Source organism: Elgaria multicarinata, chromosome 16, assembly GCF_023053635.1.
Source record: "Elgaria multicarinata webbii isolate HBS135686 ecotype San Diego chromosome 16, rElgMul1.1.pri, whole genome shotgun sequence".
Taxonomy (NCBI): domain Eukaryota; kingdom Metazoa; phylum Chordata; class Lepidosauria; order Squamata; family Anguidae; genus Elgaria; species Elgaria multicarinata.
The window spans coordinates 31,248,516-31,303,418 of NC_086186.1; the positions used below are offsets into that span (position 1 = coordinate 31,248,516).

At 51.3% G+C, this 54,903-nt stretch overlaps 1 protein-coding gene across 3 annotated transcripts; it reads left to right on the forward strand.

Moving 5' to 3' along the window:
* Positions 1 to 5,041: 5,041 nt before the first annotated feature.
* On the forward strand, positions 5,042 to 50,782 carry PPIP5K1 (diphosphoinositol pentakisphosphate kinase 1). Of its 3 annotated transcripts, XR_010026211.1 has the most exons (32): positions 5,043 to 5,094; positions 6,141 to 6,648; positions 7,231 to 7,426; positions 7,513 to 7,603; positions 8,176 to 8,261; positions 8,503 to 8,657; positions 9,835 to 9,936; positions 10,057 to 10,218; positions 10,587 to 10,708; positions 10,924 to 11,025; positions 12,815 to 12,901; positions 13,148 to 13,223; positions 13,522 to 13,631; positions 13,919 to 14,004; positions 15,000 to 15,128; positions 17,166 to 17,287; positions 17,647 to 17,829; positions 18,510 to 18,651; positions 19,478 to 19,701; positions 19,827 to 19,954; positions 20,429 to 20,543; positions 21,246 to 21,353; positions 21,443 to 21,559; positions 21,833 to 21,985; positions 22,194 to 22,281; positions 26,093 to 26,215; positions 27,248 to 27,310; positions 39,303 to 39,440; positions 42,582 to 42,688; positions 42,869 to 42,977; positions 43,072 to 43,302; positions 49,033 to 49,117. XR_010026211.1 is itself a non-coding variant. In XM_063142597.1 (30 exons), the coding sequence occupies exons 2-30, from the start codon at positions 6,499 to 6,501 to the stop codon at positions 50,100 to 50,102; spliced, it is 3,963 nt and encodes a 1,320-aa protein (XP_062998667.1). In that variant the 5' UTR covers positions 5,042 to 5,094; positions 6,141 to 6,498; the 3' UTR covers positions 50,103 to 50,782. The 3 variants fall into 3 exon arrangements, 1 of the variants encoding a protein (XP_062998667.1); XR_010026210.1 differs by having other exon boundaries at positions 42,869 to 43,302; XM_063142597.1 differs by lacking the exons at positions 42,582 to 42,688; positions 42,869 to 42,977; positions 43,072 to 43,302 and adding an exon at positions 49,612 to 50,782 and having other exon boundaries at positions 5,042 to 5,094; positions 49,033 to 49,146.
* Positions 50,783 to 54,903: the final 4,121 nt, after the last annotated feature.

The window sequence follows — 54,903 nt, forward strand, 5'->3', positions numbered from 1 at the left end:
GGGAACAATTGAAATCTGTTACAAAATACAAAATTTGATTTGATACAAGTAACCAAATTGCCATATAATAATATGCTCATTATAAAAGTGCAAATAGTATATCGTAAAACACAGTTTGAAAACCTCCTAATATAAAATAATACAGACACAAATGGTCCGACCTCAATTATATATATAATTATTGGATATACAATTTCCTGCAATGGATGGAATTATTCAGGGATGGGGAAAAGACCAGCAAGCCACAATGTAATCTGCCACGGCAAAAAATGAATAAAATATGATTAAGGAACTTTACAGATGATATCTCATGCCTAGAAACTTTCTTGTCTTTATAAAAAAACACCTCACCCAAGTACTGGAAGTATTTTCCAGTTGAGCAAGGCAATCAATCAGTTTTGGGGAAAAGTTGTTTAAGGAGGCTGCTTTAATTCCAGATCAAGTGATATGTATCTTTCCAATGGTGGGATTACTCTCAATATATGACAATGAAAACAATTTAAAAAAACAAGGGTCCTCTGGCATTTTTTGGATAGCAGCTAGGATGAAATTGGTGAGAAGTTGGAAAAAGCACTCAGGGCAGAATTCAACGGGGCGCTGAGACTCCCCCTTCCATCTGTCTTATACATTGCCATTTCCATGGCACAACTGACCCCCACCTCTCGCACAGTCATGGTTTAGCACTTCCAGGGCAACCATTTCTTCAACTTACTGTAGCCTGATGACGTGGACAAGGTGGTTGCAGCAATGCAACTGACCGCCTGCCCTCTTGATCCCTGCCCCTTCTGGCCAATAAAAGCTAGCTGAGGGGGTGTGGTTTGGTGGGTCCAGGGAGTGATAAAAGCTTTCCTTTGGGAAGGGGTGGTCCCTGTTGTCCTTAAGGAGGCAGTAGCGTGACCACCCCTGAAGAAGCCCCCCTGCACCCAATGGTACTAGACAACTACCACTCAGTCGCGAACACCCCATTTTTAGGAAAGGGTTGTGGCAGAACAACTGCAGGCACTCTTGAAGTATACTGATTATCTAGAACCATTCCAGTCTGGGTTTCAACCTGGTTATGGGACTGAATCAGCCTTGGTCACCCTGATGGATGTTCTTTATCGAGAGACAGTGGGAGTGCAACCCTGTTAATTCTGCTTGATCTCTCATTGGGTTTTGATACTATCAACCATGGTATCCTCCTGGATCAATTCCACAGGATGGGCATTGGTGGCACTGTGTTAGAGTGGTTCCGGTCCTACCTGCAGGGTTGATTTCAGAAAATAACATTGGGTGACTATTCCTCAGCTCCTTGGCAATTGAGCTGTGGGGTTCTGCAGGGTACCATTTTGTCCTCTATGTTGTTTAACATCTACATGAAGCCATTGGGAGCAGTCATTAGGAGATTTGGAGCCAAATGCCATCAATATGCTGATGACAGGCAGCTCTATCTCCCTGTGATATCTGAATCAAGAGAGTCTGTGCAAGTCCTGGACCAGTGCCTAGACTCAGTAATGGGCTGGATGAAGGTAAATAAAGTGAAACTGAATCCTGACAAGACAGAAGTTCTGTGAGTGAGTGGTTCCTGAGACCCAGAGATAGGGTGCCTCTCCTGGGTGGGCTTGTGCTTCCTCTGAAAGATCAGGTTTGTAGTCTGGGGGTACTCCTACTTCCATCACTGTTGCTGGAGGCCCAAGTGGCCATGGCCACTTGGGCCTCCAGCAACAGAGTACCTTTTACCTTTTACCAGCTTCACCTGAGTATCTTTTACCTCAAGGTACTTCAGAGTACCTTTTACCAGCTTCACCTGATTCGCCAGCTACAGCCTCTTCTGGACAGGGATAACTTGAACACGGTTGCATAGACATTAGTAACCTCAATACTGGATTACTGCAATGTACACTATGTGGGGCTGCCCTTAAAGCTGCTCTGGAAGCTGGAACTAGTGCAGAATGCTGCAGCTCAGCTGTTGTCAGGAGCTGCCCCTTTTCAGCATGTAAGTCCTTTGCTGAGGGAACTGCACTGGCTGCCTATTCACTACCGGGCCAAGTTTAAAGTTCTAGTATTAGTGTTCAAAGCCCTAAACAACTTAGGACCAGGATACCTGGGAGAGCACCTTCTCCTTCACCAACTTACCTGGGACCAATTGGAGACCACCAGGAGAAGAGCCTTCAGTGTGGTGGCCCCCTTCTTATGCAACTCCCTGCCATCGGAGGTCAGGGAGGCACCAACATTGTATTGTTTTAGGTGCCTCCTGAAAACATTATTGTTCCAAGAAGCTTTCCCAGAATGACTGGCCTTGGTTCAATCTGTACCTGCTCTTTTAAAATGTAATCTTTAATGATGTTTTTATTATTTTTATTCTTTTATCCCATTTGCTCACTGCTCCGAATACCTCAAATAGGAAGCAGTATACAAATATTGTAAATAATAAACCCAACATGACCGGAAATGCTCATTTCAGGAAGGAGCTGTCATTCTAGAAACAAGCATTTTCATTTGTTTTGGGGCTCCTGCTAGGAAGCACTAAATCTACCTTGTATAAACAGTGGGTCTCGCTTGCGCAACAGATTTGGAATTAGTGGGGTGGACAGGAATTGGCCATGGCAAGAGCACCTACTTGAATTCTGCCTTCACAATCCAACTATTCAACGATGGAGATTTAGGTTCTGGTCAAAAGGCCTAATGGAAAAGTTGACCAAATAAGAAAGGCATACAAAAATGTACATGAAAGGATTAACATCAACACAACATGGTGGGATTTCATAAACTTTATGATACAGCACAAAGAATTAATCTTTGTGGTCTTTTATGGAAATATTTATTGGGTTAACAGAATACATGTTGATAAAGATAAGGGCTAAGACAAGGAAATCCAATTGTATGAAAACATGATCAGGATAAATACGTATGGAAGTGCTTAATGCTATCTCATGATATTAAATTATTTAACGTATTGTTTTATTTGAAAAACACACAAGTAAAAGCTTATTTTTATAAAACAATTAAAATATACACAGTAATTACTCATGGGAATTAACTGGCTGGCAAAAGGCAGTATATGAAGTCTAGAAAGGTAAAAATTACTTCATAAATTACAAACACTCCTAGATATATTAAGCAAATGCAGTAAATGGCAAAATTAATAATATGATCCATGCATCAAGGTGGTGGGAAGTTAACTCAAAAAGTCTGCTTGTGCACGGAAGACTATGCTGCAGATGTGCACGGAGCATCTGGATTGGACTGGGCTGGACTATGGTTCTGAGGATGTTGCAGAGATTGGGGGCTAAGCAAAATGGAGGCCCCGACATTTCTGGGAGACAGAGGGGGGAGGTGTGGGGAAATGCAACTGCAAGAGCAGGGAGGGGGGAAATGTTCACAGAGTGGTTGGTGCACCAAGGTTAGTCCTTGCACACAGTCACTGACCCTGTTCAGACAATATGCTAAACCACGGTGGTTAACCATTTTGAGCTAAACATTATGGCTTAGCATGTTGTGTGAACAATTCCTAACCATGGTGGATACATAATCACAGTTTAAACATGTTTACTAATTATTTGCTGCAAAAGGAAGGCAGAACTCTGGTTTCCTGCATCCTCTAATTTCCAGACCCTAGTGTACCATCTGCTTTTTCTCGGCTTCCCTTAAGGGACACAGGCGTGCCCCCACCAGGGTGCAACTGACACTTCATTCTGACCACTGTGGGCCAGTTCCTCTAGAAGATCTGGCTGACCACAGATCTTCAGGCTGAAAGGGAAAGGAGGGCCACTGGCTTCAGGCCTTTCCACTGGCTGACCAGGCTTCCTCGAAGGTTCCAACCCAAACTGGCTCAAAAATAGATCAAATTGCTAACACACAAGCATGACAGGCAAGTGGATACAGGGGAGGAAGCTACCATTTGCAGTGGATAGAAGAGGGTTTGAAAGATCCCTTTCCAGCGATCCTTAAGGCCGTCCTGGGGGCAGCACTGGAGGGGGTGGGGGTGGGTTGCAGGAAAATTCCTGACATTTCAATGAAAGAAGGGAACCAGGAAGCCAATGCCTGATTTCAGCAGAGTGGGACCAGCCCAGGAACATCGAAGGCTGAAAGCCCATGGTTTTTGCAGGGCTTTAGGTCAAAGATTACAAAGAGCTCCTACGAAGGCAATCAAACAAAAGAGGGTGTATCTTGATGAGAGTCAGTATTGGGTGAAATGTCAAAAGGCTGAAATGACCTGCGGCCAGAGCCATCAAGGGCAGCTATTTGGGATAAAATCTAGTGCTGAGTCCGAGGTCTTTGCGTTTAAGATTCCCTGTCAGTGCTTATGCCACACAAGGAAGAACAACCATAGTGCCTGGGATGTGCATGCGTAACTAACTTCCCTGATTGTTGTACTTGAGCTAATCATAGATCACTTTATCTGGTGCTGCTTGAATGAGTGGTGTTGTTGCTAAATCCGGACTTATGTGACTTAATGCTCTTTGCCTTCATGGCAAAATTGCTTGCTTAATGCTATGGTGTCCTATAATGTCTCCAAGCCTTGACTAGCTCTGTTCAGGGCTGCTTTTCTTAAGGTAATCATGCCACAGTCCACCAAATATGAGCAGCTCATGCCCAAGCAGTTTGCCAACATTGGGTATTTCATTTAAACGCTTGTAGCCCACCTTTCCATGCAAAAGTGTCTTTCCATGCCGAGTTCACATTAGCTGCAAGTGGCACTTTTTGCAATAGGCACCGCCAGTACCATAAAGCTGATGGAAGTCTGCGGTAGCCTGAGGATTGTGAAACACGTGTGTACGTGTGCGCGGGTGTGCACCTACGGTTGCATGCAACTTAGCCGGAATTGGACGGGGGGAAACCCGCTTTGGTGGCAGGCCCGGCGGGACCCGCTCGCAGCAAGCCGCCCCAGCCGGAGCGGGTCCGGGCCTGGCCGGAGGCGCCTGCTCGCCGTCCCGCCGTCGCCCACCAGGGGCCGCCCGAGCGCCGCAGGAGCGACGGACAAAGCAGCCTGACCTTGGCGTGTCCCGCCTCCGCCGCGCACCCACTGGCTGCCGGCCGGCAGTAAGCACGCAGCCATTGGCCCGCCGCTCCGCGCCGGCGCTGCTGGGTTAGGCTGTGCCCGGAGGCTGGCGGGTGAGCAGGCGGGGCGGGGGCGACGGTGGGGCGCGCGCCGGTGGGTGGGTGGGGCGGAGCGGGGTGGGGGGCGCGCGCGAGGGGGGCCGCTCTCCCCTGGCCCCGCCCTCGCGCCCGGGCGGGGGAGTTTCCGCAGGAGCCGCTTCACCCCGCGCCCAGCTGGCCCGGCCCGACCCGAACCCCGACCCGACCCCCGCGGCGAACTCGCCGGGCCGGGCCCCCGTGGCGCTCAGGCCCTGCAGGCGGGCCCTGCGCGGGGGCGGCTGGACAGGCCACAGGTGCGCAGCTCACGGCCCTCCAGATGTTTGGCCTACAACTCCCATCATCCCTCATGCTGGATAGGGTGCTGCGACCCCGTCTTCCGTGGCTCACATCCAAGTGCTTCTGCCGCGCGCGTTCCCCTCCCTCCCGAGCTGCAAGGATAAATAGGACGGCTTTTGAAGAAGCCGCCGAGAACGGGCAGCGCCGATTCAGCCTGCGGGGCCTCATTTGTGTTCCTTCCCCGAGCTGGGATCCCCGCCCCTCCCCCCCCCCCCCAGGGCCGCTCAGGTGAGTGTGGCCCCGAGCCCGGCGCCGGCCCCGCTTGCTCGGGAGGAGGCCCGGCTGCGTTCCCGCGCCCAGGGGGCACACGCGGGGCTCAAGGCCCCCAGCCCCGCTGCCAGCGCGAACCTCGGCCCCAGGAAAGGCCGCCGCCCACGGCAGCCCGGCCCCCTTCCACGTGCGGCGTTCGAAAACACCCCAGGAAACGAGGCTGAGAGCAGCCCGGCCAGGCCCGGAGGCCTGGAGCGAGAGCCGGCGAGTGACAGGGCGGCCCGCTCCTGCGCGCCCAGAGGCCAGCCTGTTGCGCTGCCCCCATGGCGGGCGGCGAGCACGAGCCCAGGCCCGAGGAGGAGGAGGAGGAGGCGGGCGGGTGGGCGCCGCTGCCGCTCCTGCTTCCCCGGCTTCCGGGCCCTGGCTGGCCCCCCGGGCACCGCGGCGTGCGGAGCGAACTCGGCCTCGGCCTCGGCGCTGGCGCTGCCGGCTGAAGCTCTTCCTTCTTGTTGCAGGCTGCCTGGCTCCGTGACAAGTTGGCTTCAGGGAAGCGGCCCGTGCCCCTCCAAGGCTGTTGGACCACTGGAAGCTGCTGCTTGATTTAGGCCCACCTCCTGCTGCTGCTTGATTTAGCCAGCAGCCCGAGCCATGCAGCGGTGTAAGGCGGCCTAGCCCTGGCTTGAGAGAGGAGGAGGAGGAGGAGGATGCCGCGGTCTCCCAGCCAGTTGGGGCAGAGCGCTCGCTGCCCTCCCCGTGCTTCTGCTTGCCGCTGCGGCTCCTCTCCCTGCTCCCCAGTTGCCCTTGCTGCCTGCCGGGCTTCCTTCTGATTCTGCCGTGCTTGCAGAGCGGGGATGGTTGGCCTCCCAGACTGGCATGTCGTCCTGGACGACCACTCTTAAGGGCGACACCACAGCTCCCAAGTTCTTTGTGGGCTCCCGAGATGACGAGGTGGACTTCCTGGGATCAGACATGAAGATGGATGAGATTGACTTCTTTGAGGATGAGGAGGAGGAGGAAGCGTCGGTAAGGAGCCTGGGCTTGGGGCTTGCCTTGGCAGCGGGCCCCTTGCCCTATGATTTTGCTTGTGCCTCTAGGATTGGGTGGGCTACAAATACAAGCACATTCATGAGATTGGAGGCTGGGGGCAAGGAACCGCATGGCTTCCCCCGGACAAGCCTGCGCCCAGGGGGTCCTGCAGTTCTTCTGGGTAGATGCTGAGTATTGCAAAAACAGCAGCTAGATTGAGCAGTACTGGAATGGAGCTGCTGAGAAAAGAAAGGGAGAGACATTTTCCTCTGTTTACTTACTCTGGAGCAGTGGGTTACCTCAAGCTTGCCATGGACTAAGCACATCCTTTCTGCCCCCTTAGCTGCTCCCAGGTGCAATGCAACGCGCAGAGCTGGGAGCGCTGCTGTGGAGCCCCTGGCTGCCTTTCCTCTCTTTGGCGGTGCCTGTGGAGGGCGGGGAGTTTGCTCTGGCCTGTCCCTTCCTCCAAGGCTTGCTGAAGATTTTCCTGGCCTGGGTGGGTGATGTGGGGGTAGGGGCTGTTTTAATGACAGGGCAGGAGCTGCCTGGCTCTAGGCCCATGCGCTGGCATTTCCTCAGCCTCCGGAGCGGCAGATTGTGGTTGGCATTTGTGCCATGACCAAAAAGTCCAAATCCAAGCCCATGACACAAATCTTGGAGCGGTTGTGCAAGTTTGAGTACATCACCGTGGTGATCATGGGGGAAGATGTCATCCTGAACGAGCCCGTGGAGAACTGGCCGCCCTGCGACTGCCTCATCTCTTTCCACTCCAAAGGTAAACGCGCCTCCGGAGAGCCGGCTCCCCTGGCTGTTGGCTCCTGCCGGCCATCGCTGAGCGTGGCCCCGCTTGCTGTCTTTCAGGATTTCCGCTGGACAAGGCGGTTGCTTACGCCCGGCTTCGCAGCCCTTTCCTGATTAATGACCTTGATATGCAATATTACATTCAGGACAGGTAGGACTGTGGCCGACGCACAGGTGGACTCTAAGGTGGGCCTGCAGGGGAGGGGGGCCATTCCCCGGGCTGGTTGTATGCTGCAAATAGTGCAGGTGCAGAATGCAGTTCTTTGAGAGGTTGTGTTTGTTTCCCAGCCCCGACGGCAGCAAAGCTGAAAGTTGGAAGCTTGTGACTAGTGCCTGTTGGCCTCTTAGAAGCCAGACTGGTACAGCAGGAAATCCAGCGTGGGGGTGGGAGGCAGGGCAAAGTCTAAATAGATGATCCGAAATAGGCAGAAGAGATCCACTGCACTAAGTTCGGCTTTTCTTGATGCAGAATTTAAATACGCTCTGATGTGCTTGTCCTGTATTGTAAGTTGCTTCTAAGCAAGGAGGGTCTCTTTACCTTCTTAGACAGCCTAGCCTGACTGGGCATGGGTGGTCTCTCAGCTGGGCTTTCCCTATGGAGAAGGGATGCCATGGTCCAGGGAGGGCTGCCTGGCTGTGCTGGGCACTCTGTGAGCCCAGGGAAGCCATAAGCAAGGCCTTCCTTGTGGTGGTAGCCCGGTCAGTGCTCTGTGTCCTCTGCAGGCGGGAGGTGTATCGGATCCTGCAGGAAGAGGGAATAGACCTACCCCGCTATGCTGTGCTCAACCGAGACCCTGACAAGCCGGACGGTGAGTGGCCTGGAAGGAGAGGGTGGGACCGCTGCTGGCGATGACTTTGAGCAGGATGCTCCAGCCTGCAGGTGGCAAAAGCCACCTCCCATCCCTGTAACCTCAGACCCGTCTCCAGCCAAGGACACTCCAGATGTGTCCCTGAGGGGAGCAGGGAAACGGCTTGCCCTTGTGGGAAACAAGAGGGCTGGTGGGACTGGGTCAGCTCCCCGCTGACGCACCGGCTGTGCATTTGCCGTAGAGTGCAACCTCGTGGAGGGGGAGGACCACGTGGAGGTGAACGGGGCCGTTTTCCCCAAGCCGTTTGTAGAGAAGCCCGTCAGTGCTGAGGATCACAACGTCTATATCTACTATCCCACGTCAGCTGGTGGGGGCAGCCAGCGCCTTTTCCGCAAGGTGAGGAGGGGCTGGGGGGGGAAGCTGGAAGTCCAGCGCAAGGGGGCCTCGTGTTGCTGCTGCTGGAGAGAGTTTGTCCGATAGGCGAAAGGTTTCGTTAAAATGGCCTCGGGTGAGCTGGGTAGGATTCCTGGATGACCATGATGGCCCTTGTGGGAGCCCAAAGCATTCACAGAGGGATGACCGTCAGGCCTGGCACCTCGTTATTTTCCGACACTGTCCTGTATCTATGTGGTTTGGGCCGTTCATCCAGCAGTTCAGTTCTATGTCATTTTTCCACATGATTGTGCCCAAAGCAGCTTACAACAAACACCAGCTACCAAAAAAATAATAATACAAGGATGCTTGAGGTAGCTTCTTTCCTGGTGTCCTATCACAATCACCGAGATCTATCCTCCTCTTTGAGAAGATGTCCCTAGTGATCATTTCTGCGCTCCTGGAAACGCAATCTGAACTCGTCCTGGGCCACTGCTAGAGCCCCTGGTTTTCATGCAGGCTCCGTCCCCAGCAGCATCTCCAGGAAAGTCTGGGAAAACCCCTGCCTGAAACCCTGGAGAGCTGCTGCTCTCAGTCAGTGTTGGCAAGACTGGGCTAGACGGACCAAGGCCCTGGCTCCGTAGAAGCCGGCTTCCGATGTTTGTATTCTAGAAGGTGCTATAAGGTTTTCTTATTTGGATGTTTTTTGTTTGAAGCGGAACGAGCGGGATAACTGTAATCAGGTTTTCCGCAAAACGACGTGATCAGTATATTTAAAATATTTTTCAAAAAATACATTCTAGTTTAACATGGTTGTTCCTCATCTTGAATTCGGGGGACGGGAAATGAATAGTGGTGTAAGGAGTGGCAGGATGGCCATGGCGAACAGGTGGAGGGGAGAAGCGGCAAAGGGAGGCCCCCGTGGGAGCTGCCGGACAGCTCCCCTCTGGCCTGGCAATCCAGCCGTTGAGGGTTTGAAGGAGGTGCTGCCCTCTGGTGTCGTTCTCGTCACAAGGCTGGGCGAGTCCATCCAGGCAGCCACAGTGGCCTTGAGCTCTTGCTCAGCAGGGCTCCTAGTCGGGCTCTGGCCTGGGCTGGGGTGCCAGCAGCCCTGCCCTGGACCACTTGGCACGCCTGCCTGTTCTTTGCCTGCTGGCATCTCCGCCTCGCAGTCCCTTGTGGAGTTCCCTTGTGCTTTCAGATTGGCAGCCGGAGCAGCGTCTACTCCCCAGAGAGCAATGTGCGGAAGACAGGATCCTACATCTATGAGGAGTTCATGCCCACAGACGGCACAGATGTTAAGGTAGGGAAGGTGTTACTGTGGGGTAGGGGAGAGGAGAGGAGCATGTCTTGCAATGCGGGGTGTGGGGGTGGGCTGGGCTGGGGTGGGTGAAGCCATAAGCTCTTGGTTTCTGTGGCTCAGGTGTACACCGTTGGCCCTGACTATGCTCATGCGGAGGCACGGAAGTCCCCTGCTCTGGATGGAAAGGTTGAACGAGATAGTGAAGGGAAAGAGATCCGCTACCCAGTTATGCTAACTGCCATAGAGAAGCTGGTGGCCAGAAAAGTCTGTGTGGCCTTCAAGGTTGGTGTCTTTCTTTGGGGGTCTCCCAGAGCTCTCCTGGAATACCTCTGCTGCCCCTCAGGTGTGGATGTCCTGGGACACAGCTTCCCACGAAGGCCTCCCAAATGCCCAGGGGAACAAGAGGGGCCGCCTGTTTTCTCCCTCAGTCAGCATGTGTGGCTGCCTCTGCTCTTAGAGCGGGAGCACTCAGCACCTTCTGCCTAGAGGGTCCTGAGGCTGAGCTGGAGGGCTCCTGGAGACGGTCCTGCAAGGCTTGCCCTAAGTGCTGTCCTCCTGCAGATGAAGGTGATGAAGCAGCTGCCCAGGGACTTGCTCTGTCCCTGACGCCCTTTTGACCACAACTCCCCGCTCTGTTTTGCTCCTTGCAGCAGACCGTGTGTGGCTTCGACCTCCTACGGGCCAATGGCCACTCCTTCGTCTGTGACGTCAACGGCTTCAGTTTTGTGAAGAACTCCATGAAGTATTATGACGACTGTGCCAAGATCCTTGGGTGTGTGGTGGTGTGTCAGTCACCAGCAGGAAAAAGCATTGGTCTTATGTCAAGCGTCCTCCTGGCAGGAGACAGGGGGTGGGCACTCCTGTCCCAGCAGGGCGTGACCAGCTCCAAACACATCTGCCTGAGACCGGTGGCTTCTTTGGTGGGGAAGGAAGGAGCGGTGGCCAAGGGCTCCCTCACAAGGTCCGGCTCCTCTCTTGCTTTGCCAGGAACATCATAATGCGTGAAATGGCGCCCCAGTTCCAGATCCCCTGGTCCATCCCCACAGAAGCTGAAGACATCCCCATTGTGCCCACCACTTCAGGGACGATGTGAGTGTTACTGGGCCGGGAGTCCCTGCTGGGGCTTCCCATGCCGTTCTGGAGTGGGCCTCCCCCGGGAGTGGCGCTCCAGCCTCTTGCTCCCAAGAGGAGAGGAGAGGAGAGGAGAGGAGGGGGGTCCTTCAAGGGGGCTCTTGGGGTGGGGCAAAGGCTGCACTTCTTGCTGAAGTTGGTCAGGGAGCTTGCAGGGGCCCCCAAGGGCTGCCTTCAGCCGGCAGTTCTCCTCTTCCTCCTCTTCCATCTCCGGCCCAGCACCCCTCCCCTTGTCCCCAGACTTGGTCCCAGTTAGGAGGCAGTGAAGGACGATGCATTGCCCCACAATGGTCTGATGGGGTCCAGCTCCCACAGCCCGAGCCATCCCAGCCAGCAGAAGGGCAGCACCCCAGGGAGGGGAGGAAGCTGCACGGTGCTCCCGGACCTTCCCGACATGGGGGCGCTGAGCCCTCCCCCCCCCCACCAGATGAAGTGGGGGAGTGTCCTTCCCTTGAGCCCCAGAGAGGGCCCTGCAGGCTGCAACTTGAGCCACGTGCTCCTTGGACCTAAAGAGCTTTGCTGCTTCACTGCTGTCGGTTCCTGGAGAACAGGGATGGGAAGCTTACTTTGGGTCTGGGGCCGCTTCTCATGCTGGGGAACTCGTCAGGGGGTGCACGTCCAAAAGGGGTGGGGCTGGACCAAGAAGAAGAAGCAGCATCACTCGCCAGTAGGAACCCAGACACCAGTGCTAACTGAATCAGTTGTGCGGGTGACGCCTTCCTCTCCCGCTCTCTGCCCCCTCCTCCTCCTCCTCCTCTCTCTGCCCCAAGGAGACTTGGGTGTGCCCCGAGAGGCAGCCCCCTCCGCTGCAGGCTCCTTCCCCTTTGCTTGGGACACGGTTTCTTCATGAGTGGTGGGGAAAGGGTGACTTCTATGGCCCAGGAGGGGACAGCATCCTCCTGCACCATAGAGTGTGCAGACCAGAGTGTCTTTCCCAGGTTTTTAGAGGCGCTGAAGAGGAAAGGCCGGCGGTGGCACTTCCTGCTGGGGGAAAGGGAGGAATGGCTGCGGGGAGGGGGTGTCAACGAGAGGAGGCAAAGCGTGCGGGCCGGTTGCACTGGAGGAATCGGGAAGGGCCAGGACAGGAGATGACGCGAAGCTTGATTCTGGCGAAGCTCTTGGTAGTGGTTTCAGCAGCAGCAGCTGGGGGAACTTCCGCATGGGGAGGCCAGGAAGCGGATCTGGACTGGAAAGCTGTGCAGCTTTGTGTTTGCTGACAGGCTTCGGGCTATTCTTGCCCATGCAGGAAATCTTGCCTGCGCTAAGAGAGGCCCTCGGCCGAGCTTTCGGAGCAGACCGCTTTCTCCTCTTGAAACAAACCTTATTCCAAGGTTGGCGCCGTCATAGGGCCGCCCTCTTTGCCTGCTAGTTGCAGGCCGGCCTGATTCATGTGGTTGCCTTCTACTCGGTTTACATTAGTTGTACATTTTAAGGAGCAGAAGCAGGACTTACGCGCCGCAAGGTTTGCAGAGCTCCTCTGATTTTGTGCTACGGAGATGGCATTTTACTTCCAGTGACTGAGAAAGCTCCTTCTGAGCAACTTCCTTGTTTTAAGAAGCCATCCTGCCGGGGCAGTTGACCACTGAGTGATGCCCTTTTGATGGCCTCCTAGCCTGGGAAAGGCAATTGCCTCTGCTGAGTACGGCTATTTTGAGAGGGAGGTGTGAGGCAGGTCAAGATGCTGCCCCCAGGGTGGAACGCAGGGTGTGTCTGTACTGTCCTTTGAACTTGAGCACATTTTCCACAGGATGGAGCTGCGCTGTGTGATTGCAGTTATACGGCATGGTGATCGTACCCCCAAGCAGAAGATGAAAATGGAGGTGAAGCACTCTAGGTAACCAGAGGTTGTGGGGCGGCATTCCTTTGCTGGGCTCTCCATTATTTTCTCAGTCTCAGATTCTTCAGCTCCACTGAGCAATCCAACGGCCCCCTTGTTCCAGGTCCTGCCAGCTCCAAATTAGAAATATCCTCCTGGTTCTCGTGACTTGTGTTGCTGGGGCCCCAGAACAGGTGGCTCACGGGCCTCTATCACTCCTTTCCACCAGGCACACACCCTGCAGCTCATTCTCTCTGTTGTCAGGTTCTTTGCATTATTTGAAAAATACGAGGGCTACAAGACTGGGAAGCTGAAACTGAAGAAGCCTGAGCAGCTTCAGGTGAGGAGAGCGGTGGCTAATGGTGGGCACTTCAGCGTTCCCTTCTTGGCCTGGCTTTGGCTTAGGGTTGGGGAGGAACTGGGGCTATTCGAGCCACACGTGGAGGGAGGGGTAGGCGAGCTGCCTGCCCCGTGACAGCGAAGAGGTCCAGCTGCTGGCCAAAGAGGCTTTCCCTGCCATCAGCGGGAAGAGGTAGGTAGGTGAGGCCAGGACACGTGTTGGCCAGGTTTTCTGTGGAACCCAGTACCTCGCCCTCTCCTGCAGCCTGGTCAGCCTGAGCCACCCTTTCGCCCTGCAGGAGGTGCTGGACATTGCCCGACTGTTGGTGCTGGAGCAGGAGAGTCACAGTGACTCTGAGGTGGAGGAGCGGAAATCCAAACTGGAGCAGCTCAAGACTGTCCTGGAGATGTAAGGAAAGGGCAGGGAGGCTGTGGCCACTTTCCCACGGGAGCCCCGTGAGGGCGTGGCTGGCATCAGAACTAGCTGGGCAGCCCTCTGCCCCCTCCTCGCTGTGCCCAAGGCGCTGATTTCCCCTGCAGGGCAGGCCTTTCAAGGCCCACCGTGGCACCTCCGTGGCCCAGGACTAAGGAGAGAAGCGGGGGGGGGGGGGGCTCGGCGAGCTGCTTCCCTTTACGGTGGGGCTGTGAAGGGAACCCTCCCGTGCAGAGAGTGAAGCGCTCCTTTCCTCCCGGCAGGTATGGACATTTCTCTGGCATCAACCGCAAAGTCCAGCTGACTTACCTACCCCACGGCCGGCCGAAAGCATCCAGTGAAGAGGAAGGCATGTATCTGGCTCCTGCAAAGGCCGTGTCTGGCCATGTGGGTCCTGGACAGGTAGCTGGGAGTCCTGTGCTGGCAACTACAGGGTGGGAGCCATGGGGGGCATCTTGCCGCCGTTATGACTGTTCATGATGTTTTTGTACAGCCCCACATCTAAAGCGCTCTGGGCTGTTTAGAAAGGTGAAGAATGCATTCTGCAAGGTGTGACCCTTTCCATAAAAGCATATAAATAGACGGCAGACCCAACACGCCAGCTCTGTGCGATTGACTCTGCCCCCGAGGGCCCCTTAGAGGAGCTGGCCGGCCGGCCGGCCACTCCCCTTCCCTGTGGCAGCTTAGCTGTAGGAGGGGGCTTCTGCTGATGGGGCAAAGGGGTTAAGAGCCTCCACTGGGAAGGCCCCAGTTTAAATCACACTGAAAAACCTGAGGCAGCAGCAGCTCACTCGCTCTTCTTGCCTTGCCTCCTTGGGGATGGAACTGACTTCCTCAGGATTACCAAAAGAATTCATGGGGGGGGGCACAGCCCAGTGTGACAGAGCACGTGGTTTGCATGTCAAAGGTCTTAGGTTTGATCCCCGGCTTCTCCAGGGAGGGCAAGGAAAAGGATCCCACCTGAATCCCTGGAGAGCTGCTGCTGCCAGTCAGTGTTGACAGTACTGAGCTAGATGGACCAAGGGTGTGACTCGGTGTAAGGCAGCTTCCTGTGTTCCATTCTGAGGAAAAGTGGTATAGAACTGCAGAATGCATTGCCAGAAGCCCCATCTCAAGAGCGGTGTGGTGTGTGTGTGTGTGTGTGTGTGGCTCCCGGCCCTTTTCACAACACCTAGAAGCGTGCTTGCACACCTCCCCCTTTTCCTCGCCTTCATTCCAGCCATTGGAGCGCCTGGTCCCGTCTCTCTCTGGCTTTCTGGGTGGGGAGAGCCGTGTTGGGCAGCAGCCACCCCGCCCAACGCTGCTCTTTGGGTGGGGGTGACTCTGCTTCTCTGCTGCGTTCAGATCCTTGCAAAGACGCGTCTCCATCTCTGCTGCTGGTGCTGAAGTGGGGGGGCGAGCTGACTCCTGCCGGGAGAGTCCAAGCGGAGGAGCTGGGCCGGGCCTTCCGCTGCATGTACCCAGGGGGCCAAGGTGAGATGGGCTGCCATGTGAGACTGGCAGGGGATGGGAGGGGGGGGGGCTTCTTTGCATCCCCTCCCCCTGCTCAAGGCACACAGACGGTTCCCTGTGGCACAGTGCTGTCTGCTGACGCATCCCTGAAATGAAGACCCAGGCTCCAAAGCGGGGTCACAAACAGGGAGGGATTTTCTGGGCCAGCTGGGGGAAACTTGATCAGCACAGCCTGGTTTGGGGCTGTGCTGTTTTCAGAGGGCTGTTGAGGACAGTACTTTGCCTAGGAAGGAACCACCCTTCCCTTAAAATGGACACAGTGATTGCCCTGTTGAACCACATGATCTCTTCTGAAGTTGAGCAGGCCCCTCCTAAAGCCCTATGGTCACATAGTTGTAGCAATGTCGTTCACACACAGGCAGGCAGGCAGGCACGCACACACACACCACAACAGCACAGCAAAGCAGGCAGCCAAGAAGAGCTCCCTCTGCACAAGATGGCAGAGTAACTCCAATGGCACTCCCTGGCTGCCCCCTGGCAACTCTGCTGGCATCCGCCAATCATAAAGCAACGCCCCAGGGAGGCCCCCGCTTTGGCCATGCACGGAAGCAATGGCACCATCACCAGGATGCCTCCCCCACCCCATGCACAAGCATGGTGCTGTGAAGAGCCCACATTGCCAGAGGCCTCCATGTCTAGTCGGGGGTGAAGCAGCGGCTCATGCCCTCAGGCAGTCACTAACCCTCACACAGCAATCCTGTTCTTGCAAGCGGAGAACAAGAGAATTAGAGCTAAGTGAGAATTCAGCCACAGATTTAATTCTATTGCTGCTGGCTTGAATCAGGATAAAGGATTGTTACCTTAACCTTACATGTGTTAATTGTCTTACCTGGTGGCAGGGTGTTTCTGTTACTAACCACAGCTGCACTGTGAATGATCGCTATTAGTGATGAAATTGTCACTTTTGCTTCTGACCTCACTGTTTCCAATTCCACCACCCGCCCTCCGGGAAATTCTCCAGAATGCATCATGGCTGTGGTCCATGAAAGCCCGTGCCAGAACAAAGGTGTTAGTCTTTAAAGCGCCACAAAACTCTTGGCTGTTTCTGCTGCAATAAACTCACGTGGCCGCCCTCTGGAAATTGGTTTATGTTGTTGTTGTTTATGCATTCTTGGTGGTGTGCTAGAATTGACTGCAGAGTTTGTTGGTTTATTACAGTTCCATGTCAGCCAAAGCTCTCTGACATTTAAATAATAAAAGTTTATTATTTTATAAAATAAAAGTTTAAAATGACAGTATGAAATAAAAATAAAAACCAAAATGAAACCTAGCTGCAATTAAAAGATTTAAAATATAGTAATGGATTTAAAACAGAAACTGAAAGCCTTAAAACGCTGGAAAGGGTGCACTGTGGGCACCAGGAGAGCCTCACAACTGGGTTGCTGCGACAGAAGCAGCCATGTCCTCTGGGAGTCCTTCTCACTTTCGACAGGGGCTCCCAGAAAAGGCCTCTGAAGGTAATCTTAGGGTCTAGCCAGGCATGTTGGGGAGGAGATGGTCCTTCAGGTAACCTGGCTGAGGCTGCGTTAGTCAGTATTCTGTCCTTCACACTGATTGGGAAGTAGCAGTCTTCTGATTTACCCCGCCCTGTTGTTGAAGTTGCATCCTCCCTGAGCTCTAGGAGAACAAAGGATTCATCCCCTGCTCCACTTCTTCCTTGCCCTTGCAGTGGCAAAAGGCTGGTGTTATGCTGGCTATCTTCCGGCTCCAACTGTGCAAAGGAACTCAGGGGTGTAACCTGGATCATGCAGTAAAAATAAGTGTTTGTGACTGAGGGTGGACCCGGGGATTATTTTCTAAGTGGAGGAACAGTTGGATCAGGCCACCAGTTGCCAAGTGGCCATTCCTGCCCTGGGATGGTGGCCTTCAGATGTGCCAGAATTGGTCTGCCAGAGCCTCTCCTCCACTTCAAGTATGCCTGAAAAGGGTGTGCTTGGGATGGAAGCCCCATGGATCTAGGCTGCAGCTGTTGGCCATGCGCTGTTCTCCTCCACCCAGGGGACTATGCTGGCTTCCCGGGATGTGGCTTACTTCGGCTGCACAGCACTTACCGCCACGACCTCAAGATCTACGCCTCCGATGAAGGCAGAGTCCAGATGACAGCAGCAGCATTTGCAAAGGTGGGTTGCTTCTCCTCCTCCTCCTCCTCCTCCTCTCTGGGGGTGGGTTGGGGAAAGCAGCTTCTGCCGAATCCTCTTGCAAAGCTGACGAGCTCTTGCCAGTGCTGGGGAGGTTGCTGATGCCTCACCTACCCTGTCTCTCTTGCCTGGAGCCACGCTGTGAGCATCTTTCATTCTGTGGGGTATTGCATCGTAGAATAGTAGAGTTGGAAAGGGCCTCTGAGGCCATTGAGTCCAACCCCCTGCTCCATGCAGGAATCCACCTCAAAGCAAACCTTGCATGTGGCTTTCTTACAAACCGGGGTGGTCCTATCAGAATTGGAACCATGGCTAGGGCAGCATGTGCCTGTTCTCTGCAGGGCCTCCTTGCTCTAGAGGGGGAGCTGACGCCCATCCTGGTGCAGATGGTGAAGAGTGCCAACATGAACGGCCTCCTGGACAGCGATGGCGACTCCCTTAGCAGCTGCCAGCACCGAGTGAAGGCGCGTCTCCGGGACATCATGCAGAAGGATGCCACGTTCTGTGAAGAGGACTACGAGAAGGTAATGGGCAGCCTGGGCAGCAGAGCCACTGTCTTTTTCCTTTTCCTTTTTTTTAAAAAATCCTGCTTTTCAGGGCAAAAAGCCCACCCATCCCCAACAGTTAACAACTAAAACGGTAAAACTGTAAAATCCATGTTGCCCAGTTTGGGTAACTTTTCCTAAGATGATTCACTACACATCGTTTATAGCCTGTTTGATCATTCCTAAAAATGCAGTGATGACTCGTCACTTCCGTGTGCAACCTCTGTGACTAAGCAAAGCATTCACGTGGTGAGGCAGGGAAGTGCTCATCAATTTACCAATCTAAAATAAATGGTTTTAAAAGCCCTTTAAGAAGAAACCAAACCAGCCTGAATATTGGTGGGTATGACTTGAAAGCCTGCATCTAGTCCTCAAGGATATCAAGTTAAGGGCTCTTCGCTCTGAAAATATGCTGCCCAATAGCTTCTGAAAATATACCACCCAATAGCTTCAGCTATTGGGTGGTATAAAAATGTAATAAATAATAAATAAATGAAAAACCTGCAGGCATCCCGAAAGAAAATTAGGGCAAGCTGGCACTGGGGGGCTGAGCAGAGCCAGGAGTGGGGGGAAGATCTCTGCAGAAGGGCTTTCCGTGAAGGGTGCCACTGCTGGCCTGGGAACATTGCTGATCAGTGCTGAATCTCCTCTCCCTCCAGCTGGCGCCTACGGGCAGTGCCTCGCTCACCAAGTCCATGGGCATCATCCAGAATCCTGTGGAAATCTGTGATCGTGTCTTTGACCTGATTGAGAGCCTCACGTCCCAGATCCAGAAACGTTTGGAAGACCCCATATCTGCAGGTGGGGGAAGGAGAGTGGGTCCTGGGGATGGAGGAGGAGGGTGCTTTGCGGCTTGTATCCAGGGGCTCTAGAGCGGGGGGTGGGGGGGCGTGCAGAAGGGAGGTTGGGATTTACTGATAGGTCACTGGGTGACCACAGGTTTCTGACTCCTTTTAAATTAGGCTGCAGATGTGGAAGAAAGCTGCAGGGGGTGCAGGCAAACAGAAGCGGATTTCTGTGTGACCTGACTGTGAGTTTCGTTATTGGTTCTAAAAACAAATTCCTGGACGGAGTAGGCGCTCCAAGGCACCGTGCTCCTCCGTTCTTGGTGTCCCAACATGCTGAGCCACTGTGTGTCGCACTTGGCTCCTGAAGGTGGACCTTGCGGTCCTGGTGAAAGACACAAAGTAGATCCTGCAATCCCTGAAGTCTGCAATCCCCCCCCCCCCTTTCAGGCTTGCAGGATTTACTTTGTAAAATAGTGGGAAGTGGAGAGCAGACATGCCCAGAATCCAGGAATGGCCCCCATGCCTAGAAATCTGTTTTGTATCAGAATCAAGTTTGCAATCCTTTCGCACAGAAATCCACTCTTGGCTCCTTTCCTGCCCCCCCCCCCCCACAGTCTCTTAATTTCAGAAGCTTAATTTTGTGGGGGTCTTTTTGCTGTTGCCCTTGTTGAAAGCGTTGGGAGTCAGAACCCTTTGCCAGAACCTGCAGGTCTCCCATGAAGTCTGCCAGTAGCTCCCAGCTCCCTTCTACCACCCCTGCCAAGGGCCCTCTGATCTCACCCCCTCTGCGGGTGTCCTGAACCTGGGCATGACCACCGTGGGCGCTGTGGCTTCTCTAGACCTGCAGCTGTACCACAGTGAGACCCTAGAGCTGATGCTGCAGCGCTGGAAGAAGCTGGAGCAGGACTTCCGCTTGAAGAACAGCCGCTATGACATCAGCAAGATCCCGGACATCTACGACTGTGTCAAGTACGACGTGCAGCACAACACCACCCTCAAGCTGGAGGGCACCACGGATTTGTTCCGGCTCTCCAAGGCCCTGGCGGACATCGTCATCCCTCAGGTATGGTGCAGTGTGGCCGCAGGCTGTGCAGAGCTGTGGGCTGTCCTGGCTAGAGCCCCTGTCCCCTGGCTCAGCCAGAGAGCTCTCTCGATGTGCCTCCTGGGTCACGGCCTCCTCCTTTGCAGGAATATGGCATTAAAAAGCAAGAGAAGCTGGATATTGCCGTTGGCTTTTGCCTGCCGCTCATCAGGAAGATCCAACTGGACCTGCAGAGGACCCATGAGGATGAATCCGTCAACAAACTGCACCCCTTGTAAGGACTGTTTAGAAGGGGGGGCAGATTCCCTATGGGGAGAGGGCAGCTAGCACCGTGATGTCCCTGCTTCTCCTTTGCTGTGCCCCATGTCTCTTGGGCTCACTCCCTTTTCAGAGCAGGAAGCATCACTGCATTTGTGGCCCACCCACTCAGGAGGCCTTCCTCAGGCAGACCTCTTGCCTCCTCTCGCCCTTGGCAGCCACAGCCGGCTTCCACCCAGCAAGCCAAACTGCGCTTTCTGCCTCATTGGGACACGGCTGGCTCACGGGGTGACTCTGAGCTGCCGCACTCGGCCCTTGAGCCGTCCTCCCTCCCTCCCGCTCTGCCTGCCCCTTTGGCACCTGCCTCCGAACCCTCTTGGGGCCAGAGGCCTTAGAACGTCTGCTGCCACTGAGCACCGCCTCCATCTCGTCTGCGTCTTCAGCCTGAGCTGAGCGGCTCACCCAGTTCTCACTGATCTGGTCTCCTCAGGTACTCGAGAGGGGTCCTGTCTCCAGGGCGCCATGTCCGAACGCGCTTGTACTTCACCAGCGAGAGCCACGTCCACTCCCTGCTCAACGTCTTCCGCTACGGGGGCCTCCTGGATGTAAGCCAGCCAGCCAGCCAGCCAGCCAGCCAGCCAGCCAGCCAGCCAGCCGGGGGCGGGGGCGCTGGGACTGGACGTTCGGGTCTCCGTTTGCCTCAGTGGGGATGTGCAGTGGCTGAGCCAGAGTGCACCAGCTCCTGCGAGGCTTGGCTGACTCTTGCACCGGCTGCAGCAGAAGCCCCCCAGACCCCCACAAAACATACTTTGGGAGGAAGCCCTTTTACACGGCCAGCAGCCACCGTCTCCTGGCGCAGGGCTCCGTGGCTTGCAGGGCCGAGCGTTTTCTGTTTTGTTTGCCTCGAGGGGGTGAGCTCTTCTCCCGCCTTGGGGATGTGGCGGATGCTGCTCGGCATGGTCGCGTCCTCTCCCCACTGCCGATGCGCTCTTGTCCCTTTCTCAGTCCTGCTCAGCAGCTCCCCCCCCCCCCCCAGGCTGCGCAATGGGGGAGTCTGGCTCTTTGCTTCCTGTGGGAACCAAGTGGAGCTGAGGAGGCAGAAAAGCACCCAACGCATGCTGGGCTTTTCAGCCAATGGGAGCACGAACAGCTGGGGAAGGCTGTGGGCTACAAAGCCTGCCTTGTGCAGGAGCCCTTCTGGCCACTGCCAGAGTCCAGGCAGGCTGCAGGGCCGTGCAGCTGGGCTTGCCCATTCAGCCCGGGTCGGCTCTGACACCTTGGGCTTCTTCCCCCCTTGTGTATGCCAGGAATCTAGAGACCCGCAGTGGAAGAGGGCCATGGACTACCTCAGCGCCATTTCAGAGCTGAACTACATGACGCAGATAGTCGTCATGCTCTATGAGGACAACAACAAGGTGAGGGGCGGTGGCGGGAGCCGGGGCAGGCCCAGGGCCCAGGCCGCACCCGCCGTTTCCCCAGCAGCGGCGTCTTGCTGTCTTGGCAGGAGCCGTCCTCTGAGGAGAGGTTCCACGTGGAGCTGCATTTCAGCCCAGGAGTGAAGGGCTGCGAGGAGGACGGCAGTGCCCCGGCGGGATGCGGCTTCCGCCCAGCGTCAGCAGAGGTGAGCCTGCTGCGGCTCTGGAAGAGAACTTGCCACCTCACCCCGCCCCTGGGGGGCATGGAGCTCCCCTCCTCTGGACCCCCCTTTGGGGCTCCTGCACTGGCTGGAGAGCTGCTCTGGAAGGGGCACGGAAGGAGGGTGGCGCCTAAAGGGAGGCTGAATGCAGCTAGCGCAGGAGGAGAGGAGAGGAGAGGAGAGGAGAGGAGAGGCCTGCCCCGCTGCCGCCATTTCTAGCCTGGCTCAAGGCATCACCGCCCCTGTGCTTTCTTGCAGAAGGAAGTGAAGCAGCCCGAGCGGAGCAGCCTGGAGGACGTGGCCCGGCCAAAGGCCACCGATGAGGCAGACCGGGGCCAGCAGCCGTTGGAACCCATCTACATTCAGCGGCGATCCCCTCTGATACGGAACCGCAAGGCCGGCTCCATGGAGGTAGCTCAGAGGGCGCACGGGTGGGGAGTGACGCTGGGGGGCGGGGCGCTGCAGCTGCCGGGGCTCCCCTGCCCGCCTGCCCCCCTCCGCTTGCCTGCCCATGAGGAGGGCTCTCCCCTTCCTTCCCCTCAGAGCTGGGCTGTGGTTGGGGATCGTTTCCCTCTCCTGCTGTGCCTCCACCCACCATGCAAGGGCTTCTTTCTCACAGGTGCTTTCGGAGTCCTCCTCCAAGTCCGGAGGGTATCGCCTCTTCTCCTACTCCAGGCATTCCTCAGAAGTAAAGCAGAGCGGCTTAGGTACCAGCCTTTTCTCCGGGGTCTGTCTGTGTTAAGGGTGCTCCCTTTGGCTGGGGTGGGGCTCAGAAGGTGAAATTCCTCATGGGGTGGGAAGGGAAGTTTACAGGCCAGCAGCAAAGGTGAAGCTGAGCTGCTGGAAACGGCAGGGTCTCTTTCAGGAGGGCCCCCTCGGAGGCCACTTTTCGGCAAGGTTTCCTGACAGCTTCACAGCTCCTTCCTCCCTTTCCTTCCCTCATGTCTGCCCACCTGCATTCTTGGGGGCTGATCCCACCCTGCCTGGAAGCAGCTGCTGCACCTGCCTTTCCCACTGTTGTGTTGCTGCCTGGCGGGGGACATTTTTGCTGACACATGGGGTTGGGACGCGGCAGCTGGTCGTCCCTGTGGTTCCTTAAGAGTGGCCACCCACATTCCCACATACTAGCGGCAGAGCATTTGGAGGGACCACCTGGAAAGCTCAAGGAGAAAATGCTCCTTTGGTCATAGAATGTTTAGTTCCTCAACTAGGAGGACAGGAGGAGAACTTTCCCCTGGCGCTGCAACAATGGTTAGTTCTGTATGAACCGCAATCCGCAAAAGCAGCAACTGATGTAAACTTCTAAAGTGCTGCTGAGTTTTTGTTTCAACTATTTAATATGTTTCTTCCAATTAGGAAGGTCTGTGGGCCTGCATGAGCATCTAGTGCAATTTTGTTTTCTTCTTTGATGGGTTTGCAATACTTCTGTTCCAAAACAAAGAAAATATTTAATGTGATACTTTCTCTTCTGAAGAATTAGAATTATTCCGGTGATGTTTCTGGATAGTTGAACTGTCCTCAAGAATCTTCTTGAGGATTAGAACAGTTCAACTATCCAGAAACATCACCGGAATAATTCTAATTCTGTTAGATGCAGTTTCTCAATAGGTGCCCCTTCAACCAGCATGATTGATTGATACCCTCGCCTTCAGAGGAAGTTGTCAGAAGGCAAAGGGGCTCTGAGGTGGACAGGGAGGTTGCCCCCCCCCCCCCACTCGTCTATCCCTTTCCTTTCAGCAGGTGCTTGTGCAGGCGCTTGGAGAGTCTCCCCCTTGGTCATATGTGCCGGGGGGTGAGGGCTTCTTGGGTCTTGCGTGGCTCTGCTGTCACACTACCACTGACCTCTGCTGTGGGCTTCCGCCCGCCGGTCCTGGTGGTGCCTGGTGATTCACCAGTTGAAGCTGCAGAAGGTGGTGCTGCCGTCTAGGCTTCGTGGCTTCCAGGACATCTAGGTCAGCGCCATCGCAGATGGGAGCCCCCAGACAGCAATAATCACCTCTGCAGAAAACCACAGTTTTTAACAAGACCTACTATTCATCATTGTCGCTGCTGTTATCAACCTCATCATATTCATTGATTATTATCAGCAATATTCCCTTTCACAAACTTGATTCGGAATTTAGAACCTAACAGTTCTCATACAATAATAGAGTGTAAATAATGTCCCCTAGCTTGTGTGGAGTCTTTCTGGGACCCTAAGGACTCCTCCTCTTCCTCCGAATCCCTTGCAGGGCGTTGTCCCCTGAGAGCTGATGTTCTAAATGAATCTTGTCCTCTCCCTGCTCAACTCAAGGGATGTCCGTCGAGCTGCTGGATTGTTCTACTGGACTGTCTAGCACAGGTCCATTGCTGGTGTTTGTGGTGACACTCTCAGGCTTAGTGTCTTGAAAAACATGTAACTCTTTACTGAGAAAAGGCTTGTAACTCTTTGCCGGGCAGTTCAGGCACAAACTAGTAAATTGGCCGTTCCCTGATTAAGGTCTGAAGTGTTTTTTGAGTGAAGCTGCTAAACATGGATCCCACTCTGTGAGGGTGGATCCCCGGCCAATCACATGGAGGGCTTTGGGAGGGCTTCCTGCCCTTGGAGTGCCTGTTGGCATCCCTGCCCACTTGCAGTTTTGGCATTGCTGATGTTCTTCACTCCCCTCAGAGCGCCCAATTATGGGTTCTTGCAGTGTGTCTCTGTAGGCTGCTTGGGTGCCTGTTTGAGGTTTAGCCCCCAGTCTGTGCTCTCTGGCAGATCTTGTCCAAATGCCACGTGCTTCAGCATCCGTGTCTTACTCCTTCGGAGCATGTAATGCCAACTCATTTGAAGGCAGCTGGGCTCACTGAAGACTGCCTGGCTGGGGTTTCCTCTCAGAGGACTTCTCCTCCCTTTATCACAATGGCAGAGCCCACTTTTTTGAATCTTAGTGGCACCCTCTAGAGACTGGCAAAAATATATAAATATATGTTTATAAGACTTACTTTTTAAGATATTGCTACTCAAACAAAGGAGCAAAGCTATTGGCAGCACAAACCTGCATTGCACCCTCGCCCTAGGCAGTGCCATGTGCAGTCCAGGCCAGTCAGCTGTGGAGGCCATCTCACTTTTTCCCTTAGACCTGGTAGATGGGGCAGAGCCCTGACCCCCAAAAAATGAATGGAGAAGCCTTTAATTCTAATGGAGGATAAATTAAGCAGCGCTCCCTCGTGCATTTTCTGTGTGAAGTGAAGCACTGAGATTCCTGACCCTGAAAAAGCAGTGAAGAGGCAGCACCCCCTCCCATCCTTATAGGCAAGGAGCGGGGCTTTCTGAGGGGTGGGGCAGGGGTCTCCTCCAGCTGTTCAGACACTCGGAGCTTTCTAGGGAGGGTTTTGCCAAATTCTGGGCCAGGTGTCATTTCACCCATGTATGGGAATGTGAGACCACTAGAAGAAGAACTCTTGACATGGGCAGCTCAGAGCAAAGACCACATCCAAACTGTTTATCTCAGAAGGGAGTGTTCACTTGCGCACATGGCTGGTACTGCCAGCTCATTTGCAAGGTGCGGATTGAGAGGCTAGCTCTGGTGCCGATAAAAATGATTAAAATCTTTAATAATTCTTGTCTGTGTCTAGAATGCTCGACGTTTCTGATTAGAAATAATCCTTCTTCAGGAGCTACAATCAATCAGATTAACACAGTTTTAAAAGTTATTTACAAAACCAAACTCACATGGGATACAACACCTGTGGTATTCTTAACATTTCAATAGTGGTTTATTGCCTATACAATCAAATTTAGAGGTTTTTTAATATATATATATATATATATATATATATATATATATATCAATCAAAAAATGTAATTTGATTCATAGTTTTATAAGAAATTTTGGATTTTTTTAAAATATTCTCACAAAGTGAAGCAAATGATTTTTACTAGAGCATTAAACATGAACCACAGTCATTATCACACTAAAATTCTTGCAACACGTGCATTGTAAATACACCTTTGAATTTCAAAACTTTTAACAGTTTTAACTGTCCTGGATTGGCAATAGTATAGTAAACTATACGCATAACACATATTGTACAATTCTTAAACACTGACCTGACGCTGAAAACCTTATTCTTATATTTTAAATATTTTCTGGAGCCTTTTTCCTTTCTGAGTGTTCTGCTGAACTGCCTCTAATCAAGGAGTTCTGGCTCGTAGCTGTAAGTCTGGATCGCGTGCTCTCTGATAAGGGTGATTAAATGGAATTCCTTAACTCTAATGGAGCATTTTTAAGCGATCCTGCTCCTACTTAGCCCGGACTAGAATGTCAGACCAGCAATCTACAGTTGTCAGCGTCTTACTTAAAGTGCGTGTGCGTATTAAGTTCCAAAGAATCATTCAGTCCTTGTGACAGAAGGGTACTAAGCAAAAGAGAAATCTTTTGGATATTGACTTTAAAAATCCTTGTGCCACCCACCCATGCTGCTTCCTTCCTGCTAGCCCAGGTGATTGGAGAGGTAGGCGAGAGATACTAACCGCCTGCTGCTCCTTTGCAGGGTCACAGTGTACGGGGCTGTTCAGCACTGCGGTCCTCGGAGGTTCCTCCAGCGCCCCAAACCTCCAGGACTATGCCCGCAGCCACGGGAAAAAGTTTGCTTCCAGCTTTCTGTACAAGGATGGTAGGTGCATTCTTTGAAGCTGCACCCAGGGGGCCTGGGGCATCGTGGGTGGGGGGGAGGATAGGGAGCCTTGGAGCCCCTGGCCCTCTGGGCTGGGCCCTGCAGGAGGGGGATGGCCTCGGGACCTCTGGCAGGGCATCAGGGCAGGGAGGCAGCGCTTCCTAGCAGGTAGGTTCTCTAGACACCATCTCCACATCCCCATCACTAAGGAGCAGAGCAATGGCATCCATCGGTGCACTGGGTGGTGTGGGCAGATTGTTTCCTGCAGAAACACCATCTGACTAGCAGAGCAGTCCTTTCCATTGCCCCACGGGCATCTGGTTAATGGGCAGGGCGTGGGCTGCCAGGTCCGGTGGGTGCCTGGGCAGCAAGTAGGGAGAGGCTGCCGGTAGTGGAAGGTCTGGGGAGCAGCAGGCCCCCGACGTGTTTTCTGGTGAAGCCCATTGAGGGCGGCTGGGACCTCTGCTCCGTGGCACTCCTCCTCCTCCTCGTTTGTGAGGCGGCTTTCTTGGCATCACATTCGGAAGATTCGCAGCAGAGTCCTGCGGTGTTCTCCCTCGCCCCACCTGGAAGGCTTAGGGGTCAGGGGCCAGTCTGCATCCACTGGGCGAAGAGGCTGGCAGAGGCAGCAGTGTGACTGATGGCATAAGGCGCTGCCCCTGGCCTTGGGCTGGGCAGGCTGGCTTCCACCTCCTCCCCTGATTTGGGAGGAGTTGCTTCATCCAAGAATTGGCTGAGGTTTGTTACTCTTAATATTTGTTTGGTGATTATATGTTGCGTTGTTTCAGCTACCTTGGGAGGAATAGGCCCTAAAAGGCAGCCTAAATGTTCCTTATATACATGAGCCAACCCTTTTGGGTAGAAGTGAGTCGGTCCCAGCCCTGTCATGCCAGTCAGCCCCACATGCCCGTCGCTGCTCTGGGCTGGAGGTGACAGGAGCCTTCCCAAGAGCACCACCGGAGCTTTTGCACCCAGGCGCCGGGTGTGGGCTGGGGCCCCAGCTGAAGTGATGATCTCTTCTTGTTTTCTCAGAGCTCTTGTCTATGCCAGCCGTAAAGCGGTTTTCTGTGTCATTTGCAAAGCATCCAACTAATGGTACGTTTGCTTCTCAATTTGTCCCTCCCTCCTGCATGCAGTTGCTTTGCTTCCGTCTCCGCCTGTCTTGTGCATCTCCTGCGGCCAGCCCCTGCCTTCGCTCTTCCCCTTCTGTGTACTTGTGGGAGCATCCCTCCCCCCACCACACACACCCAGTAGGAGCACTAATGATTGTGGGGGAGAAAAGAGAGGCAGCGCCTTTGTGGGTCTGGACAGGCTTCAGGAACCTGATGAGAGGGTCGTGTGGGCAGTCCATCCATCCCTCCTGCCCTCCTGGGGTCAAGGCGGGGCAGGCATATTTCCCTGATAGCTGGGATGCAGAACCTCACACTGACCAAGCCCCCTTTATCCCCTCTACCAGCCATTGGCTTTGTGCTGTACCCCCACCCCGCTGCCCCCAAGTGGCTGACCAGCTCCTCCTGGGGCTCAGGGACTGGCTGTAGGAGCCCCTTTGGCCTTCACCCCGCCCACCACCGCAATGTGGCCCCCCAAGAGCAGCTCTGGAACGAGCTTTGGCCCTTGGCCTGGAGGGTGCCCACATCTGCCCCACCTCCCAGGTGCCCAATGCCCATCGCTAGGCAGGGTCAGGTTTAGTGGCTGGGGGAAGGGGAGGGTCCCGGCAGGTTTGGCCCTCTTAGGGCCGGAGCGGCCTCCCTCTGCAGAATGCCTTACCTGGCCCTGTGCAGTCTTGAGGATGAGGGTGGTGGGGGTCCCACTTGCAGGAGTGGGGTGGGGGTGATGGATGAGAATAAGAGGTGGAATTCTCTTTCAGTGGTACTCATTTCTGAGTAGAAACACATTTTCTGCATTCTAAAGTTGAGGAACACGTGCTATTTGTAAGCCCTTATGTTCCTTTACCACCATGTTTCTATTTTTTATTTTTTTTAAAAAAAATCCTGTTTGCCAACTGGCAAAACGTAATGCCAAAATAACAGACTTGCAACTCTGTCTCTAACATTTGGTACTTTGTTCAGAGGGGGCCTTGTGTTGCAGCAAAAGCACAACAAGGAGTCCAGTGGCACCTTAAAGACTAACAGATTATTATGGTGTTGGCTTTATTTATTTATTTATTTATTAGATTTTTATACCGCCCAATAGCCGAAGCTCTCTTTTTGGTAGGCTGCAGCCCATCATCAGATGTGTTAAGTGTTATCCTGAGTTCCAAGGGTGTCTGCACACGGGCAGCTGGGATCCACTGGGATTGGTGCGGTTGAGGGCAGGTTCACCAGAGGGGGATCCATCATCATCATCATCTGCAAAAAAGCACCCCTGTCAGCAATCCACATACCCCACACTCACTCCAGGCTGGAATCCACTGACCACCCCCACTGCTCCAGCCAAGGCACAGAATCCACCTACTGGCAGATTTTTTAGAAACTGGGGGAAAAAATCCCCTTGGCACTCCCAGTGAGCAACAAGCAGCAAATTTTTTACTGGACTAAAAAAAATAAAATAAAATACCCAACCATTGGCAGATGTTAAACACAAAAAATAAAATTATTGCAAGCAGGGTTTTTTACAAGAAAAAACTGCAAGAAAAAACTGCTTGGGGGTTCTTTTAGATCCATCATTGTCACTTGAGGCTGAGGGGACCTCAGTGGCACGGAGTGCCTTCTACAAACTCCAGTTGGTGGCTCAGCTACGCCTCTATCTGGACAGGGATAACCTGCTTCAGTTGTCCATGCTCTGGTAACCTCCAAGTTAGATTACTGCAATGCACTCTACGTAGGGCTGCCTTTGAAGACGGTTTGGAAGCTGCAGCTCATGCAAAATGCAGCGGCCAGATTGATTCCGGGAATCAGAAGGTTCGACCTGCTCTGGTCCACTTGCACTGGCTGCCTGTATGTTTCCGAGCCCAATTCAAGGTGCTGGTTTTGACCTATAAAGCCTTACACAGCTTGGGACCACAATACCTGTCGGAACGCCTCTCCCGACGTGAATATACCCGGTCACTACGTTCAACATCTAAGGTCCTCCTCCGGGTGCCTACTCTGAGAGAGCTCGGAGTGTGGCAACGAGGGACAGGGCCTTTTCGGTGGTGGCCCCCAGACTATGGAATGATCTCCCTGACGAGGCTCGCCTGGCGCCAACGCTGCTATCTTTCCGGCACCAGGTTAAGATTTTCCTCTTTGCCCAGGCATATGGCGGCACATCCTAATTACCCACATGTTTATTTTAATGGTTTTTAATGCTTCATGTATGTATGTTCTGTGTTCTAGAATTTTAAATTTTGTATACTTGTTTTTATCTCATTTTAGAATTTCTGTAAACCGCCCAGAGAGCTCTAGCTATGGGGGCGGTATATAAATGAAATAAAAAAATAATAAAAAAATAAAGAATGGCCAGGCCCACAATTTGCAAACAGTTTAGAAAAGAAAAGAAATGGAAAGAAAGAGGTTCAAATTCTTAAAAATAGCAGAAAAGAGGAAGAAAAAAGACCTACAAAAGAGATTAAGGCGTCAATCCTATACACACTTTTATGGGATGAATGGGACTTCTGAGTAAAGATGAACGCAGTTCAGTTTTCAAAGCAAGTTTTTCCCTACAATTTGTAGAAAACATTTTGCTGTTTTGGATTTTTTTTTAATGAGTGCAGATGTAACACACAAATGCTATGATCTTGGACTCATTCTGATGGGACAGAACAGGGAAACACAAATGAGAGAGAAAAGCAGCAAAAAATGCTTGTGTTTCTTCCTACAAGGGTATAGACACAGGCTGCCAAAGGGTGTTACCATAAAAATAAAAAGGGGGGCAGGGCAGGGAGATGGACATGGGGTTTCTTCCAAAAAGTAGCTGTTTAAAAAAAAGTATCAAAACCCAAATTCTTCATTTTGCCTCATCCTCCTGCCCCATCCCAAAGTGAAGTGAATATTAAGGAGTTTCCTCAAACATCCAGAGAAAAAAGGAGTCATTCAGGATTTTAGCCCCTTGTTCCAAAAGCTTGCCTTGTTTCAAAAATTAAATGTTTAAAAAAGAGGGGTGGCACCTCTCAGAAATTGGCAGTGACTTCCAATGGTGGAAGAGGAGCACAATATAAGGCCAGGTGGGCTTTTTTGGGGGGGGGGGTTAAACAGAAGGAAAAGTAAACCAGGATTGAGGTGGGGGAGAGAAAGAATGGCATTAAGGACCAGCGAACCAAGAATAAAAAACGACCGCGAGCCCTGGTCCTGGATCAGGCCCAAAAGTCTCTCAGGTCCAGCATTCTGCTTGCACAGGGGCCAACCGGCTGCCGACGAGAAACCCAGAAGAAGGACATGAGGGCAACAACACCCAAGTTCCCCAGCAACTGGTGTACATGGGCAGATACCCATCAGGACTTGCCTCGCCCTCCATGGATTTTTCTAATGAAGAAAATAAAACAAGGATCCATGAAATTGAAAAGGGATCCTCATAATTTCATATGATTATCACAGAGCAACCTCCCCAAACCACAATCCAGTCACAGAGCACATTGACCTACACAAAGTGAACCACAAAAGTCACAGGTCCACCACCCATGGGTGCTTCCATGGTGCAAAAACATGGATTCAAGGGAGGGATCCTCGGGGATCCTTATACTTTGTTCATGGAAAGCACCCCAAGCCACAATCCAATCTCAGAACACATCCATGCCAAGGGAATGAACTACAAAAAACATGGATTATGGCACCGTTGTAGTATAAAATAATGGATGTGAGGCACAATTCAGTGTGGAGCCTTGTAATTTTTACATCGGATTCCCGCCTCCCCAAAAACCCCTCAAAGTACCCTCCAAGCAATAAGAGAAGATGAGTTCTTAGATGGAGAGGTGGAACTCCCAACAGCAGAGAGAAACAGAGGAGGTGGAAGACCAGCAGCAAGTTGAAGCAGAAGTGGGGAACGCTGAGGTGAGGAAAGCCAATGAAGAGGAAACTCCCTGGAAAGGGGTGACAGGAGCAGAAGAACTAGAAGACACTGCACCAATGGAACCACTAGAGCGCTGACACCAGTTTCAGGTACTGGGGGATGAGACAAGGGGTATGCAGCAGTGAGCAAAAGGCAGATCAGTTGAGCAGAGGCAACAATAGCAAGGCCTACAACAAGAAGAGAAGAGTAGTCATTGTGGGAGACTCCCTGCTACATGAGATTGAATCCCAAGTATGTCACAAAGACCCCTGGACTCGCCAGGTATGCTGTCTCCATGGAGCACAGATTAGAGATGTGACTGAAAGGTTGAAAAACTCTTCTCATCCATTTGCGAACAAATGATACTGCCAAGAAATGATACTTCGAAGAAATTATGTCAGACTTTGAAGCTTTGGGAAGGAAACTCAGGAACTATTGGGGCCCAGATAGTTTTCTCATCCATCCCCCGAGTTCTGGGAATAGGAATAAAAAGGGAAAGACAAATACCCTGGGTCAACAACTGGCTATGAAGGTGGTGCCAACATGAGAGATTCAGATTTTGGGACCATGAGCTACAGTGCTTGGAAGATGGACTGCTGGCAAGGGATGGGTTGCACCTCACAAGGGCTGGGAAGAATGTGTTTGGCCACAGCATGAAGAACTTCATCAGGAGGGCTTTAAACTGAATCCTCGGGGACAGGAGACGTAGACTTCGAGGCATCAATGGATGAAAGCTTGATCTCGTAATACATGAAGGCAAATACGACTTGATAGGTATAACTGAAACTTGGTGGGATGAAGCCTATGACTGGAATACAGCAATTGAAGGGTATAACTTGTTCAAAAAGAACAGAAGAAATAGAAAGGAAGGTGAATTTGGACTATATGTTAAAAATACTTATCCCTGCACAGAAATACAGGAGGATGAGACTGGAGCCCCATCAAAAGCATCTGGATTAATATAAATGGGCAAGGAATAAAAGGAGCAGGACAGTCGGAATCCACTACTGACCACCCAGTCAAGGTTGAAGACAAGGATGAGACTTTGAAAAGCAAATTGCCAGTGTTTCAAAGAAGTGTGATGGGTATCTATCTGTTGGGAGGCAAATTCTGCCAAAAGTGAACCTTCCAAGAAATTCCTGACATGTGTGGCTGATAACTTTTTCTTACCGAAAGTGGAGGAAGGAACTAGAGGCTTGGCTATCCTTGACTTGATACTGACCAATAGGAATGACTTAGTGGATAAAGTGGCAGTTACGGGAACTGTGGGGAAAGTGACCACGTCATACTTGAATTCTTGATTTTAAAGGAAGCAAAAGCTGAGTGTAGCCAAACACGTACTCTGAATTTTAGGAAATCTGATTTTAATAAACTCAGAATTATGATAAGTAAGGTCCCATGGCAAGCGACCCTAATGAGAAAAAGAATCCAAGATGGATGGGAGTATTTTAAAAAGGAAATCTTAAAGGCACAATTACATACAATTCCAACAAAGAAAAAAAGATAGGAGACAACAGAACTAACCAATGTGGCTCCACAAAAAGCTTAGAGATGACCTGAAAACAAAAAATGACACACATAGGAAGTGGAAGGGAGGTCAGGCTACAAAAGAAGAGTACACACAGGTAGCACAGAATTGCCGAAATGGTGTCAGGAAGGCTGAAGCTGAGAATGAGCTGAGATTAGCAAGGAATGCTAAAAGCAACAAAAAAAACTTTCCTTAGGTACGTGAACAGTAAAAAACAGAGGAAAGAAATCATGGTTCAATGGCTTAATGAGGATGGCAAATTGATGACAAAGAAAAGGCTGCAGTGCTCAATTCCTACTTTGGCTAAGTCATAATAATAATAATTTTATTTCTTACCTGCCTCTCCCTCTGGATCGAGGCAGGGAACAACATAAAATACAAAACTATCAAACACATAAAAATTATTAAAACAGAAAACTCATAAATGTTCCTGTCTTCAGAAATCTCCGAAAAGTCAGTCTATGACCACCCACCCTGGCAAAAGTGAAGTACAAGCTGAAGGGGCAGGATTGCAGTTTGTGATTGATAAATGGTCAAAGAACACCTAATTTCTTTGAATGGGTTCAAATCTCCAGGGCCCAATGAACTGCATCCTAGAGTAATAAAGAGGCTAGCAGAACTCTCAGAACCACTGACTATTATCTTTGCGAAATCATGGAAGACAGATGACTGGAGGAGGGCTAATGTTGCCCCTATCTTCAAAAAGGAGACATCTGGGAACTATAGACCCGTTAGTCTGACATCCAACCCTGGGAAAATTTTGGAGCAGATTATAAAGAAGTCAAGAACAAATTCTGTCAGACTAATCTGATCTCATTCTTTGATTGAGTAACCTCCCTTGTGGTCTGTAGGAATGCTGTGGACTCCCACAGTCCACATATATCTTGACTTCAGCAAAGCTTTTGGCAACGTACTTCATGGCATTCTGATCAACAAACTAGCTAAAAGTGGGCTAGATGGAACAACTATCAGGTTGATCCACAGTTGGCTACAGAATTGGACTGAAAGAGTGCTAATCAATGGTATCTTCTACACCTAGGAAAAAGAAACCAAATGCACAGTTACAAGATGGGGGATACTTGGCTCAGCAATACTACAAGTGAGAAGAATTCATAGAATCATAGAATAGTAGAGCTGGAAGGGGCCTATAAGGCCATTGAGTACAACTCCCTGCTCAATGCAGAAATCCACCTTAAGGCATCCCTGACAGATGGTTGTCCAGCTGTCTCTTGAATGCCTCTAGTGTGAGAGAGCCCGCCACCTTCCTAGGTAACTGGTTCCATTGTTGTACTGCTTTAACAGTCAGGAAGTTTTTCCTGATGTCCACCCGGAATCTGGCTTCCTGTAACTTGAGTCCATTATTCTGTGTCCTGCATTCTGGGAGGATCGAGAAGAGATATTTATTTATTTATTTATTTATTTATTTATTTATTTATTACATTTTTATACTGCCCAATAGCTGAAGCTCTCTGGGCAGTTCACAAAAATTAAAACCCTCCTCTGTGTGACAATCTTTCAGGTATTTGAAGACTGCTATCATGTCTACTCTCAATCCTCTCTTCTCCAGGCTAAACATGCCCAGTTCTTTCAGTCTCTCTTCCTAGGGCTTTGTTTCCAGACCCCTGATCATCCTGGTTGCCCTCCTCTGAACACGCTCCAGCTTGTCTGCATCCTTCTTGAATTGTGGAGCCCAGAACTGGACGCAATACTCAAGATGAGGCCTAACCAGGGCCGAATAGAGAGGAACCAGTACCTCTCGTGATTTGGAAGCTATACTTCTATTAATGCAGCCCAAAATAGCATTTGCTTTTTTTGCAGCCACATCACCCTGTTGGCTCATATTCAGCTTGTGATCTCCAATAATGCCAAGATCCTTCTTGTTTGTAGTATTGCTGAGCCAGGTATCCCCCATCTTGTGACTGTGCATTTGGTTTCTATTTCCTAAATGTAGAACTTGGCATTTATCCCTATTAAATTTCGTTCTGTTGTTTTCAGCCCAGCACTCCAGCCTATCAAGATCATTTTGAAGTTTGCTTCTGTCTTCCAGGGTATTAGATATCCCACCCAATTTTGTGTCATCTGCAAACTTGATCAGCGTTCCCTGCACAACATCATCCAAATCTTTAATAACAATGTTGAAGAGTACTGGGCCAAGGACTGAGCCCTGCAGTACCCCACTCGTTACCTCCCCGCAGTATTGCTTATCAAGGTACCATTGATAAGCACCCTCTGAGTCCAATTCTGTAGCCAACTATGTGTCCACCTAATAGTTGTTCCATCTAGCCCACTTTTAGCTAGTTTGTTAATCAGAATATCATGGGGCACTTTGTCAAAAGCTTTGCTGAAGTCAAGATACATTACATCCACAGCATTCCCACAGTCCACAAGGGAGGTTACTCAATCAAAAATGAGATCAGATTAGTCTGACAGGATTTGTTCCTGACAAATCCATGCTGGCTTCTCGTAATCACTGCATTGTTTTCAAGGTGCTTACAGATTGACTTCTTTGTAATGTGCTCCAAAAGTTTCCCAGGGATGGATGTCAGACTGACTGGTCTGTTCCCAGATTCCTCCTTTTTGCCCTTTTTGAAGATAGGGAAAACATTAGCTCCTTTCCAGCCGCCCGGTACCTCACCCGTCTTCCATGATTTCGCAAAGATAATAGACAGTGGTTCTGAGAGTTCTTCCACTAGCTCCTTCATTACTCTAGGATGCAGTTCATTGGGCCCTGGAGATTTGAACCCATTCAAAGAAATTAGGTGTTCTTTGACCATTTGTTTTATCAATCTCAAACTGCAATCCTGCCCACTTAACTTGTGCTTCACTTTTTCCACTTTTTCTTTTTGGGAGAAAACTGAACCAAAGTAAGAATTGGGCACTTCGGCCTTTTCTTTGTCATCTGTTATCAATTTGCCATCCTCGTTAAGCAGTTAAACCACCATTTCTTTCCTCTGTCTTTTACTATTCACGTATCTGAAGAAAGCCTTTTTATTGCTTTTAGCATCCCTCACTAATCTCGGTTCATTCTCAGCTTTAGCCTTCCTGACACCATTTTGGCACTTCTGTGCTAACTGTCTGTACTCTTCTTTTGTAGCCTGGCCTTCCTTCCACTTCCCATATATATATCCTTTTTTGTTTTCAGCTCATGTCCAAGCTTTTTGTGGAGCCACATTGGTTTCCTCTGTTGTCTTCTATCTTTTCTCCTTGTTGGAATTGTTTGTAATTGTGCCTTTAAAATTTCCTTTTTTAAATACTCCCACCCATCTTGGCCCCCTTTTCTCATTAGGGTCACTTGCCAGGGGACCTTACTTATCATAGTTCTGAGTTTATTAAAATCAGCTTGCCTAAAATCCAGAGTACGTGTATGGCTACACTCAGCTTTTTCTACCTTTAAAATCAAGAATTCAAGTATGACGTGGTCATTTCCCCCCAGTGTTCCCGTAGATCACAAGTTAAATACATCTACACCAAGCAGGATATGGCATGTGTCAGTGGGCCCCAACAGTTGTCCGTGCACTTCAATACCGCTATAAAGCAGTCGTGTGGCGCCTGCCTTTTATATTTTTTATTTATTTATTTATTTATTACATTTCTATACCGCCCAATAGCTGGAGCTGTCTGGGCGGTTCACAAAATATACCGCTTTCATAGTGCAATATCCTGCTTGGTGTAGATGAGCCCTGAGTTACAGTTCATCTAATGGCAGTACGGCAGCAGTGATGCCCATAAGGGTCGTGGAGAGAAGAGTAAGCTAAAGCTTCTGCCTTTTTATTCCCACCTTCCCCCGGTGCTCCTGCAGCTGCCGGTATCATGGTTTCCGTGCGGCTAATGGTTGCCCAAAAGCGGTGCTTCCTGCTGGGGCGAAGGATGCGCACACATGTGCGGCTTGAGCCTCCACTTCCCTCAGCAATCCCTGCAGTAGCCTCCCCCACACCTCAGCGGTGTGGGCAGGGCCAGTTCCCTGGGTCCAAGCGAGTTGTGCGCCCCTGATATGTACACTTGGAGCTGAAGTGGTTGCAGCTCATTATTATTATTATTATTATTATTATTTATTTATATAGCACCATCAATGTACATGGTGCTGTACAGAGTAAAACAGTAAATAGCAAGACCCTGCCGCATAGGCTTACAATCTAATAAAATCATAGTAAAACAATAAGGAGGGGAAGAGAATGCAAACAGGCACAGGGTAGGGTAAGCAGGCACAGGGTAGGGAAAAACTAACAGTAGAAAGTAACAGTAGAGCTTACTCCACGAGGACTGTGCTGGCCTTTAAGGTGCCACGAGACTCTTTGTTTAATTTGGTACTTTGCAATTCTTTGCATATTTAATTTAAATATTTGATGGAATATTTAATTCCATCAAGTGCAACGTTCTGTGAAGAAAGAGGGGGAAAGTGGCGGGGGGGACGGGACGGTGGGAGATTATGCCTAAGTTTCAAGAAAAAATTGTTGCCCTGGGGCTTGGGTGTTGGCAGTCCAGAGAATTGTGCATACATGCGCCACCCCAGCTCCTTCCTTCTGAATCAAAGGTGCTTGATTCGTGGAGCCCTTTCAGGACACCGCGCGGCCCACCTGCTTCCCTCTGGCTTGGACATGGCTCTGCCCGTCCACCTCCCCCAGGGCGCCTGGAGCTGGCCAGGTGATCTGGAGATGACAATGCGCTGCATGGTGCATTTGTGGCAGGCAGAGGCTTTTCCTCTCCAGCACTGCAGGGATGCATGCGTGCGTCTCCTCTGGTGGTGCATGTTCCCGCTCTGCCCACCTGAGGTGGAAGCTGGCCAGCAGAGGGCTGCTAGCTCCATGTGGTGTTCAGCGTATCTTCTGTAAGCCCTGCCTGCAGGCTGCCGCCTCTCCACAGCAAAAACGTGGCCAGTCTGGGTCATTCTGCACCTGGCACCATGAGCTGGGGGGTGGGGGCATTTCGTTGCATGGGCCAGCCATCTTCCCTCCGCTAACAACAGTGCAGTGAGGAAGGAATTGGGAACAGGGTCAGGCACCCCGTTCCCTCTTGCACAGTCTGAGAACAAGGCCCACAAGTCTCTCAGTAGCCCAGGTCCTGATGAAGGTGAAGCGGCTTCAGGAGAGTTTGCCAGGAGGCAAGATTTGTCTGTGGGGCTTTGCCTCAGTGCAGGCCTGGTGGTTCTGAAAGGAGAACCAAAAGCCCTGAGCTGATTTGGGCGGGGGTAGAACAATGGCTCTACAGAAGCCACAGAATGGAGTAAGTGGACGCCGTGGCTGCCCGTTCCAGGGACAGGCTGGCCTGGAGGGCCTTCCCCCACCAATGCCCTGGAACGAACTGGATGGCCACGCATTTCACCGAGCTCTCTCTCTCATGACCTGGACGCGCCCATCCTCAGCCTGGTGCAGGGCTGTTTGTCTCCAGCCAGGGTGGACTAGCCTGGAGCTTAAATGAAGCCCTTTCGGGGCTATTGCAGAGTTCCCTCTGAACAGCCATTGGCATCCCAAAGAGAAAGAATTTCAGAGTGTTGTGTGATTTGCACAGCTGCTTGAGAAGACCCTTCCACACAGAATTGCAAATTTTGAAAGTTAAAATCAAACCTTTGGGAAATTTGACTTAATCCTAGTTCAGAGATCACCTACACTGAAGTTAAGCAATGCAGATGTCACTGACTTGACAGGCAGAAGTTCGGTCGTCTTCTTCTGTAGATGGAGCTCTTTCTGTATCACTCCATCTACAGGATCCCAGCAGCAGAGAATAAGAAGCAAGGTGAAGCAGCCCAAAGGCCAGTGGGTCTTTGGCCTGTGCGGGGGGGGGGGGGGGGGGGCTCTGCGAAAGGGGCGGCAGGCAGCTGAGTCGCACCGCCTCCTTTGCCTATAAATAAGTATGCGGCCCCCCAACCTGGTTTGGGGCCACCATTCGTGGGTCGGTAGGACTAAACTTCCCACTAGTAGGGGCGAAGCCCTCCTCACCTTCTGTTGCCTGACTGGCCCCAGCCCAGGGCTGCAGAAAGGGGCCTGATCCCTTTGGGACAGGCCTTGCTTGCACTCGTTCCCTTCTCATCCCACCCTGGCCTCTGCTCCTTCCTTGCCAAGCTTCCCAGCTAACCCTGCTCCTGGGCCAGGCCGTGTGGGATTTCATGGGGCTCCACAGAATCGTCTCTGGGGTGTGGGTGTGAGCTGGGAGGGGCCCTTGGCTCTCAGCTGGGCCATGCAGGCAGTGAGAGCTCTTCTCTGGCATATCTGGAAGTAGGTCCTAAAAGACGGTTCCGCGAAGGCACCTTTCACATCGGGGTGGGGGTGGGGCTCTTCTCTCTCTTTCTTGGGACTCCTGAGGCAGGGACCTGGGAAGGGGCTCCTCACCCCTCGCCTGGAATAGTGGAGACTAGGCATTGAGGGTCACAGAGGGTCATTGCATGTGACACTTTGGCTTTTGCGGCCTGCCAGATCTGGCTGCTCTTTTCCATTTTGTATTGCAGGGGAGGGGGTGGAGCAGAGGCCCCCATGCTTGTCGCTTGAGGAGCTCGTAAAGCTGGGCATTATTTTGGGTGGCCAGGGTGCAGCTGCAGGGTTCATGGCAGAAGCACCCGTGGCGTTGACCCTGGACTGCGGGGGTGGGGCTGTTCTCTGCCTGCAGGTTTTGAAGGCTGCTCTATGGTGCCCAGCATCTATCCCTTGGAGACCCTGCACAACTCACTCTCCCTGCGCCAGGTCAACGATTTCCTGACCGCCATCTCCAGGAGCTGCTGCAGCCCCCACCCCGGAGCCCCCACAGGTACCACCAGGGGGAGGGTCTCTGGGCCACCACTTGCCTTGTGTTGGGGCTGCCGCCGTCTGCACCTGAAACAGCCCTTGCTTCCTGAGCAGAAACAGCGCAGCAAGTTTGCTGATTTCTTTAAATATTTATATCCCTCTCTTTCACATTTTTTCAAAGCAGCTTAATGGTAATTGTATTGAAACAATAAACCTGAAACTCAGAAATCTAAAATCCAGTTTCTGGGAGGCTCCCCCAATAGCAGGACGCAATGGCCAAAGAGGCCGTCTCTTCAACTGCCCCTCCCCCTAATGAAGAAGCACTTTCGCAGAGCAATCCTATACTCCCCTTACAGTGGCTATGGCACCGTAGTATTTGGTGGAAGCCACGCTACGCCAGAAGAACACCATTGCGAAATATACGGCAGGGAATACCCCAGATCCTCTGCTGGCACAACAGCTAAAATTGATGGGAGTCGTGTGGACGGGAGTGCAACAGAGGAGGAGGACACTTACAACCTCCAGATCACAACTACGCCCCTATTTATCGTGCTGTCTTACACCAAAGTCAACCAAAAGGCATGGTTTCCTGATCACTCAAGACCAGCCCACAATATGAAAAAGGGCAAGACAAATACTACAAATTTTACTCAAAAATGCCCTGGTAATGCTAAAATTATTTATAAACAATAATAAAATGCAACAAAATACAAATTAGCAACAAAATATAACCAAACATTTTTCAGTTACTAAACATAGTGTAGCAGAAATGTAATTAGCTCTACATAATAGGGCAAGATTAACACCATTTTATAAAATAAAGGAAAGGGTAAGTACAGAATTCAGATAATAAAGGGAAGTCAATACATATAACAATGAAGACAGAATAAGCAAATGCTTCCAGCATTTAAATGAATGCAATTTATTTAAGAAGAGCCCTGCTGGATCAGACCAAGGGGTAGTCCAGCACTCTGTTCACACAGTGGCCAACCAACCAGCTGTCAACCAGGAACCCACAAGCAGGACATTAGTGTAACAGCACCCTCCCACCCATGTTCCCCAGCAACTGGTGTACATAGGCTTAATGCCTATAGATTTGAATAAACTACTTCAGAATGAATCCAGAAGACACTGTGTCCATGTTTATTTAAGGTAAATCCAGGAAACTACAGACCAGTCAATACAGAGAAAAATCCTTGAACAGATTATTAGTCTCTGAGCATCTAGAAAATACAGCTTCTCAGGAATCATTCATGCCAGACCAACATTCTCTCTCTCTCTCTCTTTCTTTCTCTCTCTCTCTCTCTCTTTAAAGAGTTTCTAGGTTGGTAGATCATAGGAATGCTATGGACTCAGTATATTTTAGTATAGTGTATCTTAATTTCAGCAAAGCATTTGACAAGGTTTCCAATGATGACAAGATAGTAAAATCTGGGATGGACAATACTTCAATTTAGGTGGATCCATGGCTAGCCAAGCAACCGTATTCAACATGTGGTCATTAATGTCTCGGCATCCTCCTACAGGAAGGCCTCCAGAGGAGGGCTTCAGGGCTCCATCCAAGGCCCTGTGCTGTTCAGCTTTTTTATATAAAGCTCCTGGATAACGGTGTAGAGTGTTGCTTATTGAATTTACAGATGACATGAAAGTGGGATAAGCAAAACCTAGAAGACAGGATCAACATTCAAAAGGATCTAGACAGGCTGGAACACTGAGCCAAACCTAACAAGATGAGATTCAACAGAGTGTCTTGCATTCAGGCAAAAAGAAAATCAAAGACACAACTACAGGATAAGACTTGGCTTGTCAGCAGTACATGTGAAAAGGACCTCATTGCCTTAATGGATCACAAGCTGAATATGAGTTAGCAGTGCAATGTGGCAGCTAAAAAGCCTTGGCTGTCTTGGGCTGCATTAACAGAAGCAGAGTGTCCAGCTCACAGGGAGTTCCACTCTATTCTGCATTAGTCAGGACACATTTGGAGTCCTGTGTCCAGTTCTGATGCCCCATTTTAAGAATGACAAGTTGGAGCACGTTAACAGAAGAATGACTGCAATGCAGAAGGGTCTGGAAACCAAGTGCTCTGAGGAACACTTGGATGAGCTGGGTATGTTTAGCCTGGACAGGAGAAGATTAAAGGGAGACATGACAGCTGTCTTGAAATATCTGAAAGGCTGCCTTCCAGAAGACAGGCAGAGCAGACGTGTTCTCTGTTGCTTCAGACAGCAGGACTAGAACTGATGTGTTGAAGATGCAGGGAAGCAGGTTTCAGCTTAACATGGGGCTACACTGCCTGTGAGTGTGGGCTGTGCAGCTGTGGAACAGACTGCTCAGGTGGTGGCTGGTTCTTCTTCGCTGGAACTATTGAAACTGGGGATGGTCAGCCACCTGTCAGGAGTGCTGAAGCTGTACCGTGCATTGAGCAGGGGATGGACTAGATGGTCTCTGAAGTTATTTCCAACTCTATAATTTATATCAAGGCACATTCTCATTTAATTACAGACCATACTGTGAACGGCTTCCCTAATCAGGTTTGAAGAGTTGTGAGCTGGACTCTTCTGATTAAGACGTCCAAACAACAACTTTACATCAAACAAGTATCCATCCATAGCGCTACCTGCTGTCCTGGCTTTATTCTTACGTTGTTTTCAGATGCGCCACAGATGAAGTGCATCTGGTAATTGCCAGTGTTCCTCTGTAATAGATGTAAATTTTGTTCATTTGTAATAGGATTCCCCCCCCCTCTGTTTTTCAATATATTCTGTATGTAACTTTGAAATTTGGAAATTGTTTTATTGCTGCGTTTGGCAACAGCAAAAACTTGGCTGTATTTTGTATACTCCATTTTATTATCTTGTTTAAAAATGTTGCTGGTGTTATCAGGATATTTCTGAGTAAAATTTGTAGTTTTTGTCCTGACTTTTTTTATATTGTGCCATCTTTCCACGAGACCAAGCCTTGGGGCAGGAAATTACATTCCCATTGAATTCTGTGAGGGTGAGGGATTCCAAAAGAACCACCCCACCCATTGTGCTGCACTAGAGCCTTTTGCCGCCACCCAGGGTGACCAGGACTCTGAGAACAGAACATGTGCAGTATCAAGCAGCCTGTCTGCAGAACACAGATGGCTTCGTGAGCACTTTGCTAACCCTTCTTGGCCTAGACCCCCCACAGGTCCTGCCTTGCCTTGGGACTCCAGCGATAGACATCGCACAGCACCCTGACCCGACTGCTGCAGAGGGGAGTGCTAGGACAGAGCAGCCCACGCAGGTGAGCCGCCACTGCCCCTCATGTCATCCTTGCCCCTCCCCCTTTGCTCTATGAGAATTGTTGTAACATTCTGACTGCCCCACAGCGGAGTGCAGAGTCCCCCACAATGGGGAGGCCCTCCTCGCCCCACATGCAGAAGCCACAGCAGCCCCCAAACTGAGGAGCACTTTTGCCTTGCAGGGTCACAGCTCAGATGCAAAGCTCTCACCACACACACACTGTTCCCCTGGGGAGAAGGGGTGAGTATACCCAGCCACGGACAGAGGAAGGCCAAGGCCTGAACACTCAGGTACTTATTTTTATTACGTTTGTAAGACTGGTGGGCTGCCTGTGCTTCTCCCCCTCTCCTCTCCCTGCCTCACAAACATTTCCTGTGCATCCAGGTCCAGGGACGAGGTGCTGCAGCTGGAGATGATGGTCCATTTCTCTCGGGCCTACACAGAGGTCGAGGACCTGTCCCGTCTCCCCTTCTGGTGTGCAGGCGAGGAGAGAGACCCAGGACCAGCAGCGGTGGCCAGGAGGCTTCCAGCTCTTCGTAGTGGGGTTGTTTGCCTGTTCGTTCCAGGCAGATACCTGCATCCTGGCAAGCACCATGACAGACAGTTGTGCAACAGGTGAAGCTGTTGCTGGCCTGGGGCGGATGCCATCAGGGACACTGGGCCTGCACGGGAGCCCCGCTGGGGTGACGGGTCGGCGCAACACTCCACACCTTTCAGGATCTCCGGATGCTGTTCAGGCCAGGCTCAGCGCTGCGTCTTTGTTGCCAGGGTGTTGCGCATCAAGGCCCTCTTCCCTCCGGCCTAGCAGGCTCCTGCTGACCTCCAGATGGGGCTCGCGAGGGTGCTTGATGGGTGTGGGGACAGCAGCCCCTCCCTTCTCTGCACCCTGCAGTTCCCTGGACGTTCTCAGGCTGCCCAAGCAGGATGGGTGCTGCGCACAGGGCAGTTGGTTGGGGGTGCAGGGGGAGGGGGGTGATGAGGGAGTGGGCAGTGAGGCCTGCTGGGACAACCTCGTTGTCTATCAGGCAAGAGAACAGTGGGGAGGGATTAGTCACATGGGTTGCCATGGGGAGAGGGTGGACCAGAAGGGCCATTGGTCCATGCAGTGCTCCTCCTGATTGGGTGTTGAATACTTTCTGCTGTTTTCTTAGTTGGGGATTCTACTGTGTTCAAACTTGAGACCTCCTGCATATAAAATGCAAGTTGTTCCATCTGCCTAGAGCAAAATTGGGCAATTTGCAGCCCTCCATTTATTTTGGCCTACTACTCATGGCAGGTGTAGATCCAACCTACAACTGTATTATTTTTTATTTCATTTGAACCTCACCTTTCTACCAAAAATGGCACTTCAAGCTGCTTACAAAAACAATTTAAAACAGATTAAACAATGAAACACATTAAAATGCAATAAGAACATAACAATTACAGAATAAAAACAGCGCCCACTTACAGGCCAACAGCCTCCTTGGAGAAAGCAGTCTTTTCTTGCTGGTGGAGACACAGTGTTGCAAAAATAGCTCGTTCCCTGGTGTACCAAGTCCAATTCAGCACACAAGGAGGAGAGGAGATGAAGTATGGGTCAAACAACGTTTATTCTGCAGAATAAAGAGACACAAGGAGCTAATTGCTCCCAAAGCATGTGCCTACCTCGCAAGGGAGGTAGCTAGGTATTTATACATTATTTTCTCAGGTGGCTGCATACGGAGGCACCATCTAACAGGAAATTTCTAGCTGAAAAAAAGTACATGGAAATACAGTCTCTGTTCTTTTTGAAAGCATCTACTAAAAGAGATAGGTACTCACTGTTCTTTAAGAGAACATTCACTTGATTTCAGTTATCTAAGAATTCTCTGGCTTTCCCTTAGACATCTCGATTTTGCAACATTTCATTAGAAACTTAGCATAGCAACTACCGTATTATTATTATTATTATTATTTATTTATATAGCACCATCAATGTACATGGTGCTGTACAGAGTAAAACAGTAAATAGCAAGACTCTGCCGCATAGGCTTACAATCTAATAAAATCCTAGTAAAACAATAAGGAGGGGAAGAGAATGCAAACAGGTACAGGGTAGGGTAAGCAGGCACAGGGTAGGGTAAAACTAACAGTATAAAGTCTGCAAACATCTGGTTCAGAGCTGGGCTCTTTTTCTTCAAGCTCACTAGCCTCAGCTGTGCAAACACACTCCTGGCCACCGCTGAGACCCAGGCATCAAGTGTAGAGCCTGAGTCTTCAAGAGGAGCTTGAATCATAGAATCATAGAATAGCAGAGTTGGAAGGGGCCTACAAAGCCATCGAGTCCAACCCCCTGCTCAATGCAGGAATCCACCCTAAAGCATCCCTGACAGATGCTTGTCCAGCTGCCTCTTGAAGGCCTCTAGTGTGGGAGAGCCCACAACCTCCCTAGGTAACTGATTCCATTGTCATACTGCTCTAACAGTCAGGAAGTTTTTCCTGATTTCCAGCTGGAATCTGGCTTCCTTTAACTTGAGCCCGTTATTCCGTGTCCTGCACTCTGGGAGGATTGAGAAGAGATCCTGGCTCTCCTCTGTGTGACAACCTTTGAAGTATTTGAAGAGTGCTGTCATGTCTCCCCTCAATTTTCTCTTCTCCAGGCTAAACATGCCCAGTTCTTTCAGTCTCTCTTCATAGGGCTTTGTTTCCAGACCCCTGATCATCCTGGTTGCCCTCCTCTGAACACGCTCCAGCTTGTCTGCGTCCTTGAATTGTGGAGCCCAGAACTGGATGCAATACTCTAGATGAGGCCTAACCAGGGCTGACTAGAGAGGAACCAGTACCTCACGTGATTTGGAAGCTATACTTCTATTAATGCAGCCCAAAATAGCATTGGCCTTTCTTGCAGCCATATCACACTGTTGGCTCATATTCAACTTGTGATCTACAACAATTCCAAGATCCTTCTCGTTTGTAGTATCGCTGAGCCAAGTATCCCGCATCTTGTAACTGTGCATTTGGTTTCTATTTCCCAAATGTAGAACTTGGCATTTATCCCTATTAAATTTCATCCTGTTGTTTTCAGCCCAGCACTCCAGCCTATCAAGATCACTTTGAAGTTTGTTTCTGTCTTCCAGGGTATTAGCTATCCCACCCAATTTTGTGTCATCTGCAAATTTGATCAGCGTTCCCTGCACTTCCTTGTCCAAATCATTAATAAAAATGTTGAGGAGCACTAGACCCAGGACTGAGCCCTGCGGCACCCCACTCGTTGCCTCTCCCCAGTTTGAGAAGGTTCCATTGATAAGTACTCTTTGAGTCCGATTCTGTAGCCAACTGTGAATCCACCTAATAGTTGTTCCATCTAGCCCACTTTTAGCTAGTTTCTTAATCAGAATATCATGGGGCACTTCTTCAAAAGCTCTTTGTCAAAACCCTCTTCCCTGGTCTGCTTTTGACTGACCAATAGAACCTCCGTCTTGCCTGGATTAAGCTTCAGTTTGTTTCCCTCATCTAGATCACCTGTCATCCAGAAATCCCTGGAGCTGAGAAGCTGCCACACGCACCAGCACCTTGCCAGAGAATGGGTTGGGGTGTTGTTGTTTTAATAAAGCTCTTACCACCACCACCTCTTTTAGGCAAGATGGAATCGCATCATGGTTTTCTTCACCACTTGGTCCACCTCCCTTGGCTGCTGTATCCTGTATACATTCACAGCTGTACAAATTGGAACACATCAATTATAACTGGGCAAGCATGGCCAGGCGAGGAACAGCTCCTGTTTGGGGGCTGGCTGCAGCTTCCTGTCTGCTGCTGGGGCTCAGTGGGCCAGGAGCTGTTCTGTGGTTTTTGTAGTCTGGACGTAAGGCGGCAATGGAGCTCTCCCGCCTTTGCTCCGGCATGGCTGTGTTTTGCCAGGCATGCAAAAAGCGAGGTTCTTCCCTCCCTGCCTGTTCCTGCTTGCCAGCCCCCTGCCACATTGCTGCCAGTGTGTTGGTCTGCCTCCTCTCCCATGCCCTGGCCTCCTCCCTTGTTCTGGGGATCTTGTCCCAGGAGGGCTGGCCTCCGTGAAGGATGAGTGTCAGAATGCCTCGTGCAGATGGGCACATGCAGGGCCTTTGCTGTCTGTGCTGCAGGGGCTGGTGGGATGGAGATGCCGTGGCATAGTTTCGTGGGTGATGTGGCCGTGTGTGTGTTTGGGGGGGGGGGTTGTCAAGAATGCATTGGCTGCCTCTGTGTGGGGGTGGTATGTGGTCATGGTCACCGGCATGGCTTCTGATGGCTTTGGCAGTGGTTCAGGGACACCAGGGGCACTTTACGCTGTCTCCTCTCTGTGTGTCTATTCGAGCAGTGTATCTTCCCACCCAAATCTGAGTGAACCTGAGATGCGGTGGCCTTCCCATCGGCCTAGCAGTGGACTCTACCCTCTGGATCTCCCTGCAAACACTCCCCCAGTGTAACTGGTGTATAGGATTGCTCTGTAGAAGAGTGTTCATGCTGATTTAAGTCCTGTTGCCTATTAGCTCCTGGCTTCCCCCTGGCTTCTGTTGTGGCTGTTTTCAGAGTTGTTTCATGTCTATTTTAAACAGTTTTTAATCTTTCTGAGTCACATTGAGCTTTTTTTTAAAGGAAAAAAGAAAGGCAGGATAGAAATGCGTTAATAACTTAAAGGACGGACAGCAGTGTCTCCAAAGGACACCTGAAGACATGGGAAAATTCATGCAGGAGAAAGTGGCCTTTCTGATCCCTTTATCCAAGTGTAGAGAGGGTGCACTCACATGACACACTAGCCTAGGATGGGTGCCATGTGTGGTTAGTGCACCCGCCAGATGAATGGGCAAACAACCCACAGTGTACAGCTTTTTTGCCCCCTCCCTACTCCCCCAGTCCCCACTCACCATCCCAGGGGACTTGATGGTAGACGAGAGGAGCCCTTTAAAATATATATATATATCCCTGGCCCCACTTGTTTGCAAAAACAGGAGTGGGTTGGATAAGTTTTTATTTATTTATTGCAGTTCCCTGTACCTGAAGAATGTGCACAAATGTTTTTTTGTTCTGTTTTTAAGCATCCTGGTATTGAAACTTGGCTGAGGGGTGGGGGTGGGATTCAACCCCCACTATGGGCCCTTGAGACAACAGGGTCCATGGCAGAGGGTTGGATCCCCCCGCCCCGAGGCCAGCCGATTTGCGGCAATGAGTGCTTTGAAATTCCTATATCGGCTCCATTGGTTTGTATAGCAATTTCACACCAGCCCTTGGAATGCTTTGAAATTCCTGTGCAACCCTATTGAACCCTAAATAAAATAAATAAATAAAGGGCTTGCCTGTGGAGTGTTGCTGAGGATCTGTGGTCTCAAGGACCATGGCAGGAGGTTGGATTTCCACCCTCCCCTCTAGCCAATGATCAGTTTGAACACCTCCACCCTGGCCCATTGGACTATTCGCCAACGGTACCTGTGTCTTGTCTGAACTTCAGTTTATTGAAGTTATCTGAATTCCAGCCCATGAGCCTATCTAGCCCACTGGCACACCAGAATTAGATAGGAAACTGGAGTTTTGGTATTCCAAATCTCTGAGCAAGCCTTCCCAGTGTATCATGTAGATATTTGAGAACATGGGAAATAACAGAATCTTGGACACGAATGCCACAAAGCAGAACAAAAAGCTCCCAACACTACCTGTCTGCATGGACCCCTGGACCATCATGGTTGGGAGTTGGGAGGCCCAGGATAATCACTCAGGGCAGTCAACACAGCTGGTTGAGTACCTGACCCCAAAATGGAAGGTTTGTCACTGGCTGAGAAGGGGAATAATTCAGTTTATTTCATTTGGTGCTGCTTGCTCTCTCCTTCAACAAGGCCTCCCCCCTCTTCTGGCCCAGAGCAAGATGCTCTTTGCTAGAAAAGGCAGAGGAGGAAGGGCGCGCCACTCCAAGCATCCTGCCTGATGCCTGAAGTTCATCAGGCATGAAGTAAACCCCAGACCTCAATGTCTGTGTGGATGTGATGGTGGCAGCCATCGCTTTCCCACCACCAGCACTGTGCAGGCCTTAAAAGGAGCCTTGGCTGGAGACGGTCTGCACATTGCTCTGCTGCTTCATTGCCCCAGGGTCAGGGTCAGGGTCAGCGGGAGGGTGCTTAGGAGCGAGCCTGTCAACTGCCTGAGGCATCTCCATGTTCTAGAGATCGACCAAGGCTTTGGCCAGAGTGCCTGTCAGACCAACAAGAAATGCCCTCCCCCATCACCCATGAGCTTGAGTAAGTGTTCCCTTTTACTCCCTATCCAAGGGGCTGGGCACGGGAGGACCGTGGTGTTGTGGCGCTCTGCCACAGGCTCTTGAAAGAGCTCTGGGTGAGCTGGTCTGCACTTTTTCTCCTGCAGCACTTTTGGATTCCCTGATGGACAGCTCGATGCCAGGGGATACCTTCATGCCACAGCAAATTCTGTCTTCCTCTTCTCTGCCACTGCGTTCCCGCCCGGACAAGCCCCCTTGGTGTAAGTGGCTCCCTGGGCAGGAAGTGGAGTGGACCTGGGTGCATCAGAGCCTTGGGTTAAAAAGGAACCTGATCGATGGAGTTTGAAAGAATAAAAGGCAAGGCAGCCTGGGCCGTTGCGTGGCCTCTGGGGAGGGTTCTTTGCCAGCAAAGAGCAAATCCTCAAACAGCAGTGGCCTCTGGATGGTCTGCAGATGGCCTCGCTATGACCCAGCCCCCCCTCCTGGTTTGAGATGGGAGCAGGTTCTTGCAGCTGGGCATGGGCAGCTGCCTCCAGCTGTGCATGTGATGGAGTGGCTGCACCAGCGCAATGCCGATGGCCAGAGGGCAAGTGGGGAGGCTCTGCCTCCTGGGGGATTCCAGGGCCGTGACACTTTCAACCCCATTTGTGCCCTTGAGCTCTGCAGGTGGGAGCAGTTGCAGAGAGACGTGGCTGAGCGTGCCCTTTCTTATTGTTTCCTTGCAGACAGCAGTGGCCCCTCCAGCACCGTCTCCAGCGCAGGGCCTTCGTCCCCCACCTCCTTGGAGAGCTGCCCCTGCTTCAGCTTCTCCGAAAAGCCTCCCTTCAGCTCCCTAGCCAGCAAGGACAGGCTGCCTAGGGAGGGGCCTCTCCATGAAGAAGTGACCCTGCAGGACAGTGGTGGAGCCTGGAAGGAGATACTGGAGGTGGGCGAGGAGGGGATGAGGCAGCCTGTCCCAGGGCCGTGGGAGCAGCCCTTCCCAGCAGAGGCCGAGCCCCGGGGGATCCCTCTGCTGCCACTGGGACCGGGGGTGGAGGAGGCCGAGAGTGAGCCATTGCCGGCGATGCTGGGGCTGCTGGAGGTGGACAGTGGAGGGGTCAGTGGACAGGGTGAACAAGAAGAATCGCCTGGCGGGCAAGAGCCAGGATTGGAAGAGGCTCTGCTCAGCCCCTTTCTCCCTGCTAAGGAAAGCGCTGAGAAAGAAGCTGCCGTCTAGCAAGCGGCGGGCCCCAGTCTGCGAGCAGGCAGGGACCCTTGTTGGGCACCGGCACCTGTTCCATCTTGCTGTGGTTCTGCCTGGGCAAGGGTCCACCTCCAGCTCTGGAATGCAGTATGATCGGGAAACACTGTGCCCCAGCTGCAAGGTTGCTGGTTGCAGAATGGAGTTGCCCCTCTGGCCCCTGAGCATAAGGCTTTGGCCTCGATCAAGGTGGCCGGCCGGGATGCCCTCGTCCTGCAAAGCTTCCACCTGCTGCTGCTGCTGCTGCTGCCTGAAGGAAGGGGCTACTCGGGAGGCAGTGCAGCTGGAGGAGTCTCAGGCCCAGGTTGGAGGGGGGCAGCAGCCGGCTCCCCCTTTCCCTGTGTGCATGTGTGAGAGTTGGGCAGGTCTTTCTTGCTGGAGGCTCCAACTCCCCTGGCAACCGCCAAGATAAACAGCTGCTTTGAGAAATCAGGCTTTCTTCGGAACAGGTGGATGAAATGCCAAATGGTGTACAGTGGAGAGCAAATATTTAATATATTCTTAGCATCAACAGAAGGGGTCTGGGAGTCCAGGTCTCCCCCCTCCCCTGTTCATGTGTCTGTGGTTCAGATATGTCTGTTTCTTTTGCTACCAATTGTGAAGCTGTCTCCACTAATCCTTCTTGTGCTGCATATTCTAAGCAAAGTAAAGTGCGAACACGCTTGGCCTTGTTGCGTCTTTGTTTCTGTCTGGATTGGAGGCTTTGGATGGAGCTGCTTCTGTGTGGGGCGGGAAGGAGAGAGTGTCTCTGCTTTGCATGGTCAGGGGGCTGATCAGGCTCAGCTTTCCCCTGAAGAATTGGGTGGGATGGATGAAATTGGCAGTGGAAACCAAAGTGGACTGAAGGGTCTCTCCCAATTGGGTATATGGGCAACACAATGGCAAAATAGCTTTAATAGAAGTATGCAGGCGAAAAACCCAAACTTCATAATACTCTGATGATGACTAACCAGGAGAGAGTTCTGTGGGTTGTCTCAGTGTCTCTCAGTGAAAGCGTGCTACTCTGGGTGCTTCCAGACCGGCATCTCCTGATGATGCCAATTCAAAGGCCTTGAAATACTATTCCGTCTTTCCCTGTGTGACAGAGCCCTGCTTCTGATGTACCCTAACAGATGCCTTAAAATATATTTTCGTGGTAAGAAAATATTAAAGGATTACAAATGGAAGCCTACATCTGAACTGTAAAATTCTGGAGAAGTCTCATCTGGAAGTGCCCTTAGTGTGTGTTGGTTAAAAAAGAAAGAAAAGTGTGTGTGGGGGGGGGGGGGGGGAGAATGCAAATTCCATGCTAGGAAAGGAACTGTAATTAAAATTGCCATTCTCATACCTGTGGTGCAGCCACATTTGGAACAGTGTCCATAGTTCTCATCTCACAAAAAATAACATAAAATTAGAGAAGATTTAGGAAAGGGCAACCAAAATGAACAGGATATTGAGGCGCTTGCCTAGAAGAAAAGTCTAAAGTTTGGGACACATTTTAGTGTATATATGGGGAGCAGTGTGGGGAGGACAGGATTTATAACATTATGTATGGTGTGGAGAAAGTGAATAGGAAATTTTATCCTGCCTGATGGTACTTGAAATTACGGCCGCCCCAAGGGAATTGATGGGTCCAGGACCGGTGAAGTTGACGCCTGGTTCCCTCGGACATCATTCATCACAGCCCCCTATGCAGAAGCTCCAGCCTCAGGGTCTCCCTGCCACCCTGCTAGTGGTGAGGGAGAGGAACCAGAGAAGGAGACGGGCTGTATCCTCTACCTGGTCATGGTTGGATGTAGTGGAGTCTTGGTCTGACCCAACAGGGCTGCTCTGACGGGTTTTTTTTTTGGGGGGGGTGTCTTGCGGTGCTCAGCGAAGTGCGCACATAACTCCCTGGTAGGGGTTGCAGAGTGTTCATGGAGACCAGCAACAGTGGCTTTCTATGATACCATTGTCCTCTGGGTTCTCTTGTATGTGGGGCAAGGCTCATGTTGCCTGGGTGATCATTCTCCTTTAATCCTAGGGAGAATGATGCTGACTCTGCTAACAGATGCACCTGGAGGGAAGTGGGGCAGCACTGGGCTTCTGGGCCTTTGGGCTTGCAGTTCTGCGCCGTTGCACTAGAAGCGTGAGGCAGATGGAAGAATTATTAACTTTGTCATAAGGACATTGTGGAGCTAGAAAGCTGACCCTAACTTGCCATACAAAGTGAGAGCGTGCACCTTCATTAGTTTTCTGTGTGCGCTCAGCATATTGTGCACTTTCAGCTGGCTTGTTGGGATGTCTTGCAGGGTGTGCAGCCAAGGCAAAAGAATACCCTGGTGCAGCAGTACCAGTAGTGGGTTTGGTTCCTTCCAGAGTCCCAAGTGGACAACAGGCTCATGAAGGATGTGGGCAAAGTGGAGGTGCTCTCCAGCGGATGTGCAGCCTAAGGCACAGCAGGACTGCCTGAAGCCGACAGCAGCATTGTGTGTGGCATCCCAGCCAATACAACTGCAATGGGACACAAGCCAAAGCAGGCAGGTGCTTTGGGCAGCAGGCGCTGGGGCCGGGTGGTGGCATCAACGGGCACAAGAACAAAAGGCAGGTTGTTAGTCGAACAAGCAAAACTCCTCTGCCTCGAACGAGCTCTTGTATGCCTGGAGCATCTGAACAGTACTCTGTGTGTGTGTGTGTGTGCGTGTGTGCACGCACACAGCTATCACAACAGAGGATGCCAAGCTGAGCTATAGCTGAAGTTGGCATCCTCTGGGAAAAAATGGTCAGAACTGATGTGAAATAAGCCCAAGTGCCTGTGGGGCAAAGAAAAAGCAGGAGCAAAGCTCTGCACCCAGGAAGAGCCACTTTGAAGAAAAGTGGAGTTGAAAAGCAGTCTCTCATTTGCGCCCCCCAAGAAGGAGAGACAGCACACCGATGCCTTTGGTTTTCCTGTAGGCGTCAGCTGTTTTGGAAGTGGGAGGCCCCCAGGAGTTTTGCTCCTTCCTCCTCAGGGCTATTCCACCCCACCCCCAATACACATACACCCAGTACACACACACCATCTTGCAATATAGCCAGCTATTCTATGAATGACAGCTGAGTAGTGGGTTTTGGTTGAACATTGCACCATGAGACTTTTTCAGTGGCGTCATACCGACTGGCAGAAGAGCAGAAGAAAGCCAGAGCTTGGGTGGAGAGAGACTCAATGGTGGGTGAAGGCTGGCGAGGGTCCAAAAGCAGCACTTGACATGGAAGCCATCAGTGGAAACATGACATGAGCCCCACACAGGTCGCAGTTAATGTGGCTTTATTGGTTAGTGCAGGCCTCTCCCTTTACAGTCGTTAGAATGACAGAGCATTGCGCACAGAAATGAGGGTGAGGAAATCTGAAGAACTGAAGTTGAACTCATAATATAGGGTGGGGGAGAACTGGACTCAACATTCAGCAGAGAAGGAAGCTGGAGCAGACACCATTTTTGAATCATTCAGAACAGGACTGCCTCTTCGTGACTGCTTCAAATGAATATTCTGTACAAAAGGAATCACGCACTGCTGGCCACATGCAGGAACAAGCAAAAGCAGCATTAAAATGCCTTTCTCTCCATTCGTTTCCTGGGATTGTGGGGCAAAGGATGTTCCCTTGGGCTCATGTGGCTGCAGCTGGGGGCTTTATAAAGAGCACTTTTTTCAAGGTTTGCCATAAAATGTGAAAAAGAAAGATGCTGATACCTATTTCAACACTACACAAATATTGGAAAGACTAATGCTGGGGTGAGGAGAAATTGGTGTGGGTGGGAGATTTTGGGGTACATGGGGAGGAAGGGGAAGAGCCTCCTCCCCTGTACTTTCTTCCAGAAAGGAGCAATGGGTCTCAGCCCAGCCACTTCCTGCTTCAAGTTTTAAGAGACACATTCATAGGTGGGTTAGTGCATTCGCTCGTCTGCTGAGACCCAGGCCGCCCTGCCCGGAATGAGGGTAAACTGCTGCCCATCCAGAGGGCAAGTCGGGTACCTAAGTCAAAGCAAGAGATCCTTGGGTTCCTGGTGTTCCTTTCGCCTTTTGTGGGTTCCAGAAAACTGACCTGAGCTCGTAGATCCTGCAACGCCTAATGACAAGGGGGGAGGGGATTGTTCATATTTCCACATGCAGTATTTAGAAATGAGACCTGCAAGGTGGAAGCCTACAGTGTGATGTTAGTGCACAGTCAAAATATTTTATAAACACACACATGAAACAACTACAATGCACCCATCAAAAAAGTCAGTTGCACTAAAACAAAACAGACACACACTAAAATAAATATATAAATTAGACAATGACCAGAAAAATAGCAAAGTTCTTTCACGGGCCCACCCCCACCCACAGTTAGGTGACTGGCCATGGTCATCCGCTGAGTGAGCTGGTGCCCACTTTGCCAGGCAGGCACCATCTCATCCACAAGCTGGAGTCTACACAGAGTGCGGCATTCATGGGTTGCTCCCAACAAGGCGTACTCTGTCCCCTGCCAAAGCTACGACACAACTGGCCTAGCAGTGGGGAGGGTGAGAGCAAGGTTGTGCGGAAAATGGCAGCTCATGGCAAGTCCTGAAAACAAAATGTCCCAAACTTTGGGCCCTTGACCCAAACAGCAAACAGGTGGGAATGGTTTTCCAGCATGTGGCCTCCATGCCCCTAGGAGGAACTGCTTCCTCACTCCCATTTCCTCCCCCACACCCCCGGATCTCTTTTGGCTCACAGGGAAATGCCAGGGCTTGATTCTTGGTGGGAAGAAGGGCTGTGTTTCTCAGACCCTTTAAAGGGTGCAGCCCCAGAAATGCTG

Bases quoted from the DNA above. Each gene is read 5' to 3' on its own strand.
- PPIP5K1 (XM_063142597.1), top strand. From the start codon at position 6,499: ATGTCGTCCTGGACGACCACTCTTAAGGGCGACACCACAGCTCCCAAG. The intron at 8,658-9,834 runs GTGAGGAGGGGC...TTGTGCTTTCAG, and splicing joins GCCAGCGCCTTTTCCGCAAG to ATTGGCAGCCGGAGCAGCGT. The intron at 39,441-49,032 runs GTACCACCAGGG...TTTCTCCTGCAG, and splicing joins CCACCCCGGAGCCCCCACAG to CACTTTTGGATTCCCTGATG.